This window comes from Peromyscus eremicus, chromosome 9 (assembly GCF_949786415.1).
Source record: "Peromyscus eremicus chromosome 9, PerEre_H2_v1, whole genome shotgun sequence".
NCBI lineage: Eukaryota > Metazoa > Chordata > Mammalia > Rodentia > Cricetidae > Peromyscus > Peromyscus eremicus.
In genome coordinates this window covers 106,483,052-106,555,140 of record NC_081425.1, presented here as the reverse complement: position 1 = coordinate 106,555,140, position 72,089 = coordinate 106,483,052, and the positions used below count along the sequence as shown (strand labels likewise).

General features: G+C 41.0%; 1 protein-coding gene across 1 annotated transcript; it reads left to right on the top strand.

Annotated features, from left to right (window-relative positions):
- The first annotated feature begins 16,063 nt into the window (after window positions 1-16,063).
- On the top strand, window positions 16,064-26,553 carry Sntn (sentan, cilia apical structure protein). Its single transcript, XM_059273148.1, is given in 5 exon segments — window positions 16,064-16,127; window positions 16,130-16,196; window positions 18,398-18,432; window positions 23,850-23,989; window positions 26,395-26,553. Coding segments are annotated over 5 exon segments (465 nt in total).
- Window positions 26,554-72,089: the final 45,536 nt, after the last annotated feature.

Sequence of the window (72,089 nt, the reverse complement as noted above, 5' to 3'; positions counted from 1 at the left end):
CTGAAGAACAACTGAGGAAGACACCCAGGCTTGCCCTTCACATACCCTTCCACACACGAACACACATGCAAACTATCCATCATTATTCAGAACCCCAACTCTCTTAAATTGAATGACAAAAATTGTCAGTAAATACCAATGCCAAGATGGCAAGGCTGTAGGCATTATCTAACAAAGATTTTAAAGTGACTGAGAGCCAGGAGTCAGAGAAAAAACAGTATCATCTGGACTTGACAAGAGCGCTTCCCTCATAGACTCTTAACAACTCTGGTTGACTGCACAGGAACTGCACAAGGTCAAACACCGCAGCACAGAGGGGAGAGGTGCTCATCAGCCCTCACCCCTAACTGAGGTGCTGCTGACAGTTGATGACTTCCAGGACAGGAAGTGTCAGTTTATTTTTAAGGTTGTGTCCAGGGAGGTCAACCAAGCTGCAGTGGGTGACCCCATACCCATGACTATATGGACAGCACAAATTGAACTCAGTGAGCTATATGGAAAAAAAAAAAAAGGACATGAAGTTGGGAGACAGTAGGAAGATGGGGAGTGGATATGGATTTGAGAGGAGTTGGAGGGAGAAGTGGAGGTAAATATGATCAAAATACATTATACTAAACTCTCAGAGATTAACAAAAATATTATATTAAAATGTTTTATAAGCAATTACACACACTTTCAAATTAGAATTTTTTCTTGAAGATTGTTTTTACTTTTTTAAAATATATTTTTATTGACTCTTTGGGAATTCCATACCACACATCCTGATCACACTTATTTCCCAGGCCTTCCATGCCCAACTCCTTGTGACCCACACATACACAACCAAACAACCAAAAAAAAAAAAAGTCCAATTTTCATGATTCATACTCTCTGAAATGTGGTCAAATTCTCAGTGGCCTTAGAACTGAGTCCTTCCCTCCCCACACCTCTACCAGAAGCCACCAGTTGAGGACTGCTACCCTTCAGCATCCTTATTACACCTTTTAAGATGGCTTCCTGTTTAGGCTGCTACTTTTGGGGGGTTGTGTAGATGTAACCAACCATCTTATTAAATAAGAAGCACAGAACCAATGCAAAGAAGAAAGCCAAGAGATCAGAGCTAAGAGCCTTACCCTCCTGCTGCAGCTAGCCTCTTCAGCCAAGAGACCTCTCCGAAAGAGACCTACTTCCTGTCTGTTTGACTTTATATAGACTTTCTGTTCTGCCTTCTCATTGGTTGTAAAACCAACCACATGACTGCCTTGTCACTGTCTGTTGGCTGTATCATTGAACACACTGAGATCTACCTAGCTCTGCCTACCAAGTGCTGGGATTAAAGGTGTGCACCACCACCGCCCAGCTTTTGCTATGGCTCTAATAGTTCTGACCCCCAGGCAACTTTATTTATTAACATATAATTAAAATCACATTTCAGTACAAATAAAATACCACCATAGGGTTGGAAAGGGGGTATAGGTTGTCACAGAAATCTTCCATCTCTCTTTCTCAACTGTGCATCTCAGTCACCAATATCCCTGCAAAAGTAGCTTCCTTGCTCTTTAGAGTCAGCAAGGTGGCACAGATCATGGGCTTCCACCTGGTTTCTGGCAACAACACAGACCACGAACACTGAGGCTGCAGTAGGACCACAGTCCCAGAAAAGGCCCCAGCAGCAGCATGGATCACTGACATCACCATGGCCTCAGGTGGCAGAACAAACCACAGACAACATATGGCCTTCAGGGGTAACACGGGCCACAGACATCAACACAGTCTCAGGATGCAGTAGCACCTTGGAAGCAGACATGGCTCTCATCAGCAGTACAGATATCAGACAATACCATGGCCTCAAGTGGCAGTGTAGACCACTCAGATAAGTATGACACCCAGCAGTGGCACAGCCCACAGACATCAACATGGCTTCAGGCTGCAGCATAGACCACAGATTCATATCACAATGTTTAAATACTGTCAGAAAAGTAACAGAAAGTGTACTGAAGAGCCAAGTAGAAATTTATAAAATACTGGAAACGTTCTCAGCATCAGAATTAGAAAAGAAAAAATTCAGGAAACTGAAGTAAAACAACAAAAAATATACAATATAAACATCTGTTAAAATACAGAGCCTTAATTTACAGCAAGCCAACAGCCAGCATCAAAGTAAGTGGAGAGAAACTAAAAACGATTCCACTAAAATCAGGAACAAGACAAGGTTGTCCACTCTCCCCATACTTATTCAATATAGTACTTGAAGTTCTAGCCAGAGCAGTAAGCCAACATAAGGAGATCAAGGGACTACAAATTGGAAAGGAAGAAGTCAACCTTTCACTATTTGCAGATAACATGATAGTATACATAAGTGACCCCAAAAATTTGACCAAGGAACTCATACAGCTTGTAAATACCTTCAGCAATGTAGCAGGATACAAGATTAACTCAAAAAAATCAGTAGCCCTCCTATATACAAATGACAAAGGGGCTGAGAAAGAAATCAGAGATACATCAGTCTTTACAATAGCCACAAATGATATAAAATACCTTGGGGTAACTCTAACTAAACAAGAGAAGGACCTGTATGACAAGAAATTTAAGTCCCTGATGAAAGAAATTGAAGAAGATATCAGAAAATGGAAAGATTTCCCATGCTCATGGATATGCTGTGAATATTGCTTTGTATAAATAAAATGCTGATTGGCCAGTAGCCAGGCAGGAAGTATAGGTGGGACAATCAGAGAAGAGAATTCTGGGAAGTGGAAGGCTGAGGCAGAGAGACGTTGCCAGCCACCATGAGGAGAAGCAACATGTTAAGATACCGGTAAGCCAAAAGTCACGTGGCAACTTATAGATTAATAGAAATGAGTTGATTTAAGATATAAGAACAATTAGCAAGAAGTCTGCCATAGCCATACAGTTTGTAAGCAATATAAATCTCTGTGTTTACTTGGTTGGGTCTGAGTGGCTGTGGGACTGGCAGGTGGAGAGAGATTTGTCCTGACTGTGGGCCAGGCAGGAAAACTCTAGCTACCTGGACAGGTAGGATTAACATAGTAAAAATGGCAATCTTACCAAAATCAATCTACAGATTCAATGCAATCTCCATCAAAATCCCAACACAATTCTTCACAGACCTGGAAAGAACAATACTCAATTTCATACAGAAAATCAAAAAACCCAGGATAGCCAAAAGAATCCTGTAAAATAAAACAACCTCTGAAGGCATCATGATCCCTGACTTCAAGTTCTATTATAGAGCTACAGTAATAAAAACAGCTTGGTATTGGCATAAAAACCAACATGTGGACCAGTAGAATCGAACTGAAGACCCTGACATTAATCCACAGACCTATGAACATATGATTTTCAACAAAGAAGCCAAAACTATTCAATGGAAAAAAGAAAGCATCTTCAACAAATGGTGCTGACATAACTGGATGTCAACATGTAGAAGACTGCAAATAGATCCATATCTGTCGCCATGCACAAAACTCAAGTCCAAGTGGATAAAAGATGTCAACATAAATCCAGTTACTTTGAACCTGATAGAAAAGAAAGTAGGAAGTAGTCTTGAATGCATTGGCACCGGAGATCACTTCCTAAATATAATAGCAGTAGCACAGATACTGAGAGAAACAATTAATAAATGAGACCTCTTGAAACTGAGAAGCTTTTGTAGGGCAAAGGACATGGTCAACAAGACAAAATGACAGTCTACAGAATGGGAAAAGGTCTTCACCAACCCCACATCTGACAAAGGGCTGATATCCAGAACATATAAAGAACTCAAGAAATTAGACGTCAAAATACCCAACAGTCCAATTTAAAAATGGGCTATAGAGCTAAACAGAAAATTCTCAACAGAAGAAGCTCAAATGGTGGAAAGACATTTAAGGAATTGCTCAACATCCTTAGTCATCAGGGAGATGCAAATCAAAACAACTCTGAGATACCATCTTACACCCATCAGAATGGCTAAGATCGAAAACATTGAAGACAGCTTATGTTGGAGAGAATGTGGAGGAAGGGGAATACTCCTCCACTGTTGGTGGGAATGCAAACTTGTACAGCTACTTTGGAAATCAATATAGCACTTTCTTAGAAAATTGGGAATCAACCTCCCTTAGGCCCAGCTATACCACTCTTGGGCATATACCCAAGGAATGCTCAATCATACCACAAGGACACATACTCAACTATGTTCATAGCAGCATTGTTTGTAATAGCCAGAACCTGGAAACAACCTAGATGTCCTTCAACTGAAGAATGGATAAATAAAATGTAGTACATATACACAATGTAGTACTACTCAGCAGAGAAAAACAATGACATCATGAGGTTTGCAGGCAAATGGATGGAACTAGAAATCATCCTGAGTGAGGTAACCCAGACTCAGAAAGACAAACATGGTATGTACTCACTCATAAGTGGATACTAGATGTAAAGCAAAGGATAACCAGACTGCAACTCACAATTCCAGGGAGGCTACCTAGTAAAGAGGACCCTAAGAAAGACACAGGAATCTCCCAACAACAGAGAAATGGATTAGATCTACATGAGCAAACTGGGGGTGGGGATGGGATAATGGAGGGCAAGGGTCAGGGGAAAGAGAGCTTAGGGGAGTGGGAGGTCCCAGCTGGATCAGGAACAGAGTGGGAGAACAAGGAAAGAGTTACCATGATAAATGAAGACCCCAGGAGAATAGGAAGAAGCAGAGTGCTAGAGAGGTCCCCAGAAATCCACAAAGATACCTCCACTACAGACTACTGGCAATGGTCTAGAGAGAGCCTGAGCTGACCTACTCTGGTGATCAGATGGCCGAACACCCTAACTGTCATGATAGAACTTTCATCCAGTGACTGATGGAAGCAGATGCAGAGATCCATGGCCGAGCCCTAGGTGGACCTCCGGGAGTCCAATCGGCAAGAGAGAGGAGGGATTGTATGAGTGAGAGATATTGAGACTATGATTGGAAAAAGCACAGGGACAAATAGGCAAACTAGTGGAAACCTATTAACTGTGAACCAATGGCTGAGGAGGCCCCATGGAACTAGACCAGGCCCTCTGGATAAGTGAGACAGTTGATTAGCTTGAACTGTTTGGGAGGCCCCCAGGCAGTGGAGCCAGGACCTGTCCTTGGTGCACAGGTTGGCTTTTTGGAGCCTGGGGCCTATGCTGGGACACTTTGCTCAGCCTTGATGTATGAAGGAGGAGACTGAACCTTCCTTGGTTGAGTCTACCAGGCTGGGCTGACTCTCCAGGGGAAACCTTGCCTTGGAGGAGGTGGGAATGGGGGGATGGATTGGGGGAAGGGCTGGAAGGTGGGAGGAGGGAGGACAGGAGAATCTGTGGCTGATATGTGAAATTAAGTTAATTATAAAATAAAAATATTTTTTAAAAAAAGAAAAAGAAAAATGAGCAAAGAAAAAAAAAATACAGAGCCTTAAGGGGAACCTGGGGGCTATAAAATTGTAACTACAATTTTAACTTTGACACATCACCAAAGTCCTGGGAGTAAAAGAGAAAAATGTTTTGCTGAACAGTACAAGAAAAAATAATGACTGATAAATTCCCAAAATTTAATGAGACATAACTTTATTAGTGCCACACACTGGAGATACTAGGACATACCAAGACATAATCAAAGGCTAAAACTTAAGTAGTAGTGTTGGCTAGTTTTATGGCAGCTTGACACAAGTGAGAGTCATTTGGGAAAAAGGAAACTTCAATTTTAAAAAATGCTCCCTCCAGATTGGTCTTTGGGAAAGCATTTTCATGACTGATGTGGGAGGGACCATCTCACTGTGGACAGTACCACCCCAAGGCCAGTCTGGATGCCAAGAGAGAGCAGGCTGAGCAAGCCAGTAAATAGCACTCCTCCACAGCCCTGCATCAGCTCCTGTGTCCCAGGACCTCCCCTCCTGTGTCTTTCCTCGGTGACGACTGTGATTTGGAACTATAATCTGAAATAAACCCCTTCTTCCCCAAGTTGCATTTGATCATGGTGTTTCTTCACAGCCATAGAAGCCCTAACTAAGACAGTAATGAAATAACTTTGAAAGTCAGGAGAAAGAAACAAAATATGGCCTGAACATAAAAAAGCAAACAGAGAAAATATCAGTAGATACCTCATGAGAAAACACGAGGCTCAGAAGGAAAGCGGGCATCTTTCAAGTAATAAAAAATATCAGCACTAAATCCTCTAACACGTGAAAAGATTCCCTAGCAATGAAGAGAAGGTCTCTAGTACAATGGTGTCATGACTATTATGAAGGTGACCACTGATTTTTTTTATTAAATCTGAATCTTGCTCCAGAGGAAGGAGCTCATGCACTGAACTATGAACCTAGTCAAAGTCCTATCACTGGGGAGGCCATAAAAACTAGGGGTGAACCTACTACTTTTGTGTTGCTAATTTGACATGGTGTCAAATTGACTCAAATATTTATGCTTGTACCTATAGACTAATGCTGTTCCTCAGCCATTAAAGAAGTTGAGATAGAGACTCATGGTTGGTCAAGGTGCTGAGAACAAGGGACTGTTGGGTACTCAGCACTAAATGAGACATACATATCCCTATGCCAAGGATCAGAGAATATTATGGAAGACGAAATGAAAAGAATGAAAGCATCAAACCATGGGGAAGAAGATCATGAAATGCTGTCTATGAGCATGATATGGCCATGACATTCATAAACTCACAATAGTTGTGATTGCCTACACAGGGTGCATACAAGACTAAACCAGAAAAAATTCAGTCATAGAGGAGGGGCTTATGGGAAACTCCAACCAGGGAAGCTAGACTGTCTAGGGCTGCTGAAGAAGAGGACGTCATTGTCGTCAGATATGTAGGCACTGGTGAATTACTCATACTTCTGTGGGTAGTATCACATCCATGCTGACATGACTGTACCTGGTTAAAATCAGCACATTACAAAGCAAAACCAGAAACAAAGCAAAAAGTCATGAAAATGAGATGTGAACTAAGGAAGTTGCTAGGAGTAGGAGGAGGCTAAGAGAGGGTGTTGGGATGAATGTGACCAGAATATATTATATACATGCAAAATTGTCAAAGAATAAATTACTAATAATAAAAAGAGAGAAGTCTCTTGCTTCAGAAGACCAGTCACAAAGCCAGGAAGTTAGCAGAGGAGTTAGACTGATGCTATGGAGCTGAGGAAGACAGTGATGTGAGAGATCCTGTAGACCATGGAGACCATGGAGCAGAAAAAGAAGAGTAAAATCCCCTAAGAGCCTACAGCTTCTCTCCACTGTCATCCCTGGGAAGAAGGACCATTGGCCCAGTGGCTATAAGCCACAGTGGCTCTGGTAACCCAGCACTTGCCCATGCCACCTGTCTGGGCTCTGAAAGAGTTACCAAATTCAACTGCAAAATTTTCTGTCCTGCAATGTGATATTATTGAAAATTACTTGTATTGTTCTTGGAAATAAAATACTTCATAGAAAAAGCACAGGGAAATCTAGACATTCTCAGATGAAAGAAAACTAAGATAATACAGCTTTAGAAATTTAATTTTTCTATTTGTGATGAAGCATACTGTAACCCCAGCACCTGAGAAACTGAGAAAGGAGAATACCTGCAAGTTAGAGGTCAATACTGTGTACATAACAAGTTGGAAACAAACCTTGGCCAAATAGGAAGACCCTGTCCCAAACACACACAAAGAGGAAACAAAGGGAGGGGAGGGGAAGAGAGGGGAGGGGAGGGGAGGAGGAAAAATAGAGAGGAGAGAAGAGGGAAGAAAGATGGAAAAAAGGAAGTTAATTTTGTCTTTAGTATAGCTTACCCTACCCTAAAAAAGACATTAAATGACATTCTCTAAAGTAAAAGAAAATGCAAGAAGATTTTTAATTGCATTTTAGTTAGCATACAAAGTGAGTTACATTATGAAATACTCCTACATGGTACTTTGAGCATTCTTGCCTTCTTTGCCCTTCATCCCCTCAAGAAAAGCCCACCTATTACTCCATGTACATTCCTATTTAAACCTAGATTCTTTATTTGGACATAAGCATGTGATCTAGGACTTTCCTCCCCAATTAATCTCTCTTCCTCCCTTCCTTCTTCTTTAGGCCTCTCCCTCTCCCTACATAATGCCCACTCTACTGTTGCATTTTATATTTTTTAAATCTAGATTTTTTTTCATATGAGAGAGTAGATAATTGGAACATCAGAACAGAAGAAAGATGGATAAACAAAACCGGAAGTAAATATGACAGATGTCTTCTCACCTTAAAATGCCATACAATTCTCGTCCAAACTGCACAGGGGTCTGCCATAGCTATATACCAGACTGTTCTAAGATTATCACAGAAAGGCAATAGAAATAAAAATAAGTTAGTAAGAAAAAACAATGAAGTGGAAGGAATCAGTTTGTCTCATTTGTGATGTATTACACAGCTTCAGTTGTTAAGGTTCTGTGGTGTTCACGGAAAGATAGACATAGGAATCAATGGACTGAAATAGAAAAGCCTTGAACATATCCAAACAAAACAGATGATCTAATGTTGTTTTAAGCACATATTTTATCCATTATCAATGTGTGTGTGTATGTGTGTGGGAGGGGCATGTCAAGGTTCATGCATGGAGGTCAGACGACCATGTTTGGGAGTTGATTTTCCTCTTCCACCCTGAGTTTCAGGGATTTAAAGAGGTCCCCAGGGTGGCAGGGTAATTGATTCATTTTATTATGTCCATCATATATAGTGCCATGCACGATATATCCAATAGATATGTTGTAGCAATATATTCACATTTAATTTTTTTCAACACTAAGTAATATTTTAAAATTTTTCCAACATTAAATAATACAACAGGAGCAACAGTTGAGTGTCAGTTTTAGAGAAGTTAAACATGAGTTATTATAAATACTATATATATATATATATATATATATATATATATGGAAAGAGACATATATTTGTATAAGAAAAATGTCTAACTTGTGTTTGAATTTCAAACCCACAAAAGAATAATTAAGCACTATGTTTACAACATTTTATCCTAAAGTACAGCCCAGAGAAAAACATTATGTAAAAGTGAAATGTACTTTAAATGAAGTGTAAAGTTAAGATGGACACAAGTACCACTCAAGAACTATCCCACTGTCAGAGTAACAGTGAGTCCTTCTAATTGGAGCCCTATCTTTGGAGCAACAAGTTAACTATTGTTTTGATAAAGTTTATTCTTGACAAAGTGGAATAAATGAAAGACACTTTTACAATAAATGGTCCTAAAGCAATTGTACATCCATCCATCCCTGACTGGGGTGGAAGGATAGTCCTTCCTAGACCTCACACTTTAAAAACAGAAAATCTTGAAGTGGATAGCAGATATTAATTGAAATACATAACTGTAAGACCTCTAAAACAAATCTAAAAAATCCTCAGTGTTTATAAATACATAAAAAAGTCTTTTAATTGATATCAAAGGACAGTGTATTATTCAAGGATCTATAAAGGAATGGAATAAATGAGATAGATTATAGATAGATAGATAGATAGATAGATAGATAGATAGATAGATAGATAGATAGATGATAATACAAGATAAGAATTTTGTAAGTCAGCTAAGAGCATGGTAGGTACACTATCCTTTAGGATGAGAGTCAAAGTAGGTAGAATAGCCCCGCAATGGCTGTCTCTCACTGAGGGAGGCCTACAACTAGTATTGTTCAGTCCCAAAGGCTGAGTGTGCCATCAGTCCCAATTTTACTTCTAGCTACATGCACATCCCCTGAACTGAAAACAGCTACTTAAAAGTATTTGCCCGCACATGCTCACAGTCATAATCACCACTGGCAAAAGAAGAAGCCTCCCAGACGTCCCAGAAGGATCAGTGACTAAACAAAACGTCAGCACCGTTTATGCGCACTGTGGGTTAGTATGCAGCCTTACAAAGGAAAGGCATGCATATGAAACCATGTAAATAAGTGGTGAGAATATTGCACTGTGTGAAAAGGGCCAGTTACAAACAGTCAAAGACTGTATGATCTCACTTGTAAGAGACGTCAATATCAGACATGTTCACAGAGATAGAAGGTGGAAGGTGGTCTCAGGGGCTGGGGGAGAGGAACAATGTTAAATGAACATAGATTCCAGTTTGCAAAATGAAAAGGGCACTGGAGATGGATGGTGGAAATAAATACAACAGTATGAAGGTTCTTGCCACCAAGTCCATACACTTAAAAACCGTTAAATTTTAGATAAATAAATTTGTGTATTTCTTACTGCAATTTTACATATGATGTGTGTACATAAGTGTGTGTTCATGTGTGTAGTGTGTAGTGCGGGTGCACATGTGTAGAACAGAGGATAATCTTACAAACTGGTCCTCGCCTTCCACCTTCTTTGGGACAGAGTCATGTATTTGCTGCTAAGTCACAAGTGTCTGGGAGTCGCCTGTCTTTTCCTCCCATGTGGCCACAGGAGTACTGGGATTAAGACACACACTCCCACATCAGGCACTATGGGGGCTTCGGGGATGCGGGTCCTCATGCTTGAGGGGCAAGTGCCTTTCTGAACTATCTCCTATGCTTTTCAAGTTAAAATAAAATAAAACACCAAAATGCAAAACCAACCAAACAAACAAACAAAATCACACACTACAGCTTCCACTGTATTGACATCATATATGTTTGGTAAAAGCTAGGCCGAAAGGTGGGTGTAAAGTTCATCTCAGAACAAGCTTGTGCTTCTTGAAAATAAATTATAGCTAGTTATATGAGCACCAGTTTCATCCCTTAGTAAGATCAAACAAATAGACAGGGAAGTGCCCATGTCAGTGGTTACATAACACACCACTGGAGCAAACTTGCCTGGCTTCAGAAGACAGTGCCCTGTAGGAAATAACGTTCACTTCTGGTTTCCTTCCACTGGAAAGAAAGAACTGAGCTGACTCCAGAATCATGGAATTAGATTACATTCTGGGAAAGAATCAATACAAACTATTCAAATGCCTCAAGTCCAACTTTGTAGTTTATTTAACGGGAGTTATGAGAACAAAATTGAAGAATTCAATAAATTAAATTGTCTTCTTAAATTCCCACTGGGAAGAAGAGCCATCTTCACTAACAGAGCTGAGAACTTGCTTACTAGAGAAGTGAGTACTCAGTTCTAAGGGGGGATTCCCACCTCCAGAGGGAAGGGCAGTGTTCAAAGACAGAACCAGATCATCCAAGGGAGGGAGTGGAGCATGGCTCAGACTTGGGAACAATACTGCTGTTTGGTGGGAGAGAAAAATCCAAAAACTTTAATTAAAAAATTGACTGGCAAAGGTTTAAATAAAATTTGTTTACATGTGGATTATACTCATAAGACCCCCTTCATCAAGATCTGAAACACCGTCTTTATCCTACAGAGTCCCCTTACACTATTAAGCCAAAGTCCAGTCCATTCTAAAGACTATTTTAATAACTATCACCACAGATTAGTTTTGCTTGTGAGCTGCTGGGAGATAAATGGAATCATATTGCAAGACTCCTCTTTTAATGTATCTGAATGTTTTATTCAACTTATTGGTTTTGCAGTTTGCTCATGCTGATGTGGAAAATTGTAATTTGTTCTTTTTTTACTGCTGAATACCGTTCCCTAGATAACCAAACAGCTAATAAACATATAAGAAGTCCTTGATATCAGTAGTCATCAAAGAAATGCAAATGAGAACAATGCTGATGCCTGAATGACTCAGCTCTAAGGCATGACAACCCAGTGTTGACAAGGAAGCAGATCCTGGGGGTGAGAAATCAAGAAGGAACCACCTCTCTGCAAACCAGTTGGACAGTTTCTGAGGTTAGTAAACCTGATAGCCACACAATCCCATTCCACTCAAATGCCACTGTAGAAAACGGTTCATAGCAGCTGTGCATATAATGGTACCAAATCACAAACAATCCAAATATCTGTAGACAGGAGAGTGGATACATAAAAGAAAGAACACTGGACACTGTAAGTGTCTAACTCAGTAGCTGTCACAATGTATTCCAAAGCATCCAGTTTCATGAGCGGGATGCTAGGCCCTGAATAGAAGACAAAGTGATTAATTTATGGTCCATTATGAAGAGACAGGGTTTAAGAGATTGTGTCACACAATCAAAAAGTTCCATACTTGAATCCTAGCTTGGATAAACCCAGGTCTTTCACTGTATAAGAGATCTGCATGAAGCAAACACTAAGTGCCAGTTAACAAGCACCAGGAGACCTGGACAGGGTTGGTGAGAAGGGTGCATCCCACATTTAAGATGCTTCAAATTGATGTCCACTATCATTAGAGTTATTGTTAATGTTCTAAGTGTAGTAAGAGCAGAAAGAAAGTCACAAGTAATTATAAAGAAGGTCATCCAAGGTGTTAAATAAAATAAGATGTACTTCGGGGTAAGGAGCAGGAAGCTAGCTTACACAAAATAATTCTGGACAGATTTCTGTAGATTTATAGAGCTTTTATCATGACCAAATAATCAGTAAGAGGCAACATAATGTACTAAAAAACATCAAGTTTGAAACTCCAGAGCCTCAGGTTTGAGTCTAGTCTCATCCACTGACGATGAGATGGAATTTTAGATAAGAAATGTAATCCTTCCAAGTCTGAAAGTCATTGTTTGTGTATGGTGAAAGATCTTTCAAAGGGTTGCTGTGGGTAACAAAGAGCTTAGCAAAAGGTTAGCACAGAACCAACTGTCCAAAGCATGGATCTTTGACAATCACACTGACTGAGTGAGCAGCCGTGTTTAATCATTTCTCTCTCAGGATCAAGCTGGTGTGTGTCTTTTCAGACAGAGAGCATAGCAACCTCCAGCAATGGCTCTTAAATAGCTATTGGTCACTTCAAGAATCTAGGAATCCTCGTAGCCAGGATATGAGCACATGTGAAAAACTTTGCAAAATTCTAGTTCTCAAACAATACATGAGGCTGCTGCTTCTGTTTGAAGAACTTGGCACCATCTGAACAAAGAGGGTCAGCCAACTCCCAACAGGCAGTCCTCATACTCTCCAATAATCTGCTATTTCATTTTTGCTGAATAGCATGAAGGAAAAGAACACAATTGTGAGGGCAAACCTAGTTTTAAAAAGAAAATCATTTTTCTCTGCAATGGCATTTTTGTCTCATTCAGTTTATGAAACCCCAGACCCCGGGAACATCTATGCCCATCTAGCCTGCAGCTGGAATGCAAAAATCCCACTGCCACCACCTCCATACAAATGGTCCTGTGTGTCTGTCAGCAAACCCACACAGAGTCATCTGTCAAGCTCCGAAAGGCTGCTACACAGTTCCTGTCCCCAATTTGACATCTACTCAGTATACTCAATACACTGTCTTCACATTGCCACAAGGTCCAGTTGACCAGGAGATTTTTTTTTTTTTTGGTTTTTCGAGACAGGGTTTCTCTATTTAGCTTTGCGCCTTTCCTGGAACTCACTTGGTAGTCCAGGCTGGCCTCGAACTCACAGAGATCCGCCTGGCTCTGCCTCCCAAGTGCTGGGATTAAAGGCGTGCGCCACCGCCGCCCGGCTGACCAGGAGATTTTTAAAAAATATTTTTTACCAAGATGACTTAAGATCATCTAGTTTAAACAGTCTAAATGTTCCAGAGTACTATAAAACTCTGAGGTGGGAGAAATGGCCCACTAACACTTACTTGTCCTTAGAAACCTGTGTATTTTTCACAGAATACCAGCTTCATTCCAAACCTAATAAGCGCATCCGTAGACCTCAGATTCCTGTTGTTTTACTGTCCTCACCAACCCCTCCTTCAGCCCACTCTTTATTCCCTTGTTTGTCTCTCCCTCCCATCCCATCCCCCATCCTTGCTATGCCCCAGGTAACCCACCCCTGCAGCTACTCCTGCAAGCTCTTTGTCTAAGCCCTTCTTCATCCTCTGAGCCCTTACAGGTGGGTTTAGACAATGGGAGGAACAGGTTCAGATCAGAGTGTGGGAAATCTCACTCCAGCCCTTCTCTGCTTCACTTCCATTACAGCAGTGGCTGCCTCCTTCCAACAGCAGACTGTCAAGTGGTGTCTGCTCCAGGAACGCAGCTCTCTCCAGGCTCCACAACACTAGCCCCCATTAGGACAGAGAGTGGCAGCAACTTCCCTGTGCCTCCTGTGTGTTCAGCATCCTTCCTCTTCCTACTGAGCAGCCTTTGATGAACATCTCTGGCACCATCTCAGTCAGAGCATGCATCTCGCCAGGACTCTAATGATAAAACCATCCCCAACATCTCCCTCTCGGGAAGTATTATTTATTGATTTCCCTTCCCATATCAGACAGTGTTAAGAGCTTCCCCTACATAAAGCCATCCAGCTTCAACAATAGCTCCATAAGAAGTGTGTTGTTTTACAGATGAGAAATCAGACTTACAGTTTTGAATGTCTTAGCTCAGAAAATACAAGTAGTAATTGGCAGAATCGGGATGAAAAGCCAACTCCTACATTAAAGCCTACTGTGAGCATTTCAAGCAGCTCTTGATGGTGCACATCAGAACCTGAGTTATTCACTAAAGATCCAGATCCCAAAATCCTACCCAAGGTGCCTTGCCAAGAAAAGAAACTCTAAGCGTGTTTAGCTTTTAGGTTTTTGAATCAGTATCCCACTCTGCTGCCCAAGCTAGCTGAAAAAAAAAAGAACTATGTCCTCCTCCTACCTCTGTAATTAAAGTGCCAGGTCTACAGGCACCACCGTGACAAGCCTAACTCTAAAGCTTTAATCTGAACAGTGAAATTGGCTCAGTGTCAATCCAGGCTCATAGGAGCAATGTGGAGTAACTGGTCACCCAGAGGATGGGCTGGCAGTGAAGCAGCCCAGTGTGGGCAATTGTAATTAGTGGAGCTAAACAAATTCTCCTTCTCCTTCCCAGATTGCATGAAAACTGTTAAGGGTATCAGTGAAAAGCTAGAGGGACAAGAGAAAGGGGAGCCCGTAAAAGAAGCAGGCATGGGGCTTCAGTCGTTTATGTACTTCCCACACACATGGAAGGACCTGAGTTTGGCTGTCCACCACCACTGTTATAAGCCAGGCACAGACATGTGTGCCTGTAATCCCAGAGCTTCGGTCAGGCAGCCCGTGGGTCCCAGACTCAGTGGGAGACTCTTTCAAAAAGTAAAGTGTAAAGTGGAGAGCAATCAAGAATGGCCCCCAAAGTCGACCCCTGGCTTCCACACACACACACACACACACTTTTAAACAAAGAAGCAGGCAATGTGAGTGTGGCATAGTCACACCGACTGTGCAGTAGTGACACAGGGACACAGCAGTGGAAAGCAGTGTCTCAAGGCGAAAGTGTGTCCTGAATGACTACTCTTACAGCTTCTCTTACTGTTTCCTCCTGCCACCTCATCAGGGACTTCCTCAGTGACTGGACGTGTAATTGCACTCAGTCAATTTCGATAGTGTATCCCTAGGCCCTCATAGGAAGTGCTCTGAAACTCCCAGGAACCAGAGACTCTTTCTTGCACTCACTTTTTCCCTCTAAGGTCGCTCTCACTGAAACGGGTGATTTTCCAAAATGGGAATCCAGCTTCACTAGCCTTGCAAATGACTTCTCACTACTTTGACTTCAGTGCAGAATTCTCCACTGAGGTCTGCAGGTCTCTGCAAAGCCTAGCCAGCATTCTTCTCTCCAACTTCCGGGTAAGCTGCGCTCTCCGTCAGACACACTGACCTTTGTGCTTCTCTGTTCTGATGACCACACAGGAGATGTCACACTCTGGCCTCACCTAATTAACATCTGCCCACCCTCAAGGTCACTTCCTGAAGGAGGAGGCTTCACCTGACAGCTGACTGGCCTCTTGACACCCACCTTACTAGGACAATTCCTCACAGCTACCATACTTCCAACACTTGCACAATCAATGTTAATCATTCAGTAAACAAACACACTGAGATCAGGATTGTGTCCCCAGAATCGTGCATAGAACCTGGCCCACCACAGACACTCAAATGTTGATTAAACATATGAATGTTGTTACCTACGTACGATAACACTGGGGGAAAGTTTGTCAAGTGTCTTTGTGCAGTTGCCATGGAGTGAATGACAATAACAGTGAGCAGGTGACTGTTGCTTAGGGAGGGCCGATGCACAACAAGAGAAGCAAGAACACAGGAGGTTGTGTGCACAGCACCCAGGACCACACAACCCACTCGGAGGAGCGCCCAGGCTTTCTGAAGCCCCAGCATCCGCTTTAACACCTAGCAAAATGCCTAAAAGGTCAGTGTCACTTGATTCTCCTTTATTGAGTTTCACTGAACTTATAGATGCGTTTCCAACCTATTCATATCCGTAGTTTGGTAGCCACAATATTGAAAAATTGCTGTCTATTGCCACCCAAGTCCAGATTGAAATTAAAATGGAGAAACAAAGAGAACAAGCTTGAAGCTTTGCCAGTGAACTGAAGAGATGGAATTAACACAAAGATTTTTGATTGCCTCTTGAGAAATACATGCAAATTAAACTTGGTACTGATTTCTACCATACAACATAGTCTTCTAAAATATCTACAATGGGGGAAATTCTCATTATTCAAATGTGTAAACTGGGTCTAACAAGTGAAAAAAATGTTCTTCGTCATGGAGTCCCATTAGGATACCAACTTTACTTCGAAAAGCAGTTTTGGAACACCTAACAAGGACAAGGTACTCTGCCAGGCAAGAGGTGGGAGGTGTGGGGATGAACTGCAGAGCTCTGGCTTGTCAGGGTCTTCACTTGCTAATGGAGGAGACAGAAAATCAATCAGGGTGATAAAAAACTAACACGTGCTATGTGGCAAGTACACACTTTGAAAAGTGAAAAGATGGCACCTCTTGTATCCTGAAGATGCATCATCATGGTGCAAAGGTTTCAGAAATCAGGAGGAACTCACAAAGAGCCTGGAGGTCCTAGTACATGGTAAAGGCAGGCAGCTAATTCCTAAATGAGGAAAGTGTACCCCCCAACACACACACACACACACACACACACACACACACACACACACACACAATAATGATAATGCTCCTACTAGTTAATGCTAGACCCAAAATTACTACTCTTCTGTTGACCACATTCTATAGTTCTTTTGTCTTTCCAGCCATTTGAGGATGAGAATATGAAATCATGCAAATTTTGATTTACCATTCATAACGTAGCTGCCCTCTTCTTGCCTTCTGGAGCTACTTTCCACCAACTGAAGATTAGCCCAAATGCTTATCTGATACATAGTCTCACCCTCTTCGCTTTATAAGGGTCTAAATCTCAGTGTTTTCTGGTCCTAATCCTTGACTTCAGCCTTACCTTCCCTCACTATCTCCTTTCTCTATTTTCCAACTATGTGCCATGTTTGAATTCCTCCATCAAGCTGTGTTTTCTCTTACTTCAGGGCCTCAGTACAGTGTTCCCTATGCTGGAAGCTTTCCTCTCTCTTTTTACTGATTCAGTCGGCTCATTCCATTACCCTGATCATTGACAAGATTAGCCCTTCTCTTCTCTTTGTATGTATTTCTGTTTCTCTGTACTGCATTACCCTTTGATATCTGTTTTTTGCATTTAAGAGAATATGTCTCTGCCACCCACCAATGCATCTCACTCCTGGGTTAGGTAGGTAGACCAAATAGCTAGAGCAAGTACACTTAAAGAGTTAGCATCTATAACTGTTCTATAAATGAGAAGTTATTTTTCCAGTTTTCATCTGATTTCCAGGTCTGTGACAGCTTCACTCCTCACAGCCATGTAGGAACATGGAATGATGGAAGGCCCATCACCTACAAGTGGCTTCCCAGTGCTAGTACTGTGGCCTTCCATCTTCCCAAGGCACAGAGAGGCTCACAGTAAGGTGTTCTCCTTTGTCCCTTTCCAAGTTGAAGGAAGTTAAGTCACAGGGCTTTATAAGAACCAGGACTATGTGGATACGTGGGCTACAGCCAACCATAGTCCACACGGTGTTTTATGGCAAGTATGGAAGTAGATGCAAGAATGCCTGTCTTAGTTAGGATTCCTATTATTATTATTAAAAGCAACTCTTACAAAGGAAAAACGTTTAATTGGGGGTGGCTTACAGTTCAGGGGGTTAGCCCATTATCGTCAGTGTAGACATGGTGCTGGAGAAGGAACTGAGAGTCCTACATATCAATCCCACAGGCAACAGGGAGTGAACTGAACTAGGTATAGCTTGACAATAGGAGACCTCAACACCTGTCCCCGCAGTGACACAGTTCCTCCAACAAGGCCACACTCACTTCAACAGGGCCACACCTCCTAATAATGCCACTTCCTATGAGCTCATGGGGGCTAATTACATTCAAACTACCACAATGCCTCAATAGAAGAGTCAGAGGACATCTACTAAAAACAATCATTTTAAATCATGTGTCACTTTATGCAGAGATCAGTGTCCAAACTCTGAAACATCAGTTTCTTTTCTTTTGTTTTTGCAGTGTTTCAATATCTAAACAACTGGCTTCAATAAAAGGTAAGGTATGAATGGTTGAAATACGTGTGTCCCTTTTGCTCCATAACAGCAGGCCGAGAGTTAAAATTAACAGGATCAAGAATGCCTGAGATGTGAGAAACTTCTGGATAACCATGAATGCTTATGAAACTCTTTCTCTCTCTATGTTAGTTGTATTTATACACTTGGAGTGTTTAGGGGGCAGCAATGTAGGGTAAGTACATATGTGTGTTTAACAGCAAGGTAGGAGAGTATTAGGGGATTGGTTGGCTTGGGAAATATGGAATAGGGTCTTAGTAACTGTCAGTACTGCCTACACTATCATTATGGGCTTGGGTCCATGATATCTGTTCTACAAGACTCCATGTTTTCACTCGCAAAAGTCACTTATATGAAGAAAAATTCTAAAATGAGGTGATTCTTACACCTCACGGTGTTGAGAATGGTATTTCTATGATACTAACTTTTTAGAAAATCACTATATCCAGGACTTAATGTTTAGTATTCCATGCTTTAGGGAAAAACAGGAGACACATGTGAAAAATGACTGAAGCTGTCAGTCCAGTTTAACACACATATTGCATGTATTCTGAGACCCACAGCACACCGGGGCCTGAGAAAGGTTGTGAAAGTAATTACAATGTTGTCACTGCTCTCGGAAAACGTTCAGCCTGAACCTGAGCTATCCCACATGGTATGCGCCAGCCACAGGGAGCTACTGAGGACTGGGGCAGTGATTAATTTGAATAGAGATTTTAAAACTGAAAGAAACTAATAAATAAGGAGTATAAAATCGCTTATGAACTTAGTATTAACTACCTGTTGAAATTTTTAATATATTGAGTTGAGTAATATATATTATTAAAATCACTTTGACTCTTTTCTTTTTAGTCTTTTTAATTTGTCTCTGCGAAAGTTTTAAATTAGGATTGTGGTTTGCAGTGTATTTCTTTGGGCAATGGTGATCTAAGAGACAACTGAGATAACACGGAGTTTCGAGTGTGAGAGTTATAGAGGTGCTATCTACGTTCAGGGAATAAGGGAAGGACATCAGAGGGACCTGTTGCCCCTTCTGAGGGTTTAGGAAAGAGTCCTGAAGAACACAGCTGCCTGAAAAGCAGCACTTAGAGGGAGTGAGCATTCGAGAAAAGAGCCAGTTCTGTTTTCTGACTTTGGTAAGTTTCTTAATCTCTCCATGTCTCAGCTTCCTCATCTATAATCTGAACCTCCCTCCAAAGGTTGACACAAACAAGCACTGAGTGAGTTGAGTCACATCCTCTCCCCGGGAGGAGTGTTCACTGCTGGGACCTCCAAGAAGTCAATGTTGTTCGGAAGTCATTCACTGTGCTGGCCCAGAACGAATGCTGGATTTTACATACCTGTGAGATGCATGAGTAAGAATGAACTGAGCATAGTTCAAAATTCATTTCAATGGGCTGCAGAAGAGAAGAGGGTAACACGAAGCAGTCTGGAAGAGCTGCCTTTCAGACATCCACATGCCCAAATCCCAAAGACAAGAAAGCCAATAAAAGACGCCAAAACAACAACCTTTGCTTTTCTAACCCCACAGGCCCCTTACAATATGCTTCCCCTATTAATTCACAAATCTATGTGAGACAGAGAGTGAAAAAGTTAGGCGGCAACCTGCTGGTTTATTAAGGGAAGAAACAAACTGTAAAGACAGGACACAAAAAAGCCTCAGGAAAACATCATCAGTGGTGGTAGGACAAACAAGTCTTTGCTATCTTTTCTTATTTTAAACATTACTAGTTCTGTTTTTACCATAAGCATATGCTATTTTACAGTTGGGAGAAAGATGCATGCTGTCTTTTAAGAGAAGTAGGATACGAACGAGAAGTTAGATAATCCAGATGGAGTCCCACTTCAGAGAACAGCCAGACTTGCCCTCCACCAGGGCTGGAAATGCCTAGCTTCACAACTAGCACAGATGACCTCACACAGACATATCCCAAAGTAGCTGATATTTCCGTCAGCTTTCAGACAAACCCTTAAGCCTTTCATTCCTCATCTCTTAGCAGTGTGACTTTACTATTCTTAATCTCTCCAAGCATAAGGGTTTTTTTTTGGTTTTTCGAGACAGGGTTTCTCTGTGTAGCTTTGCGCCTTTTCCTGGAACTCACTTGGTAGCCCAGGCTGGCCTCGAACTCACAGAGATCCACCTGGCTCTGCCTCCCGAGTGCTGGGATTAAAGGCGTGTGCCACCACCGCCTGGCAAGTTTTTAATGTATAAAACTAAGACACAAATATTACCCACCCCTGAGGGTTTGAGGAAGCATTAAATAGGATTATGTTTGAAAGGCACCTGAAATATGTGTAGTAACAATGGAAAGTGCCCATCATTATTAATAAACTCAGTCAGAGCCTGGGAATTACTTCTACCTCACCAGTCAGGCACATCCAGCAGAGTACCACCAACTCCTGTCCTCCAAGAACAGTCTCAGGCTCAGCAGAGGAGCTCTTCCTACACCATATCCAGTTATTCTTGATTATTGATGAATGGGTCTATCAGTCCAAATTATCCATGTATTTTTTCTAAAGAAATAATGTGTTTCATCCAGCCAGGCAACTGCTTCTTCCAAACAAGACTGTGTTTATATAGAATTCATTCTTGAGCATCTTAAATGTAAGGTTAAAATTATTAAAAAATGGAGCAAGCTAAGAGAAAGCACCACTGCACATGTGCACATGTGCACATGTGCATGCACACACATATGGACAGACAGATCAGGAATTATAAGAAATATGCCCATTCCCCAGTATTTAATGTTAGACATTTGAAGAGATAAACATATGGGTTCCTGGAAGTAGCATGGATCAGGGAAAGAGATGGCTAGGAATGGGGTAAGAAAGAATAGAGAGGCATTTTCCTGGGGAAGATGGCCTGTCAGATCTGGATAAGCAGAAAGCAGAAAGCATAAATCACAAATGCATAAAATTGAGAATCTGAAACTGAAAAGGAGGCCAAGGAGGAAGAGGTTAAAATGAGTTTTACAGCCATTCACTCAACAAATTTTTGCAAGATTCCTACTTGTGTTTGGAACCCTCCAAAGTGTTACAGATTCAACAGGAAGCAAAACGAGAAAACAGTTCCCTGGGTACATCAACTCATATGTCTGGCATTTCCAATGCCAGCTCCCCCATTTACCAGTAGCCTGCCACCAGCAAAGTCCTGTCTGTTCTTCACTAATGAAATGACACAGTCAGGGAGAGGCTTTGTGCTCGTGGATTTGAAGTCAACCCAGATTGGCAATGGTTGTCAAAATAGACATTAGTTTGCCTCCCATTGGTCTCTAGTGCAATCTGTATTAAATTTCAGCAAGGTTTCTGAAGACTGGCAAGATTATCCTAAACTTTATTTGGAAAGAAAAGTCCCAAGAATAACCAAATAATAGCCTAGAATAATCAAAACAATATTGGCAAAGGATGAAGCAACAAGAACCACTTTACTCTCCTCATTGGTGAGACTTTGTTTATAGTTATGGCAACCAAGATGGTAGGTATAAAGTCAGCAAAGACAAAGATCATAGGCTCAAGAAACAGACCAGAGATCTGAAAAATTCCCACATGCACACACATTCTCACTTACACACTCATTCACACACATACACACACACACACACACTCACACATTTACACATTCTTTCTCACACACACATGCACACATACACATATGCACACACTGATTATTTACTTACTTTTTTAGGATGCTGAACTTTGACCAATATTTCTTGGTCATTTGCATTTCTTCCTTTGAGCATTGCTATTCAATCTATTAGTCCACTTACTCACTGGCTGACTTTTTAAATTGAATTTTGAATCCAGGTTCTTACCTGTCAGACACAAACTTTCCTCAGTTCTGTAGGATAGCACATTTCTTTAGCGATTGTTTCTGTTACTGCACAGTCTTTTCATGTCACACAGTCCAGTGTGACAATTTTTAGGCTTATTTGCTGTGCTATTGTACTCAATTTCAGAAAATTTTCAGCTGGGAATAGTGGTCTGCACCCTTAATCCCAACACTAGAGAGGCAAAAGCAGCTTGATCTCTGAGTTCAAAGCCAGTCTGGTCTACAGAATGAGTTCCAAAACAGTCAGGGCTACACAGAGAGCCTGTCTTTAAAAAAAAACAAACAAACAAACAAAGTTCTCATCTATGCCTGGATCTTGGAGTGTTTTTCCTGTTTTTCTCTAAGTTTGGGTCTTAAATTAAGGTCTTTGATTTTTTTCTCTGCTTTATGTTTTTCCCCTTTTCTTTTGTTTTTTAATTTTATGTGAATGGGCTTTTTTCTGCATGTGTCTGTATACCATGTGTATGTCTGATGCCTGTGGAGGCCAGAAGAAGGTGTTAGATGCCCTGGAACTGGAGTTACAGACAGTTGAGCATCATAGAAACACAAATAAAAATCATACTGAGATATTACTAATACCTACCAAAAGTGGCTACATTAAAAATAGTGCCAAAGCCAAATATTTGAAAGATAGAAAAAAATAGACTTTTTCACATTATTAAATATATGAAAGCCAAATATATATGTATATTCATATGTATTCTCTTTATTAATATTTACTTCTCCAGTAAATCATAACATGTATATGAGCAGAGATCACATCTAATCTTGTCACCTCAGTGTTCTGAGTCTTGCTCTACCTGAGCATTCTTTGAATCCATGATGGTTGCACATTGCTTGGGCTGAAAGCTGTGAGATGTCTTCCTTTTTCTCTTAGCCATTTACTCAACAGCATTGACTAGTCCTACTATGCAGCAAACATTGGTTCTGGTATTGAAAATATAGGGAGAAAAACAAAGGTGTAGTTTTTTGGCTTTATGAAGAGTGTTGCCTAGTTGGAGAAAAAGGTAAACATGCCATGGCTGTAAGTTGTGATTGTCCTTCTAGATGTATTGGTGACTAAGGTTCAAATGGTTCCTTTTGAAACTCTCTGTGTGCATTGGGTGCTGCCCCCTGGGAAGGAAGGAACTAGCACTGCCTTCCCCACCAAGGATCCTAAATTAGAGAAACTAACCGGAACATTACAGTGTTTGAGAAAAAAGATGTGTTGTGGCTGTTATTACATCACAGATTACCCTGATGTCATTCCCCTTTATCATACTCAGAAGAATTGAATGAAATTACATCTCAGAAAACCAAGGCTTCATGAAGTGAGGGGCTTTCCCAGGGCCACATGGCAAGCAGGAGTCAAATCTCAACCCAACTCTAACTCAAATGCTATGAAAGGAACCTGTGTTCCTTAAAGGTATAGGATCAGATAATGCCGAATCACAACAGGGCCACACACTGGGTCACACTGACAGTCACATTCCATACTTATTTCCCCAGTTCCCTAGGAAGACACAGCCCCTTGTCTGCACAAAGCACCACTCTTCTTCTGATTCTTCACTCGATATTTCTTCTCTCACAGCTTTGAAGAAAGGCTCAGATCTTGAAAAAGCCATTGCTACTCTCGCTCTGATTTTCAGAAACTCTTCCGACCCTGATGGTAAACTTAGGAAAGCCACTGCCAAGAATCTGCTACAAACCCAATTTAGGAATTTCACAGAGGTAAGCGAATTCACTGGCATTCATAAACAAGGCTCACACCGAACAGCAAAGAATTCCAGTCCCAGGATGCCGTCCAATTATTTCAATCAACAAACATTTATTGAATATCTCCCGTATGTAAGTTGTCCGATTTATTTGATGAACAAGCTAACATGTGGGCACTGTGGCCCATAGCTGCAACTTCAGTTGAGTAGAGGATGTAGAAGAACAGTAGAACACTGGGACCATCTTGGGGTAAGAAACCAAAGAAGGGAGTCTGAACATTAAAATACAGATATCTGAGATGTGAGCAAGAGTCACTTATTATTTTATTAAATTTTTCTAATGCCTTCTACAGTTGGCTAACCTGATATCATATGCATATGCTCATACTTTGAGCAATACTGACCTATGGAAATCATATAAGAAATAAAGAAGGTTACTTCCAAGCCTAAATCACCAATATTTACTCACAGAACAAAAAAATATAAAAGTTGTCTGTAAGTTCCTAGTATTCTCTGAGATATAGATGACTATTGTATTTCTGTAAGTAATATATAGATAATATAATATAATTCTGTGAGTAATATATATAATATATATTAAAGAAATACATTATATATATATGTATTAGTTTAGTATACTAAATCATATAAGATATTATCAAAGTGTCTCTCATGCATGTGAGTATGTGTGTGTGCAAGTGTGCATGCATGGTATAATATACAAAAAGAAAAAAAAGATGGGAGGGATCTTGAGAGATGGCTCAGTAAGTAATACACTTGCTGTACAAGCATAAGGACCTGAGTTTGAATCCCCAGAACCCATATAAGTCCAGGAAAAACAGCACATATATGTAATCCCAGCACTCCTAGAGTGAGATGGGAGGTAGAGACAGGAGAATCCCAGGAAGCTCTCTGGCCAGCTAGCCTGGTGTACAAGAGACCTTATTCAGACAAGGTGGAAGATGAGGATGAACACCTGAGGTTGTCCTCTTACTTCTAAATGCACACTGTATTCTCAGCCTTCCTAGTGCTGTGACCCTTTAATATAGTTCCTCATGTTGTGGTGACCCCTTGCCATAAAATTATTTTCATTGCTACTTCATAACTGTAATTTTTCTACCATTATTAATTATAATATAAATAGCTGTGTTTTCTGATAATCTTAGTCGACCCCTGTGAAAGGTTCATTCGTCCCCTAAAGAGGTCATGACCCACAGGTTGAGAACCGCCACTCTAAACTCTCTGTGGAGCTCTCTGGTAAACTGTGTGGCACCTTTTTGCTAAGCCTAAGTCCTAAAGAGAGCATTACCTTTCTCATAAGCCTAAACACAATGCCCAGTCTTAACATTTAACCACCAGTAAGATATAACAAAACTAGCACCAAGAAACACTGTCAAGAAGATACTAAAAGGTGGTGATTGGTTAAGTCCTTGAGTAACTAGTGCTTAGCCAGTTCCCTGGCAGAACAGAGGGAGAAGACAGACCTACATGCTTCCATAACCTTTGGGAAAACTGGGAAGTACCAAAAGGAAAGCCTTTTTACTGAACTCTGACCCTTTCCAAGTAGTACTCTGTTTCTTTTTGCAAATGAGTCAAGAGCTCTTTTGGCTTTGGCTGAAGATATGACCTGTGGGGACAGCCAGCCTAGAGAAACAAGGATGGTTTAGATGGTAAAAGAAATATATTTTCATTCCAAAAATGTCTCAAGCATTCCTGGGATTTTTGCAGCCATTTCATGGATAAGCATTTGTGGTTAAACTGAATGCACACACCAGCTCTGTGTCAGAGGGACTCAAATGACTTTTGTTTGCTTAATGTCAAACCTTCCAGCTGTTGTTTGAAATGTTTGAAACTGAAAATGCTCTCCATTTATATGCTGTTCAGATGGTTTTCTGCAATCTGTGTATGACAGCTATGAGCTTGGATGTGATTGACAATCAGACTAAATGCTGAACTATCACACAAAACAATGTGCTTTCTTCTAGTACATGTTATTCTGTATTTCAGAATAATCTCACTGTCCAGAGAATGCATAAAAGGTACCTCCTATAGTTAAAAAGATTATATATTGAAAATATGAAAACATAGGAAGTTCTGTGTCTAAATAAAGGCAGATTAACTTACTTGTTAAAAGTGTGGTTCTGGAATCAGGCCGATAAGGCCTCAAATCTTGGCTTTACAGCAAAAGCTGCTGACTTTAAGGCAAGTACTTACTTCTCTGATGGTTCACCCACAGCTGGGGTGCTGTGTAGAAGTACATACACAGTAAGATCACTGTATGGATTCTCAGAGACAAGTCATGAAGGATTTTGTGTGATGGCACTGGGCATGCTATACTGTTAATAACATACTTAGTATTCATTACCACCTCTCAATACAAAGTTTATGCACATAATAGACTCGATTATTCTTTATTCTCAGGGAGAAGAAAGCAAGCCAAAGTGCCAAGACATCCTTTCTGAGCTGGATGAACACACAGAAAACAAGCTGGATTTCGAGGACTTCGTGATCCTGCTCCTGAGCCTTGCCATTGTGTCGGATCCGCTACAAAATATATTCAGTGCAAAAATTACAAAATGAACAACTTTAAATATGTGAATGGACAAAATAATCACAAATGCAGGTGCCACATGATGAAAGATCTTCCTTTCTGATATGTAATGAGTGTGGGATGGTTCACATTGGTGATATTCACTCATTGTAACTCCAAACATTTCAACACTCTTCAGAAATGTCCAAATAATATAACTTTCAACATGATAAATTAATTGGATGCCACTTTTGATGAGTGAGCAGTAACTTAGAGATTTTTTTTCTACTGTATGTAGAATCATATTCATTCATTGATCATACAGCGGTATTTGCGAACATTTATTTAGTAACATTGTTAAAAATACAGTAACAAATGACCAAATAACCTCTTCCCTTGCTCATGTTTACATAATTCCAGAAGAAGAACTATATATACAACAATAATTTGTGTGTGTGTGTGTGTGTGTGTGTGTGTGTGTGTATGTATTGGTGTGAAGGCAACTGTACATATACATATGGAAACCAGAGGCCACTCTCCAATGTTGTTCCCCAAGTGCTGTCTACCTTGATTTTTTAGCTTTCGCTGGCCTGGGGCTCACTGGGAGGATCAACTTGGCTGTTCAGTGATTCCCCAGTGCTGAGATTTCCCCCCGGCTCAGCTTTTATAGGTGGGTCCAGTGATCAAACTCAGACCTGGTGCTTGTCTGGCTAGTGCTTCACCAATGAACCATTTTCCCAGCTCTGAACAACTAGTTAATCGGTTTAAAACACACGATAATTATAAATAAGATAAGGGTTACACAATGCTAGCAGAGTTTATTATGAGATCTATCTTCAAAGATCAGACCCTTCCTGAGCTATAAAAGAAAAAAAAAATCAGACCTTCCTGACCTATAAGAGAAACAGAAATGCTGAGTGGTTCCCAGGATCTGAGTTAGAACCGAGACTGTTTTTTTTTTTTTTTTTTTTTTTTTTTTTTCTTAATTTTTATTTTGCAATACAATTCAGTTCTACATATCAGCCACAGATTCCCTTGTTCTCCCCCCTCCCGCCTCCCTCACCTTCCCCCCAGCCCGCCCCCCATTCCAATCTCCTCCAGGGCAAAGCCTTCCCCACAGACTGAGATCAACCTGGTGGACTCAGTCCAGGTAGGTCCAGTCCCCTCCTCCCATGCTGAGCCAAGGGACCCTGCATAGGCCCCAGGTTTCAAACAGCCAACTCATGCAATGAGCACAGGACCCGGTCCCACTGCCTGGATGCCTCCCAAACAGATCAGGCCAATCAACTGTCTCACCCACTCAGAGGGCCTGATCCAGTTGGTGACCCCTCAGCCATTGGTTCATATAACAAAGTGCTAGAGAGGCCCACAGAAATCCACAAAGATACCCCCACAACAGACTGCTGGCAATGGTCGAGCGACAATCCGAACTGACCTACTCTGGTGATGGGATGGCCAAACACCCTAATTGTCGTGCTAGAAACCTCATCCAACTACTGATGGACCTGGAGGCAGAGATCCATGACTAGGCCCCAGGTGGATCTCTGGGAGTCCAATTAGCGAGAATGAGGAGGGTTTATATGAGAGAGAATTGTTGAGACCAAGGTCGGATAAAGCACAGAGACAAATAGCCAAACAAACCGAGACTGTTTACAAACAGACACACGGGAGATTTTAAGTAGAAGGCAGCGGTCTCTAGCTTGCTAGTGGTGGTAGTTATATGAATGAGTAAATGCATTTGTCAGACTCTTAAAACTACACTAAAGTGGATAAAGTACATTGTATGTGATTGTGAATTATGGCTAAATAAACATGACTTGCAAAAACCTACCAGGCATTGTAATGCACACTTATAATCCCAGCACTTGAGCAAAGAAGGATCAAGAGTTCAAGGCAAGTCTTGACTGTGATACATAAGACTATACACACACACACACACACACACACACACACACACACACACACACACACGTACATGTACACACGCACACACTTCAGCAGCTGTGGAATTTGACTGTTTTTTAATCAACATGTTCTAATACACCTTAATATTGTGTTCTAAAGTGGTCATACTCCAAAGACCCACACATCTCTATGACTACCTCCTATATTCCTGCCTTGAAATTACACACATGCACATAAACATATGTATTCACACACACACACACATATATCATACTTGAATCTCTAAGATGGATTTTCATAAAAAGCTTTTATTCATGCCTGAGGAGTGAGGCCTCCAAGGGGTCAGCTTGGTAGGTGGTGACAGGTATCCAGGTTCCCTCAGAAAGGTCAAAACACAGCCTTCCTTGACCATGTGAACTCACACACACCTTTTTCTTCAATCTTTAGAGAGGACTAATCATGCACTTCCCAGTCACATGATGGCTTAGGATCATCCAAGGGACCCATCCAGGTCAGAATCACAGTGCAGGGAAGGAGAGGGGTGTCCTTGTGTTGCAATCACAGCTACACGCCACCGTGCTCAGTACCCGGCATTTACCACACATGTGCTACCACCTGATCCTTAGAGAAAGGCACAGGGGAAGAGCCGCAGTATTTGTCTCCCAGAAGTTAGTAGCTAGCATGTCCCTTAGGGAAGATGTTGCAGTTTTATGCTGGGCTTATTCTTGACCATTCTGTAAAATGCCTGGTAGGAGTGTGTCTCTCTGATGCCTGACAGGCAAGTATGCCTAGGCTTTAGCCAGTGTCTTAGTTAGGGTTCTCATTGTTGTGAATAGACACCAAGACCACGTAACTCTTTTTTTTTTTTTTAAATTTTTATTTTGCAATACAATTCAGTTCTACATATCAGCCACAGATTCCCTTGTTCTCCCCCCTCCCGCCCCCCTCACCTTCCCCCCAGCCAGCCCCCCATTCCAATCTCCTCCAGGGCAAAGCCTTCCCCACAGACTGAGATCAACCTGGTGGACTCAGTCCAGGTAGGTCCAGTCCCCTCCTCCCAGGCCGAGCCAAGGGACCCTGCATAGGCCCCAGGTTTCAAACAGCCGACTCATGCAATGAGCACAGGACCCGGTGCCACTGCCTGGATGCCTCCCAAACAGATCAGGCCAATCAACTGTCTCACCCACTCAGAGGGCCTGATCCAGTTGGTGACCCCTCAGCCATTGGTTCATATTTCATGTGTTTCCGTTTGTTTGGCTATTTGTCTCTGTGCTTTATCCGACCTTGGTCTCAACAATTCTCGCTCATATAAACCCTCCTCACTCTCGCTAATTGGACTCCCAGAGATCCACCTGGGGCCTACATGAACAGCCTGGACATGAGTGGGGGTAGTGAAGGGTAAGGGTCGAGGGAAAGAGAGCTTGGGGGAGTGGGAGATCCCAGCTGGATCAACAACAGAGAGGGAGAACAAGGAATAGGAGACCATGGTAAATGAAGACCACATGAGAATAGGAAGAAACAAAGTGCTAGAGAGGCCCACAGAAATCCACAAAGATACCCCCACAACAGACTGCTGGTAATGGTCGAGAGACAGTCCGAACTGACCTACTCTGGTGATGGGATGGCCAAACACCCTAATTGTCGTGCTAGAAAACCTCATCCAACTACTGAGGGATCTGGATGCAGAGATCCATGACTAGGCACGTAACTCTTATAAAGAAAACATTTAATTGGGGTGGCTCACTTACATTTTCAGAGGTTCAGTACATTATCATTATGATGGGAAGCATGGCAGCATGCAGGCAGATGTGGTGCTGAAGCTGAGAGTGCTACATTTTGCAGGCAACAGGAAGTCAACTGAGTCACTGGGCAGTATTCCAAGCATAGGAAACCTCAAAGGCCACCCTCACAGTGACACACTTCCTCAAATAAGGCCATACATACTCCAACAAAGCCACACCTCCTAATAGTGCCCCTCCCTATGAGATTATGGGGTCAGTTACATGCAAGCTATCACAGGCAGCAGCATCTAAAACAGACTGATATGCTCTCATTCCAGGTAGAAGGTTTGTCAGCTTGGGCTTCTATTTCTCTGGGCCCTGGGCTAACAACTAGGAAAAGTCCCAAGGAGGCTGCTCTACCAACCTGGGTTCTGAGAGGGGCTGGGTGAGAAAAGAATCCCAAACAAACAGATGTGTCATTTAAGTGTGAAATAAATCTTTTTTAGACAGATAAAATACATTTATTCATTTTAAAGTTATTATAACTTCTTGAATCTTTTTCTCATGTTCCATATTCTCCACAGACCATCACTGCCAGGATCAAACACATATAATATGAGATAGCACCTTTAACACCCTTTAGCCCAGTGAGGTGCAGCCCCTTCCAATGATGGACCAAACCCTTGAGCCCAGTGAGGCACGGTCTCTTCCAGTGATGGACCGAATCCATCAAATCCCAGTCCTTGGCTCTCTCCTTCCCAAACCTCACATTTCAGTCTAAAACCTTAGCCTACATAAAGAAAACCTCCAAACTTGTTCACTCTCTCAAGATTTTGACAGGAGGTACGTATGTTCAACCAGAACATTCAAATTCAATTATCTAACAAAAAAAGAAAATTCAGTTCTTTGTGTCCAGCTTTCAAATTCTTCCTGCTTTTAAGCTATTTGTTTAGAATTAAGGAGAAGAGAAAAACAGAAATGTTTTTCTTTAGTCAATTTATTCTCAAAAATGAAAGGGCTTTTTTTTCTCTCTAATTTGTTTTCTACAATTTGGAGTTTTGACTGTAATACAGCTTTGGTTAAAAATTCCATGTATTTTTTAAATTAAATTTCTTAATTTTTGAGAATCTGATACATGAATACTGTATTTACCTAATTTCCTAATTATCCCTCCTTCTCCCCCACAACTCCTTCTGCATCCCCCACTGCTTCTCAAATTATCTCTTCTCTTTTAATTATTATTGTTTTACACACACATGCAACATGTATGTGCGGAGTCCATTTAAAGTAGCTCATATATATATTTAGGACTGACCACTTGGGACTGGAAACCTATCAAGAGCTCATTCTTGGGGAAGAACGATTCCCCCATCTCAGCAGCCTTTGATTGCTGGTATGCATATAGCACTTTATCTAAAGGTGTGGACTTGTAAGGTTTCCTTCTATCCACGTTGGTGTGTCAACTGCTGTTATCATTGTCCAAGTGTTGTTTTGCAACCATATTCTTGAGATTTCATGGCTACAGCTTCCCTGTCACATGTAGAAGACCATCTCACAGCAGACATCCTCGTCCTCTGTCCCTACAATCTTTCTTGCCCTTCCTCTGTAATATTCCCTAAGGGTGTAAGGATTGTGTTATACATGTGTTGGTTGAGTTTGGGAATCCCATCATCTGTTGTTCTCTGTGTTTTTTTTTTTTTGTTTTTGTTTTTGTTTTTTTGTTTTTTTTTTTTTACCAGTGATAGCTTTTTGAAACAGTCTCTGTCTGTTTAAAAAAAAAAACATGCTTTTTTCCTGAGGTGTGAGAGCTACACTTATCTGTGGGTATAAATTAAGTTTTCAGAATATAGTTAAAAATTATATTGGTTTATAAAATGGCAGTAGTAGCTTCTCCTCTAAGGTTCACGACCTCACTATCCAGGTAGTTGGGTTACAGTCCAGGCATGAATTCCTTCCTATTAAACAGGCTTTAAGTCCAATTAGACAGCTATTGGTTACCTCCAAGATATAAGTGCCACTATTGCACCACTGATTTCTTACTGGCCTTGTCACTGTTATGGTTTGTCGGCTTTAGAAGTGGGTAAACCTATTGATTGCTAGTAAAAATTAGAGTTTATTAACTATATAAAATAATGGTTTTCATACATGTACATAATATATTTCTTCATATTCACCCCTCTATTTGTCTCTTTTGAATATGCACAGGGATGGCATGGTGTTATTCTAGGGCTTGAGAAACAGTAACTCCTTTAACCCTGAAAGAAGCTGGTGGCATGGACACTGTTACCACTGCCTCAAGGATAAGGAAACTGAAGCACAAAAGTTTTGATCTTTCCCAAAGCTACACACTAGCAAGTGTAAGAGTTCTCTGCTTTAATATTAGATTTCATTGTGAGCAATAATATTATAATTCAACAAAAATAGCTGTGCACATTTCAGGCACTGTGCAAGAGACTGCAAAACCAGCTGGGCCTTGGAGAACCATTTGGCATTCCTCAAATAGAATCCTGTGGGCTGTCCTTCTGCAAAGTCCTTTGTGTCTCAGTCACAAGTAGCTGAATATGGCAATCTTGATGACCAATCAAAAGGTCAAATTCACACCTTTCAGGAAAAGAAATAAGAGAGCCTGGCCAGTGGTGTGATGAAGAATCTTGGAGTCATTCCAGCACTCTGGGCTCCCAGTAAGACTTTTCAGATTTCTACCCCAGATGGAAAGTCACACTCCTCTGAGGGGGCTATCAATTAAAGAATCTATTTTTGTCTGATGCAAAGACTGAAAACAGAGCAATAGCATGTGTATGTTGAAGCATCGATGACAGATAAATCAAGGGATATGATGCTTGGATAATAGAGGTAGTTTCACTTCTTTAATCTAGTCCCAGGAGCATGAGTTCTGCTCTGTTTAAAAGGTGCCATATTGAAAATGTTGCTGACCATCATAGATGGGTCTATGACAGAGATCAGTCTTGGAGTCCTTCAGTTTCAAGCAATAATATCCACTATCATTATCCATATAAACAAAGGAGAAATGGGTGAATTTATTGAGGAACAAGGGCCTATAACAAAACGAAGGGGCAGAGAATGCAATGAATGCCCACAAATACTGGAAGCATAAATAGAAAGGAGAATTGAGGTTTCCCTTTCCACTCTTTTCTCCACATTCTGATTATCTGCATTTTCTTCCTCTGTCTCTGTGTGTATCTCTATCATACATCTATCTGTCATCTATCTATCATCTATTTATCTGTCATCTATCCATCTGTCTCTATTTCTCTATAATCTATTTATCTACCACCAATCTGACATCTATATATCTGTCTCTATCTAGCTAGCATATATCTATCTACCACTTATTTATCTATCATCAATCCATCATTTATCTATCTGTTATCTATTTATCATCAATCTATCATCTATCTATTATCTATTTATCTATCCATCTGTCATTTATCTATCATTCATCTATCTATCTATCTATCTATCTATCTATCTATCTATCTATCTATCTATCATCTATCTTTCTCAATCTCTTCACTAGTTTTTTTCTTGTTCTTCATACAAGAGCCAAGTAAAACGTGATTATTACTTACTAAATAGCATCTTTGAAGCCCCAACATCAGTCCTCAGAAAGAGAATTCAATTAGATAAGGATAAGTAGGAAATGTTCCTGGTCCCATTATTGTGTAGGGTCAGGGAGACAAGTCACATGCCCACTGAACAGACGCCTTAGGAGTCAATTCCTCAGACAGCATTTTAAAGCAGGATCTCAAAGAAGGAAGAGAAAAGGTAAGAAGAAGAGGATTAGCTGAGGAAATTATAAGACTTTCTAGAAGAAAATCCATAGTTTGCACTAGAAAGACCACTCTGTTCCTTTCCCAGCTATGACCTCAATCAAGTTTCTTGGTGGAACAATTTCATTCATTTTCACCAGTGAAACCTTTGTTCATTGTCATTGTATAAAGGAAACCAACCTGAGCCTCTCTGGGAAGTTTTCCCATGATTAATTATAGCCAAGACATTCCTACACAAGGGCTGTGACACCCTTGCAATTTTCTAAGCATGGCAGGAACATATGCAATCCTGGAACCCCTAATTTTCTTTATTTTAGTATCTGAAAGTGGGTCCAAGTAGAAGATTAAGACCTGTGCTTTAAATAGTCATGCATAAGGCTGGAAGACCAGTGGGAGCCCTGATAATCAGCTGAACTTTGGCACTAGTAGAGCTAATGAAAGGCCTTATGAAGACCAGTTTACTGAATACAACAAAGGACAGAGGGACCTAAAGAATTTGTGTCTGTGATATTCATTGTGTGTCTCCTCTTTTCTGCAGTTTCAATCCAATGACCATGAATTAATATTTCTCGTGAACTGTGACAGGATAAAGCTTGCATAATCATAATTGGCATGTATCAAGTAGAGTTGTGAATATGTTTTCTGGAATTCTCTGGGATTCTGAGTATTTTCCATCAGTGTTGCATTTTAAAACTCCTTTTCTTGAAAACTTCATGGATTCCTATGATAAGAGCTCAACCCTTTAACCACAATTCTAAATCTAAAGAGTAGAGACGCTTGAAACGTTTTCACACTTATTTAATGACAAAATGTGAAATACACCTAGTTAGAAGCAACTTTTGGTCTTTAGTTAGAATGTGTATCTGGAAGATCTATGCTTCTAGAAAAGCAGGCAGAGGAGGGGAGGTAGATTTTGCTCCCAGATCTGTTACCCAGAGCTATGTGGTTTGGACAAAGTTCTCCACTTCTCTGAGTGAGCCTCACATATTTTCAAGTGCAAATTTGGGATTGAAAACAAAATGCATTTTCTTTGAAAGTTGTTATGAGACTTCAAGAGACAAATTTACTTAATGCCTAAATTATTATTACTTTAATTAATAAATGCTCCTTACTGAACACCTAGTACACTCTGGTTTTTGCTGTGTGGTCTTTTGCTTGATTCCTGACACATCTTCAGAAGACTGATATTGCCATCTCTTCTTTACTAAGGAAGTGTAAATGGCTTCTTAAGGGCCACAGTGCACTAGATGGTGGACCAAACCCAACTTAGCCTTATTGCATGTCATTTCTTTCTATGGTACCATGAGTGAAAATGGGAAATTCTGACCATTATTCACAATTCAATCTGAACTACAAGAAAATTTTCTCTAAAACCAAAATGAGGAGAAGAAAAACAGTATTTCACAGGAACCAAAAGAACCATGAGGTCGTTTTGTGTGTGTGTGTGTGTGTGTGTGTGTGTGTGTGTGTGTATGTGTGTGTGTGAATGCAATAACAACATAACATTCACCTAGCCTCTTCGCTGTGGTGTTCCATTTAGCTTCCCGGAGACTCGTTCGTTTAGGGAGGCAATCTAGTTTTTAAAATATATGTCATCTGTTGCCCGTGGTTTCTTTTAAAGAAAATGCAAATGGTATGAAGAAGGCCACAGCTAAGAGAAAAAAGAGCTACAGAATGCTTGGAAAGGGAAAGTATTTGCAAGATGATGGTATTGCCAGGTGATGCCATGGAGAGGCTGATGTGGGAAGCAGGCTAGAATGTCATTCCCAGCTCAGAATCAGCAACTGGATTGAATATTCTTAAGACCAGACAGAGAAAAACGAACGGGGGGGGGGGGGGTGTATCCTATAACCCAGCATCGAAGAGACTAAAGCAACAGGATTGTGAGTTCCAGGCCAGGACAGGCTACAAAGTGAGAGATGGTCTTACAAAGAACTTGGGCCAATGAGATGGTTCAGAAGATAAAGGCACTTGCTGCCAGGCCTGATACCTAAATTTGGTTTCTAGGACCCACATAGTTAAAGGAGAGACCTGATCCCCATGTGTGGTCCTCTGACCTCCATGTGCATTGCCTGACATTTGAGTGCATATGACTTTACACCTCCCCCACCAAACATACAGACATGCTGTGGGATGTTCTGTATGGCAAATGTGTTACTCTGATTGGTTGGTAAATAAAACACTGATTGGCCAGTAGTCAGGCAGGAGGAAGTGTAGGCGGGACAAGGAGGAGAATAAAGCTAGGAAGTGGAAGGCTGAGTCAGAGAGACACTGCCAGCCGCCATGATGACAAGCAGCATGTGAAGATGCCGGTAAGCCATGAGCCACATGGCAAGGTATAGATTTATAGAAATGGATTAATTTAAGATATAAGAACAGTTAGCAAGAAGCCTGCCACAGCCATACAGTTTGTAAGCAATATAAGTCTCTGTGTTTACTTGGTTGGGTCTGAGCAGCTGTGGGACTGGCAGGTGAGAGAGATTTGTCCTGACTGTGGGCCAGGCAGGAAAACTCTAGCTACACACACACACACACACACACACACACACACACACACACACACACAAATAAATAAAAGACTATGATAAAATATCTTTATTTAAACAGACCCAGAGAATAAAGCCTCCTGGTAGCTAAAGAAGCAATGAAGTCCTCACAGAGTGGGAAATCTCCTAGGCTGAGAGTTGCCCAGAGCCCAAAGCCAGCTGCCAACAGGGAACCTCTGAGAGAAAAGCCATTTGAGTATTTGAATGGGGGTCTGTTTCCAATGATTTGAGGCATTTAGACAACCCAAACACGTTCTCAGTACATGTTTTTATTTATAAGATAATGCCATTTCAAAATGTGATGATCTATGCTTAGCCTAAGCCACCTCACGTGCTGCTCGATCCTGTTTCTTGGTCTTTTCTCTCAAAGGTACACATGATCTCAGACCTATCTGCAACTTACTGTCAGGACAGGTTGTTCCTAGGAAATCTCTGGACCTTCCACCATCAGGAACAAAATGGGTGCTTGCTTGGTTGTAAGGCTGCTGTATCTCTAATGGTCTGTAAATGCCTGAAACTAGCTACTGTATCCAAGTCTCTCTTTGAGAAAGAGAAAGCTATGGTACACAGGGGAACTCTGAAGACTTAGTGAAAATCAATAATGAAATTAAAAGTGAAAAAGGAAGAACCAGAGGATTTCTTAAGGATCTTTGATTTCTCCAATACTTTGTTCTTCAAAGTAAGTTTGATTCCTCCACAGAAACGTGAGTGGTGGTGGTAAAGACATTAAATTGCACAATAACAGAGCTCATCAGTGAAGAGTGGTCTTTTCTGTATTTTTCTCCACTCAGCTTTTCACTGAAATCCCAGTGGAAAGAGAGGTTAAAAACTGGAAGTTATTTCTAATCTTTGGAGTCATCATCCAGGAATGAACTGGGATTTCTTGGCTCTTGGAACTCTTTTGAAGTTAAGCTGAAGACAAGCAATGAGTCTTGGAGAAGTAGCTGACTTTGCCTTTGCCCCAAGGTCACACATAAAACCAATTTGTTGGTGGTGTTTTCTCAGATCTCTAACTGTTCAGAGATGATTTGGATATAATTCAAAAGCTATGACATAGTTTGTAAACTTAGAAATGACATTTTCTTGGAGAATCCCAGCATAAGGACTGAGATTCTGATTCTCCTGTGTGTCCTTAGTTTGTTATCTTATATTCCTTTGCATGTCTATACCATATGTTAACAGTTAACACCTATTCGGATTAATCTATATTCATGCCATCCAAGTTGTTAGATATTTTGAATGTCACTGGGTTATAAAATGGTGTTAATGCCCATACCATATCTTCTCAGCACACTTGAAGTGACATGAAACCACAGTAGGTTATTTTTAGCACATTAACAACTTACTTCAAATGCAGACATCTATTCTTCTCTGGAACCCAAGAAGTTCACTCTATAGCAGGGGTGAAAGAAGTGCGAATTCTCCAGGACTACTTTCCATGGATCAAGGAGTCAACTGGTAATTTTTCTTGCCTCCATACCTTATAATTATGAGGTAAGACTCTCATAGCTTCTCGGAAGATCTCCAGCGAGACTGATCTCCCAGGTGTCTGTGACAACAGCCTGCTCACTGAGATATCAGGATTGCTCTTTCTGCTTTCCTTGATTCAATTCCCCATCTTCTTCAGCTTGTGGTTCTAATATTGCCTTCTAATACACCTCCTACATCTAAATCCTTGACAACAGTCTGTTTTAGATAGAAGACCAAACTGAGAAAACTTTCCACTGACACTTAGCACTGCAAACAGTATTTTATATATCATATAAATTCAAAAAGTACCCCTGACATCTAGGAAAATCTGCTTAGTGGAAATTCCAGGTACTCCTTGGAGTCCTTTAGGAGATACGTAATCAGGGACCATGAAACAGAGACGATAACCATCTCTTCAAAGAAGAAAGAGCCAATGTGGGAAAGCAGGAACAGGAGTGGAGAGGGCAGGAGGGCTGGACTTCTGGATGACAGGTGGACAGGAGGGCCTAATGGGTTTCAAGGTGAGTGCTAAGGAATAAGTTATAAAACTTTTGCATTTATCAATTATCACTTCTTTAGACTTATTGCAGTGAGATTGACTACCAGGTGGGGGATGAGATGTGTAGCTTCCAGCCACTCAAGAATCTTCATCCTTCACAGGCTTGTTCAGGATTAGATTGAAGGAACAGGCCCCTGATGAAACAGGATTTGTACTAAACACCTGATAAAATAGGTAAGACAGATTTTGTTTTGTTTACTGTGGCAAAGAACAGTTTGCATTGTGGGGCTAAGCTCAATCCCAAATTCAATGGGCAAGAAAGGATTTGCTCACATCTATTGCAACACTCAGGAGATGTTAAGCCCAATTCTAAATAGAGTTGAGGCAAGTGAAGATTTCCAAATAATAGGCAACATGAGATACTGCATGGAAAATTGCTGAGAGGAACTGGTTATGTATTAAGAGTTAGAGAAGGAGGAAGAATGAATAATGGTAATACACTGGCCTTTACAGTCCAGAGTAAAGCTTGACAGAGGAAAAGACTGAAGGAAACTGACTTCAGTTTGGCCAAGGACCTTGTACAGAAACTGTGTGGTGCCTGTACCCCAAAACAAAGGCCTCATGAAGCACAGAACCTTGCAGCTGTGTGGCTAATAGGTATCTTTGATGATTAAAAGCAGACTAAACATACACTGGAAATTATGTCATTGAAGAAGTGCCATGAGGAGAGATACATTCCATGTTCATTGCTGCTCTATTCATAACAGCTAAACTGTGGAACCAACCTAGATGTCCATCAGCAGACAAATGTGTTAAAAAAGTGTGTTACATATACAAAATGGAATTTTATTCAGCCTTGAAGAAAGATGAAATCATGACATTTTTAGGAAACGAATAAATTTGGAGATTATGTTAAGTGTAATAAGACATACTCAGAACAACAGAAGTATCATATATTTTCTCTCATACTGAATCTAGATACAGAACCTAGATTTAGGATTTAGATCTCTCTCTCTCTCTCTCTCTCTCTCTCTCTCTCTCTCTCTCTCTCTCTCTCTGTCTCCCTCCCTCTCTCTCTGTGTGTGTGTGTGTGTGTGTGTGTGTGTGTGTATGTGTGTGTACACACACGCGAGTGCACTCGCACATATAGTTCATGAAAGAAGAAAGAGGACTCTTGTGGTCTAAATGATAAATGTCTCCCATAGGCTCAGTATTTGAGCATATGACCCTGAGCTGGTGCCACTATTTGGGAAGGTTATAGCACCTTTCAGCGGTAGACTCTTGCTGGAGGGAGTACATCACTTGGGTCAGGCTTTGAGGGTCTGCAGCCTCATTCCATTGCCTGTTTTCTCTGTTTCCTGTGTGTGGATGAAAATGTGATTACCCAGATTCTTGCTCCTGCCACTAGATTGTCCCAAACTGTTGCCACACCTTCCCCAAATGACAAACTCTATCCCCCAGAGATGTGAGTCAAAATAAAGCCTTTCTTCCCTAAGTTAGCATTTGTTCAGATATTTTATCACAGCAACAGAAAAGTAACTAATACAGGGACTGTTAGGGGAAGAAAGGAAGATATCTATCCATCAACTGAGAGGTGAATAATTAAAATGTTATACATATAGATGATAGAATTTTATTTTGCTATAAAAAAGTAAAAAAGCCATATGAAAACCTATTTTATAAGAATAAATGAATTGGAGTTAAACTACACAGAGGATAATGCTCCTCCAAAAAGCCAAGGGTTTCCAAATGAAAAGTAAACTGCCAAAAGTGAGATATTTCCCCTCAAATTGTTGGTTATGCATGTCCTGGAGATACCTAAAACAATATAAGCTATTCTAAGAAAATACCTTTGTTTGCCCTCCTGAAATATATGATAAGATCCTGTTGCTGAATACATCACATATTTTGGGTAAAGAACATGTAGAAATCAAATTTGTGTCGAGTCGGAAGCTCCCTTCTTGTTAGGTAGCGTTAAGAGAACCTGAAGGTGCTATGCAGGGTGCTGAGAGAGAAACGTCAGCAGTCGTCCTCAGCAGTGAACAATGTGAGTTATAATAATAATGAAACCTATCGCTACATAAAAAGCAAATGAAAAAAGAATTTCTGTGGTGGGAACAGCACATACCTTGCTCAGCCTGGCTTTCAGGTGTTTCTTTTTCTTTCCCATTTATCCAGATGATGTAGCATTTTGTTTATGATCCAAAAAAATCAGTAGGAATAAACAAGGCAACAAAACTAAATAATGGCATCATTGAAAGCCTGGCAGGTTCCATACATTGAGAAAAAGAGTTTAATATGACATCAACATAGTGTAATGAAAAGATACTGGGGAGATATGAGAGATGAAAAATTAATCTGAGAAACAAAACACAGACAAGATCTGAAAGAGCTTTAAGTGCCAAGTAAGAAAACATATATGTTTATTACAGGACTTCTCAGACCCTTAAATTAGTCAGTATTTAGCTCAAATTCCCCTAAAAACCAGTTTATTCCAGAGGCAGACTACAGTCATCCTCTTATGGGAAGTGGAGTCAGGCAACACAGGGGCCATAAATGAATAGGCTTACCACTTTGGGAACCTGGAGCTCAATCCCAAGTTAGCCCCCAGGAGACAGTATACAACACAATTTGGAGTTCCCCAGTCAACACAGGAAAAGCTTTGGACTTCCCTCACAATTACTCTACATCACTGGCTGGAACCTGTTTTGAAAGGCATTGGCTCTTGAGTATTTCTGACTTTCCTGCAGGCCACTGCAGGAACCTGCTGGGAGGGGAAGAAACAAAAACAAAGAATACCCTGAACACCTTGTACAAAAACCACAAGAACTTACAACACGCAGAACTTGCAGTGGTTACGGATGGACTGTGGATGGTGACTCTCACAGTAGTGTAACAAGTGTGTGAAGCTCCAGTGGACAGGTAAGACAGTATGCACTGACCAGAGAATCCTGTTCGCACAGAGCAGCCTGAAGGACTAAGGGTGTTTCATGACAAACTGCTGGAGTTTCTCATTACAGTCATTGATCAACAGACTATAAGGAACCAGATACTAAATATTTTTGGCTTATATAAGGCCATGTAGTCCTTGTGACAACTTTTCCACTCTTTCGGTATATTTCCAAAACATCTGTAGACAATTCTCAAAGGACCACTGTGTCCTAATAAGGATTTACTTGTAGAATCAGATGACATTTGTAACACAAATTGCTAAACAGTCTTATTAATGAAAAACCCGGAGCCAGATATTAGGGTAAATGCTGAAAGATCAGAGAGGCAGAGCAGCAAGCCACTCGTTCTTACTGCTACGAAATCCTCCACCAAAAGAGAGCGAGCTCCTCTCTTCACCCGACCTTATCACTTTTTTTCTCCACCTAGCTCTAACACTTCCTGTCTGTCTGTACAGACCTCCAGACCTTTATGGTTAACTAGTGGCTAGCTCTCCTTCTGATTTTCAGGCAAGCTTTATTTATTAGAGCACAAATAAAATATCACCATAAACATTCTATATTTTCATACAAGCTGTATTTTTGTGACCTCTGGTCTAGGACATACCTATAGCTCCACCAATCTCTAAGATTCTAAGACATGTCTACGGTTGCTCTACTAGAGAGGTCAACTTTATTGTCCTTAGTGAAGCCATCACTGTTTCCTCCCTAGATCCCAGACAAATGTCTTCTATATTGACATGCCTACCCCCATCATAGCCATATCAGAGCCAGCTCTGAGCACCAACCTGTTCATCTGATTTTCCCCATTGTCTATTTCTCAAAGAAAATCATTTGAAAGTAAATTTAATCATTTGGTGGGGAAAATAAAAATGGTGCTATCTGGTGCCAAGAAATTTGCATGTCATGTGAAAAGAAAAATAAACAAAGCATCAAAACAGACAGGTTCTACACATTCCTCATGAGAATCCCAGAGAGATAGTTAGGATGTAGGGGGTGGATAGTAAACTAGAGAGCAGTCTCTAATTCCAACTTCTTTCTTCTCAAGTGCAGAGACCCAAGAAGAGCAGTTCCTCCAGTATACAGTCATTTACCATATGTGTATGAATACCCTAGTAAATCTCAGATATTAATTTATTCATTCAATAAAAATAAACCAAATGCATGCTTTGTGCCAGGGCCTATGCTAGAGGAGACTAACTACATAATTTATTGGGTTTGATGCAAACCTAAAATGTAGGAGTTTTTGTACAACAATAAATTCACAATAGTGATAGCAGTTCTAAGCCATCAGGGTCTTCCAATTTATAAGCAATGACACACTCCACACTCCCACAAAGCCAACCCTGGTGTCAGAAGTCAATGCTATGAAGATATATGCATGTTTAAAAAAGGAATCGAGTCTTCATCCTGGAGAAGCTAGTAGTGAAGAAGGAAAGGTCTGTATAATAGACGATCTACAGGGGCTGTGACATCATCCTTTCAACCCCTTTACTACTTTTGTTAACATCAGACTGCAATTAGCATCTGCACTCAATAGTTAGTACTGACATTGCTTTGTTGGCCTCTGACTACATGCTGCCAAATCCTGTAGAACTGGATTTGAACAAATTCAAAAGCTGAAGTCCTTCACCACTGACTTGTTCGGGATTCCATTTTCATCTGCCCCTTTCCCCTGTGGGCCAACTCTGAGGCCAGAAGCACACTGACCTTAGAGCTGCTCTACAGCCTTGAGTCACACCTCAGTCTGCTCCTTTCTCTCATATGACCTTTCTTCTATACATCCTCATGCAGGAACTCTTCCTCATCAGATCATCTTCACAAACAAATTTTAATTTAGGGCCTGCCTTTAGGGAAATCAACCTAAATATAAATTATAGAAGAGGAGAAGTGAACTGAGTAATCACATCCTTTTAAATCCTAACCTTAACCCCTTGCATCAATAAGAAGATGGCACTAAGAGCTGGGTATCTTAGGTCATGAGGGTAGATTGCTGATCAAAGCTTTGGTGCCTTTTTAAAAAGGAACAAGAGAGGGATGAATTCTCCCTCAAAGCATGAAGATAAGACCTGACAGGAGGGTGTCTAAAAACCAAGAAGAGGGTCTTCACTAGCTACAACAGCTGCCATCACATGGGCCTTGGAGTATGTGGCCTCCTAATCTTTGAGAAGTGAATCAGGAATTGTCTAGCCCCCAGAACTCTGTTCTAGAACCCTAGAATGACTGTATCAGAGTAAGGTATAAAATGAGAAGTGAAAAAGAGTTGAAAAAACTCAGCACATTCAGGAATGGGAAAAAATAACTCTTGCTGAAAGTGGTGGGGGGCATGAGGATGGGGTAGCACAGAACCTGGAAGATGTACATTTACACTGGCTTTGGCTAATGACTGTCATTGCAGAGAGTTAAAATGAATACTGGGAATGGGAGAAGGCATTGTACTTGCTCTTGGTTTATCTCTAGATTTCCTCACTCTTTGTGTCCTGGAAGACTGACATCAATTCACAGCCTGAACTTCCAGCTTTTGGTTGGATTAATCCAATACCCTTATAGATAACAGGAGGGGGGCAATGAATATATAATTAATAAGGAAGAGGAAATATGGACAGATGTGGTCTGTGGCCTCTTTGTTGCTATCATAAAACTTAACTTTGACTTTCTAAATCACACATACACATATACTTTGCTTAACTATGCTGATACGTCCTAAAGGATGCATTGTTGTTTGTAGGTGGAAGTTTCTGTCCCATCAGCAGCTCCCAAACAAATACATTGAGGCTTACATTAATTGTAAACGCTCAGCCAATAGCTCAGACTTGTTACTAACTCTTACATTTAAGTTAACCCATATTTCTTATCTATATTTTGACGTGTGGCTTGATATCTTTTCTCAGAACATCGTGCCCATCTTGCTTCTCCTGTATCTATAACTCCTTGGATTCCACCCTTCCTCATCCCATCATTCTCAGTTTGATTTTCCAGGCTGAATTGATTCTGTTCAGCTATTGGCCAGTCAGCTTTTGTATTAAACCAGTCATAGTGATATATATTCACACAGTGAACAGAAGTATTATTCCACAGCAGTTAGGTGACTTTATCTTTGTACAATAGTCATAGATTATACCTGTCTAGATGGTATAACCTGCTACATATATCTACTGTTGTGCATGCTGTCACTTACCAAGCCATCATTGCACAGACCATGGCTATACTTGTGTAGAATCATTTATTCAGCCTCTAGTGATATTTCTCAAGATGATATTTAGTTCTATAGCTAAGTATTGAACATCTCATTTCTGAGGATAATTCATAGAGTCATATTCTTCCAATAAAGTTTGTATATTTGAACTGGTTGTACTCTTGGCACAAGTGAGGGTGCCAACAAGAGGATGCAGCTGCAAAGGAGAAGAAATTATGAGAAGTGTGTTGCAAGGTAAATACCATTAGGAGGATGGGATGGTGCAGGTAAAATAATGCTTTCTGTGGAAGCCTCCTTTGTATTTCAGGCCATGAAGGGGATAGATTGGATAATTTTCTGGTGACAAACTGCCTGAAATTCATTTCTTTCTCTAACTTACTCTTGGCCCACATGCTGAGAGATTCATGTAACTGTTATTTGACATTCCCTTTCAGCACGCTTGGGGAGGACAAGGTGGTTCTCTGCCCAAAACACATCTGGTTTTGAGGAACCCAAATCCACCACACTTTACCCCCAACTGTATGAGTTATACAAGTAAAGGGCTCCATATGGCACAGTCCACACCTGCAAACAGGCTCACTGTGGACACACAACAAAGAGATCATTCAAAGTGCTCACAGTGAAAGATAAGCAGCAACTAGTGATGAATACTATGCAGCTGGCAGTAGTGGAAAGCTCTTGGTTCCACTTCTAAAGTAGCCACTTTCCTCCAGTGAGGAAACTGGAGTCTACTCTCCTACCTAAATGGAGCAAGAGAGGCTGAAAGAAGCAATGTAAGTAGTGGCATTAAAAAAAAAAATTCTCTGAAAATATTACTGCATCATTGCATCTCCTTGTCTCTATACCTCTTCCAGCATGCATTACTTCTTTCCTTTTTGTTTGTTCTAAAATAATAATAATATAAAAACATTCATAGCCTAACTGGAATTCATAGCTTAACCCATTCATATTTTAACTGCAATCCTCATTTTAGAAGCTTCTTATTTGGCTCCCTTCCATTGTCCTAAGAATACACATCTGTTTGCCTTACCTAGTGTTTAGTTCCCTTTCCTGTAGTCATGCCTGTTTCCTTTTGAAATAGACTAGGTGGCTCATTTGCATTAGGGTGGTTATTTTGGTCAGTGTTCTATTGCTGTGAAAAGACATAGGCACGGCAACTCTTATAAAAAAGAAAATTAATTTGACTTGTTTATAGTTTCAGTTTATTATATAGCAGGGAACATGGACACATGCGGGTAGACATGGTACTGGAAACGTAGCTGAAAGTTTTACATCTGAATCCACAGACATCAAAAAGAAAGAGACACTAAGCGTGATTTGTGCTTTTGGAATTTAAAAGACCATCACAAGTAACACACTTCTTCCAACAAGGCCACATCTCCTAATCCCTTTAAAATAGAGCTGTTCTCTTATGACTAAGCATTCAAATGTATGAGCCTATGGAGGCCATTCTTATTCAAACCATACATTCCACTACTTGGCCCTCAGGCTTGTAGCCATATCATAATGCAAAAATGCATCCAGTCCAACTTCAAAAGTCCCCATAGTCTATCACAGTCCCACCACTGTTTAAAAGTTCAAAGTTCAAGTCTCTTCTGAGACTCATAGAATTGTGTTAACTGTAAACCCTGGTAAAATCAAAATAAAAAAGCAGATCACATACTTCTAACATACAGTGGCACAGAATATAATTACAATTCCAAAAGGGAGAAAAGATGTTGGAATTCATTGCTGACTAGTTAGAGGTCTGCCATGGCCTGGCAGCTTATTTCAATAGCTTGGCAACATGAAGCTCCCTCCCTCCAGCAAAGCTTCCTGCTCTCCGCCTGCCTTTATCTGGAGAATGTCCCTGGGCCTGGAGGTCCTTATCTGAAAGCTGTCTCTAAACCAGATGCCTGATTGATCTTTAGTTTGACCTTTGGCACAGATCCCTGCTAAGAAAACTTGTGCTAGGGGCTCTGCTATAGGACCCTATTGCCACATACTAAGCCTATGAAAGGAGTGTGCTACTTAAAGTAAATTAGGGTTTGTTCCCAGGCACCCCAATTCTATATATTTCTTATACTCTGGAATAAAATTGAGCTGATTCACCAAAGTCTGCCTCCCAGAAGCCCCACTCTGTCCATGCTCATGGGATGTGTACAAGCTTTCTGATGCACCATCTGCCTCTTTCTCTTCTCAACCTCATGACCAAAAGACTGAGAGGGAAAGAGGACCTCCACAGAAAGAGAGCATAGTGAGGAAATATTGAAACAAACAAAGCAAGACTGAAAACCTGCTGGGCAGACTCCAAACTCTTCATCTCATGTATGATCTCAAAATGCTCTTCAGATCTCCAACTCCTTTCAGCTTTGTTGATCCCAACACACTTCTTTCTCCTGGGCTGGTTCCACTCCCTGTCAGCAGCTTTTCTCTGCAAGTATCCCACAGCTTTGGCCTCTCCAACATCTTGAGGTCTCCAAGGCAATCCAGGCTTCAACTTCACAGCTTCCCACCATGTCCTCTCTAGGCCTCTATGCAGGGACACCCCTGACACACACTTGGCCTCAACTGCTTTCTTTAGTCACAGAGGGAGATTCCATAACTCCTTTCTTCTATCCTTGACTCCAAAGCCAGAACCATGTGACTAAAGCTGCCAAGTTCTGTTGCTTGCTGGGGCTGGAACTTGGCCCCTTCCGTCACTTATATATGTACCAGCGTTATGTGATTGATGGTTTCCTTCACTGCTTAAGTTTTTTTTAAAGTTTTCATTTCCTTGAACATGGATTCAGCTTGATTATACTTCATGGTGCTGCTTTCTCCTCAAAATGGACATTTTGTATTTTTCTTTGCTCAGCTTGCTCCTTGTCATTATAGGTTTTCGTAAGAGGGGCCAATAATAACAATGCAACAGTCAATACTAGGTTGTTTTGAAATCTCCTCTGCCAACACCATTGATCCAAAACTCTTCAGTTTAGTCATAAGCAGATCACTGGGACAAGGGCACAGAATCAGCCACATCTTCAATAAAATATCATAAGAACAGTCTCTAGACCACTTGCTAATATTCTTCTCCTCTAAAACATCCTGAGTTGAGCCTTCATAACCTACATTGTTCTCATCACCACTGTCTTCCACGCTCCTACCAATATGGCCCATTAAACCCTGCTTAAAGTGTTCAGTGGTTTTCCTAATCCAAACACCCAAAGTCACATTCTACTAACAAGAAGCATGGTCAGGCCTGTCACAGCAACACCCCATTTGCTATAGCAACTTCTGTCTTGGTCAGTGTTTTATTGCTATGAAGAGACACCATGACCATGACAATTCTTATGAAAGAAAGCATTTAATTGAGGCTTACTTACAGTTTCAGATATTTAGTTCATTATCATCACAGCAGGGAACATGGTGGCATGCAGGCAGACACAGTGCTGGAGAAGAAACTGAGAGTTTTATATCTGGATCCTCAAGCAGCAGGAAGAGAGAAGTACTGAGCCTGGCATGGACTTTTGAAACCTCAAAGCCCACCCTGGGTTGCACACCTCCTCAAACAAGACCATATCTCCTAATCCTTTTCAAATAGTGCCACTTCTTGATGATTAAACATTGAAATATATTCTTATTCAAAGCACCAGAGTGGTCTTACCATGCCATTTGAAAGAGTGCTTAACCAAAATCACAGGGATATGTTCAGGGGTAGACTTGCTTCAAATCCAGGTCAAAGAATCAGTGCTGAGTATGTAGCTTTACTGTTAAGTAAAGGCTTTCTCAGGCTTGGGAGATGTCTCAGATGCTATTTCCTTCACAAGCATAAGGATCGAAGAATGAATTCCAGAGTACATGTAAAGCTAGACATAGTAGCACAAATTTATAATCCCAGAGACAGGAGACTCCCTAGATCATCAACAGTTCTCAACCTGTGGGTCTTGATCTATTTGGAGGTTACATATCAGATATCCTGCATATCAAATATTTATACTACAATTCATAACAGTAGCAAAATTACAGTTAGATGAAGCAATGTGTGGGGGTCCACAGAGGTTTCCTAGTGAGATTTGAGCTTGCTTTACTCAGCAGCGCTGCATTAAGGGATGGCTTGACTATGTGCGTGGTTACCAGGTGTTTGGAAGGGTCTGCATTTGGCTGGGCTGGCGGTGGGGGGGGGGTGGTTAGGGGTTTAGTCAGAAGTTTTCCTGCGGTCCTGCCCAGCCCATGGTTGGGAGGCAGAGGTAGGCGGATCTTTGTGAGTTCGAGGCCAGCCTGGTCTACAGAGCGAGATCCAGGAAAGGCGCAAAGCTACACAGAGAAACCCTGTCTCGAAAAAAAAATTACTCAGAGGCTCATATTAATTACCAATCGCATGGCATATGGCAGGCTTATTGCTAGCTAGCTCTTATAACTTAAATTAACCCATTTATATTAATCTATGTTTTGCCACATGTTCCATGGCTTACCAGTCTACTGGCATGTTGTTCCTTGGGTAGCAGGCTAGTGTCTCTCTGCTTCTCCTTTCTCTCCCTGTCTATCTTCTTGGATTTCCACCTGCCTCTAAGCTGCCTTGACATAGGCCAATGCAGCTTTATTTATCAACCAATCAGAGCAATACATATTCACAGCATACAGAAAGACATCCCACAGCAGGGAGGTCTTTTGCCCCACCCCTTGGCATTCCTATAAGAAGCCCTTTTGAAGAGACAGAAGGGACTGGTGGATATTGATCTAGGCCCTCCTGAGGCTATCCTGTGTTTCTGTCTGTCTTTTCTCCACACTATCTTTCTACATAAATATTTCTTATCCCTCTCTCCTTAAGAGTATCCTAAGAAAAAGCGGGATCTGGCCTCCCACAACAATGAAATAATTTTATGGTTGGGGGTCACCACATGAAGAACTGTGTTAAAGAGTTCTAACATTAGGAAGGTTGAGAACCACTTCCTTAGATGCTCATTTGCCAGCTCTCCTGCCATATACAGGCAAGAAACAAGAGATACTGTCTCAAGCAAGGTGAAAGACAAGGAAAGACACCTGAGGTTATCCTCTGACTTCCACACACATGCCATGGTACTTACACATGAATACACACATCACACACACACACACACACACACACACACACACACACACAAACATGTGTGCACATGCATGTGCATGCCCACAAAGCCTTTTTTTAAGGCCTTCTCTCTCAGTGGAGTTCTCAAGTCAATACAAAGTTTCTTCAGAAGGAGTTGCCCAGATATGAAAGCAACCAAGGCTTAGAGACACAAAGAGGCACACTCCTGGTGAGATTGCATGAAAACCAAGCTCCAGTCTGATGGAGGAAATTCATGAAGCCAGATTGCTCCTATACCTCTAGATTACTCCTGTGGCTTGAACCAGTTGAAGCTTGAAGTACTATTCCTCTGCACTCCAATAGCCTGAGTCTCTCCCTAGACTTATGACCTAGTTTGTTGTTTTGGTTTGCCTCAATAGACTCTGAGTTTCTTCTTTTCCTTTTCACCAAGGGCCTGATACAAATTAATAGGTGTTTAATAAATAGGGAAAGTAAAAATAGAGACAGAGATGTGGGATAAGCTAGACCAATATTTTCAGTTTCTTAATAATAATAATAATAATAACAATAATAATAATAATAAGTGGTGGTGGTGGTGGTGGTGGTGGTGGTGGTGGTGGTAATGATGGTGTTGTTGGTATGTTGTTGATGGTGGTGGTAATAATGGTATTGTTATTGGTAGTGATAGTGGTAATGATAGTATTGTTAGTGTAGTGGTGGTGGTAATTATGGTGGTGGTGGTGATGGAAATGATGGTATTGCTTGGTGGTAGTGGTAATTAATGGTGGTACTATTGGCGGTAGTGGTATTAATGATGTATTGTTGGTGGTGGCATGATAGTAGCTATCAAATTTAGCATTGTGCTTCCAAGGGCTTTTCAAATAGGTTCCTTATAACATGTCAGGACCACAGCTCAAGTACTTCTGTCAAACAGTGCTTGGCAATCAGAAGGTGATGCTCAGAGATAAGTTGCCCAGTCTGACAACTGCAAATGGAGAGTGGCTATAAGATATGTCTTCCAACGTCTGTGCTTTTTCCAGTGTGGGAATAGCAGCTAGGACTTGCTACTTTTCCATTTTTCTGAATGAAACTCTCAATTCTGACTTGCTACCCTTGACTCTAGTTTGCTTGAGCTCTACCAGATCAAGGAAATAGGACTAAGCTTATTCTCCTGATTCCCTTCCCATAGCAGGACTGGCTCCTGATGAACAATGTGTCTTCATTCTAGGCTAAGCAAGTAGGAAATACAGTAGCTCCTGGATCACAGAGTTCAGATACAAGAGTTCAGGAGAATTAAAGCCTGACTCTAGCAAACAATCTTATATGTGTACTCCTGCAAACCTACAGCTGGTCCTCTGGGCTCAGAAACAACTAAAGCATCACAGCTCTTGAAGTGTGTGAAGTAGGTCTGAATTCTGCTTTTAGCACAACTGGATGAAAAAGAAAGACATATCAACTCACCCAGCTTTAGATTACTTGTACAGTGAAAATCCCAGCCTCATGGGACTGGTGAGAGGAATAGGAAAACTGAGTGACAGGGACACACTAATGACATCTGGCAAACATTCCAGCAATAATAGCTGTATTTGCTACATGAATCTCAGCTTTCTCAGGTGACTAGGAGATAAAAGGCTTCCATAGGCATTATGGGGGATGGGGCAAAAGGGCGAAGTACCCAGATCTCCACATCCTGACTGTCTATTATACCACACACACATTTGTGTATCTACATTTTTTATAGGTGCATCTCCTTCCCTAGAAGCATTAACACTAGTCCTTACTGCCAAGTAGAAATGTGGGTTACCCACTAAAACTAGAATTACTAATACACAGCAAATACTTATTTTTGTACAAATATGTCCCACAAAATATTTTGAAAATCACCATACCAAAAATTAATTCAAATTTCATCAACCAATCATTCTGGCAACCCTGGTACACACCATCTATAGTGCACTGCAACTGATGTGAGCAGAGTTTTCATGGCCAGGTGTAGGGAGCTGACACACATGAGTCAGCAGGTACCCCTGAAACCCTCTCACACTAAAGAACTCATGCAATTTTTATATGGGGTAACAATGTTATTTGGATGAGTTTTTATCTTTGGAGATATATACTGAAATATTAAGGAAAGAAATAATATGATGTCTAAGATTTGCTTCGAAATAATAAAAGGAGCAGAGATGTAGATGAGAATAAAATTCAGCAGGAGTTGGCAGTTACTGATGCTAGGTGATAAGGGCTCACAACTTTACGACAGTCTTTGATTATTTCACATGTGTGAAATTTTCCATCATAAATTTTTAACATCTGCTAAGAGAAACTGGTTTTGGAAACAGACACACACACACACACACACACACACACACACACACACACACACACAGACAGAGACAGAGAGAACAGCTATCTCACTGAGCAGTACCTGTGAATCAGACAATCCACATTTGATCCTAATTTAATTATTAAACAACTGAGTGCCTTAGTAACTGTTCTATTGCTGTGAAGAGATACCATGATCATAACAACTTGTATGAAGGAAAGCATTTATCCGGGGGCTTGCTTACAATTTTCGAGTCCATTGTCATTATGGTGGGGAACATGGCAGCAGGCAGGCAGACATAGTGCTGGAGAAGTAGCTGAGAGTTCTACATCAGATCCACAGGTAGAGAGGGAGACACTGGGCCTGGCATGTGCTTTTGAAACCTTAAAGCCCATCCCCAGTGACACTTTCAAATAGTGCCACTCTTTGGTGACTAAGCATTCAAAGAGTCTATGGGAGCATTCTTATTCAAACCGCCACACTGAGCAAATCACTTATCTTTTTTGTACCTAGTTTCCTTATCTTGTTAAAATGGAAAAGAGAAAAATAGATTAATGTTGTTTGTCTAATATTTGGCACATTTTTGTATTGCCCACATATTGCTTCTTGGCTTTCTTCTTCTTCTTAATGGCTTTCTGTTCTTGAAACACTCAGTGTCTCTGTTCATTTTCTGTTGCTATAACTGAACACCTGAGACTGGATCATTTATAAAGAATGAATATTTATTCTTCACCCAGTTCTGAACTGGCAAATCCAGGCATGGTATCAACATCTGCTTGGCACAGGCCTTGTCTCAGCATAACAGGCCATCACAGGAAGAGGCAAAGCAAGCATGCTACCTCAAATCGCTCCCTCTTTTCCCCACTTCCATGACTTCATTTAATCCTAATTGCCTCCTCATATCTCTACTTCAAAATATCATTGACTTCCCAACATCTTAACTCTCTGGGGACATGTGCAAGTTACAACACTCTTTTAGACTACCCACAGATTGTTGAAGAACCTGCTCTTCAAATTGTATTTCTCAAATGTGTATTTTTCAAAATTAATAAGTTGGATTCTCTCAAAATTTAACAATTTTGCTCTTTGAAAAACAGGAAAAGGAAGGTAGCACTGCAAGCTATGGAAAGTGCTCCCAGCACAGCCTGACCTAGAACTTGTATTTGGAATATATGAAGAACCCCCAAAGAGTGGGTAGTAAGACCACAAGTATCTAATTGGAAAATGGGGCATCTGGCCACACAAGACATACAAATGGATCATAAGCATATGAAAAGATTCTTGCTATCCTTAACCACCTCAAAGTGTGGGGTATCCCATCTTCAACCCTGGGAATCTATACTTCAATTTGCCAGGATGGTTGCTCTAGCATTTCTTGGAGCCAACTGTAGCGAGAGTTTTTCTGGTCCTGCCTGGCCCACAGTCAGAACAAATCTCTTTAACCCACCAGTCCCGCAGCGGCTCAGACCCAACTAAGTAAACACACAGAGACTTATATTGCTTACAAACTGTATGGCCATGGCAGGCTTCTTGCTATCTAGTTTTTCTATCTTAAATTAACCCATTTCTATTAATCTATACTTTGCCACATGGCTTGTGGCTTACCAGTACCTTACATCTTGTCATTACCTTACGCTTGTCATGGCGGCGGCTGGCAGTGTCTCCCTCTGCCTTCCTGTTCTCTCAATTCTCCTCTCTGTTAGTCCCACCTATACTTCCTGCCTAGCTACTGGTCAATCAGTGTTTTATTTATCAACCAATCATCCACAACAGCCAACTGTATTATTCATCTGTCAATGGTAAGGGGACAAAGACACAGATTCATGTTGTCACCCTCAACAAACTGAGGAGGTTCCCTAGAAGGTAAGGGACCTCAACTGAGTGCAAACTGGAGTTCGTGGCTTTGATGTAGAAATGTAGAGTTCAGCATTTTTATTAAAGATATCTTAATAAAGGCATAAGCAAGAAGGACTAAAGGAAAGAACAGTGGTCAGAAGAAAGTAAGATATACCAAAGTGTGGATTCCTCAAAGGAGAGTGAGAACACTGTCTTAGCACTAGCCATATGTGCCATTTTTATGGCTATCTGTGGGATGACTCATCCCTAACGGGTCTGAGGGCCAGCCTGGCCAAACCAGTAATAAGATACTTTCTGAGAGCCAACCTAGGTCTGCCTAAGGGCTTTAGCAACAGCAGCTGAGACATTATCTGAGATGACCTGGACCAATAAGAGGTAGCCATGTCACACCAGCAGATGTATATCCATCAGAACTTCCCCTGGGGTGGGGTGAAGGATATATAATGCTTGCCTCTTCCTGGATAAACTGAGCTTGTTGTTTCAACATTCTCTCAGAATCTGTGTCATTGACTATGCACCTGCTTGGCCCCCTCCCCCAAAGGGAACAACAGCATAGGACCCTGCCACAGCTCTCAACCTACATATCAAAAGGTTCCTAAAAGAACAGAAAACTGTCTTCCCAGTGGCTACTTTTCATAGTTCTAGAAGGTGCTATGCCAGTTTCTGAGTGAGAAAAAAATGAAACAGTTTTATCCAGCACTGGACCCTGTATGCCACAATACCGATGCAAATGGAGGTGGAGCTTTCTGTCCCATATGCCTGATTATACCTGGTAGTGTCTTCCCAAATTACTACTCAGAGGTTTATATTAATTATAAAATGCTCAGCTGATGGCTCAGGCTTATTACTAACTAGCTCTTACACTTAAATTAACCCACAATTCTTATCTGTGCTTAGTCATGTAGCTTGGCACCTTTTCTCAGTACAGCATTCTCATCTTTCTTCCTCTGCATCTGGCTGGTGGCTCCTGATTCTGCCCTTCTCCTTCCCAGCATTCTGAGTTTGGCTTTAAGGGGAAATATGGTGATATTTTATTTGTACTGAAATGTGATTTTATTTGTATGTTAATCCCAGCAAGTGGGAGGCAGAGCTAGGCAGTGGATCTCTGTGTGTTCAAGGATACAGCCAGCATGGAGACACACGCCTTTAATCTCAATACCAACCATAGAAGACCTGGAGATCTGTACAGACAGGCAGTGATGAGGAGGTCATGTGGTTGGGTTTACAACCAATGAGAAGGCAAAACAGAAAGTCAATAAAAGGACAGACACACAGGAAGTAGGTCTCTTGCTGAGGGGAAGGACAGCAGCAGCAGTGAAGGGTAAGAAAGGATTTTTAGCTCTTAGCTGTTGCTCTGACCTCTTGGGCTCTACTCTGCATTTGGCTCTGTGTTTCTATTTTAATAAGATGGTTACATCTACAGCTTTCCTGCCTAACTTCCTACCCCCTACCAGCCTGTCAGTTTTTTATTAATGAATGAGAGTAATACATATTCATAGTATAGAAAAGGATTGTTCCACAACATACTGACCTGCTGGTCAAGATGCAATCATGGCAAGAATGCTCCGTAAGAGGGAACTCATTCTAGAACTATAAAATGGTCAAAGTCCATAGCTAGGGAGAACATAGTCCCTAGGGGAGGATCAAGGTTTTTCTAAGTGGTCATATCATCAAACTGTCTTCCATATAGTTATGTTTATATTTACAGATCCAAGGTGCTCTCAACCTTGCTCAGAAAAGCTTTTCATTGTAGTAGGTATTGGTTAAGGCAGAAACTCATAACCATTCTAAGTGCTGAGAATAAGCAACCATGAGTGTTCAGTCATAGAAGGAACACCATATCAACCTGCCCCTTTTCCAATCCCAAGTCTCAAGTAGAAGATTGGAAGATGAGATGGAAAGAGGATGGGAAGGAGAGCTATGAAGTGCTATCATCTGGAGATGGCATGGCTGTTGCACAAATTAACTCACAGCAGCTGTGGTTACCTGCACCAGTTAAAAATCCATCATGGAGTCAGGAGAGACTACTGAGGCTCCACTCTTACTACTGGCAATTTATAGATATTGGAGAAAGTGAGAGTCATTTTTCTTTTCATGGATGGCCACTGGTAGGCTGCAATGTCCCAGTTGATGGCCCAACACCCATGCCAATATGAGCAGCACTAATTATACTCAGTGGGTTATAGATAGATAGATAGATAGATAGATAGATAGATAGATAGATAGATAGATAAGGACATGAAGTTGTGAGGGAAATTTGTTGGAGGAGATCTGGGAGGTACTTGGGCAGAGAAATGTGTATGTGATCAAGATCATTGTATAAGTGTACAAAATTTTCAGAGAATAAATAAAAATATTATTTATAAAAAAGATTGCTGGGGCTATAGAAATGGCTCTGCAGTTAAGAGCACTGAGTGTTCTTCCAGAGGACTTGGGTTAGATTCCCAGAACCCACAAGGCAGCTAATGACTGTAACTCTAGTTCCAAGAGATTCAATGCCCTCTACTGGCCTCCATGGGCACTGTAAACACACATGGTACAGAAACTTATACACAGGCAAAACACCCATATACATTTTTTTTTAAAAATAAAAAAAGAACAAATTCAAAAAAAAAATTAAGATTGCTAAGAAACCCCCTCTATTTTTTCCTCTTCTGTTTTTGACATGTGAGGTGGCCTTAGAGATGCCTTGAATACAATCATAGTCTTATAGATTGAAATCAGGAGCTACTAGGGTCACACATTAGGTACATGTCTTTTTCCTGTAAATGCAGTTTGTGGTGAAATTCCTAGGAAATTACAGGTTCATAACTGGGATGAGGGAAAGGCCTTGAGCAGCTAGTAGTTGTGCTGGGATTCTTTAATCAGAGCCCTGGGTGAGGGGACCCTTTCCCTTCTCATAACCTTCTGATAAAGGTTATGGTCTAGCGCTATCCTTCAGACCCCAACAACCTGAGCACACAGCAAGGTTTTCATACAGATTTGCAATTGAGAACATTTGGCAAATTTCCCTCTGGCTCTTTAACAACCTTGGCTTCATATGAGAGGCGGCTTAATCTGCATCTAACCAGGACTCTTGAGGAGGCTTTGTCCACCATTTCTGCTTAGCAATTACTCCAGTTCTTTTCCTTTGAGACAGAAATACAGGTATGGAAATCAGATTTCTGCCTCTTCAAATATGCAGACTCATACTCCAAACCTCTTGTTAGTGATTGAATAACAAAGAGAAAAAAGGCTGAGAGGAAGGAAGACATTTTCATTTCTGAACTCAATTTCAAGTTGGTTAAATTCACCTAAGCCATGTGTAAGAATAAAAGCAACTCTTCATTAGATACCAATAAGAATAAACTTCTCCTAGAAAAACAAGGCTGAGGGTAGAAATTCAAGTGTGCAAATAGATGAGTTGCTTAGAGTCGGGGTTTAGTGTTGCATGTTTTGAAATCTTTTTTCTATTTCCCTATATCTAACAATATCTAATATTTTCTTGGCATTTGCTCTATATGCCTATGGCAATCTTTCCATTTAATCCTTTAACAATCCTCAACTCAGAAACTATCTCTGCTAGCTAGGAATGTAGCTCAGTGACGGGGCTTGCCAACCATGTGCAAGATCCTGGGTAAGAACTCCAGCACCAGATCTATTTTATAAAGTCTCTAAGAGGTTAAGTCATTCTCCCAGGTGACAGAGTTGTAAATAGCTAGAAAAGGATTCAAACTCAGGGTGAGGGTGTTTTGTTAATCTATGTTCACCTCAGATAGGGTCCTAATGACAGACCAAAGAAAGGTTACCTTCTAAGCCCAACGTGGTGAACCAATGAGCTTATATGGCTTTCTTACAAGAGCACGTATGAATTTACAGGAGTGTGGGTGACTCGAGAAGAGTGGCATCACTGAAAAAAAACCCTCTCTGTCATGGGTAATAACTTCAGGGAAGTTGCATCAAGGCATCCTACCTTCAGTTTATCTTCTGTCTTCTATATACTCTAGCATCTTCCAACCCCTAGACCTCCTTTTCATTATCACAGACTTAAGCATCACTTAATTATGTGGTTTACATCATTGCCAAGTCAGGGCCAAAGTTATCTCTGCTTCATGGTGGCTGATCATCATGTTTGGCCATGTCGGACCAGGAGGATAACACTTTGCTTCAGTGGAGTTGCTACCATGTGTTTTCTTTTTTAAATTATTCATAATCTTATACATGTATATAATGAATTTGAGTCATTTTCATTCCACTACCCAGTCTTGCCCCACCCCTTCATTGGTAACCTTCTTTTTCCCAAGAAGCCTTCCTCCTACTTTGATGTCTTTGCATGTGAGTCAGTGGGGTTGACTGGGGTTGCCTGCATAAACCTGGCTGGGAACTTCTTCACTAGCACATGGGCTACTTTTCAGTTGTTATACCACTGAAGAAAATGAGATCTTTTCCCCAGAAACTATTAACTAACTGCCACATCCCTCAGTGGAGGGAGTCCCTTCCATTCCCAGTGAAATGTCAATGGCCCAACATTTTCCTGAACTGTTCTTTATAATTAAAGAAATCTTTTATTCCATCTTTTGAGTCTGATGTGAAATGAAACACAAATATTCTATTTTCTAAAGATGCAACCAACTTGTCAGCCACAAGTTAAAATGTTGTTTGAAATAATTTAGAAACAGAGAAATAAGTGTGAATAAGATTTGTTAAGTAGAAAAGAAAGAACACAGCATAACTAAGCTAAACATAAAATGCACAGTCATTAACATGACATCATGTTAGTGCATCCCTCCATGGAAACATAACCCCAAGGACATGAAGAAATCTGAGCTGAGAAATCTTCTGTCAGACTGCTTAGCTAAGTCTAGAATTCCACATCATCTAGAAAATGTGGATAAATTAATCTTTGTCTCCTGAGGTGGCTGAAAGACAAAAATAAATCAGTCTACAACCAGGATAATGCTTGTGCATGCATACGCCAAATATATTAGAGGTTGCAATAACTGCGTGGTGGAATTAAAAGAATTTTATTTTTGTATTTAAATGATCCAATTAATAATTTTCAAATTGCTGTTTACTTTTTATAGGCAGAGGAGAAAGTCGCTCATTTTTTAAGAGTCTGAGACTTTACTGTTGCACTAAAATGGACACCAAGCCATATGCAGCAGCTCTCACCTTGCTTCAGGTGCTGGAGAACTTTCTCTCTCCTTCATAGAAAGCCAGCCCCTCTTCCCAACTTGATGCTAATACGCTGAGCAGCAGAGTAAGAATTCAGTAAAGGAATCTTTAAACTGGGCGGTGGTGACACACGCCTTTAATCCCAGCACTCGGGAGGCAGAGCCAGGCAGATCTCTGTGAGTTCGAGGCCAGCCTCGTCTCCAAAGCGAGTTCCAGGAAAGGTGCAAAACTACACAGAGAAACCCTGTCTCGAAAAACCAAAAAAAAAAAAAAAAAAAGGAATCTTTAAATAACAATTACAAGTATTTGTTCACACGCAAACAAGAGGCAATAAATGTAAATACCTCCCAGGTAAATCTTTTCATCAAGTCCCTGCGTGCAGTGAGAACAGGGGATGTGTTAGACTGAATTATAATTTCTAATTGGATTTTGAAGTCTGTTCAATAATGGGCCTAGGAACAGGGCTAGAAATTAATCCTCAGCTCCCACCTCCTTGGATTGCTGGGAATGTTGCCAAATGGAGTCTTCATGACACAGACTTTCATGTGTACAAATTAGAGGGCCAGCCAGGGACCTGAGACCCAGGTACTTTCTTATACATGAGGAAATGTCTAGTTAGAAAGCTGATTATTCAAAATGATGCATTTCTCTTGCTAACTTTCCCCAGGCTCCGAAGAAATTAATGAAGCAGGATTTATCTGTGTTCCTTCGGCGATGAAGGGTGGGAACTCCAGCTGTGTATAACTGGGAAAGGATCGAGGCGAAAGGCTCACTACTTTTTCTGTAAGCAAGAGTCCACCACAGCCCTGTGATTGATGGTATTCAGCAAACACGGAGGAGGAAGGACAAAGGGAGTGATCCTGGGACCTGCTATTCTTCTGGGAAACAGTGTTTAGGAAGGCAGAGATTGAGTTAGCTTTAGTGTGAGGAGCATTGTAGCAGTCACAAGGTTGAGCACAGACAATCAAATTTAACCATGACCTTGTACCTCAGAATTGGTGCCTGTGTGCCGAGCCTCAGGCCAGACTCAAACACTGAGCAATCAGAACTGCCCTCATTTGCATGGTAGAATCCAAATAAAAAACCAGGACAGAATACCTACCACCTCAGGGCTGGCAGTTCTGTTACTGCCCCGCTGAGGCTTCCCTGCGGTGTCTCATAGCCACTCTGTTCTGCCCTGGGTAAATTCTTCCACTGCCCATGACTCTAACCCACCACATTTGGTGGCCCTTTTAGGAAGCAGGGAGCTTCAACTCTCCCCTTCCACTTCTCAAAACTCAGTACCTTCAGTGAGTCGTGTACAAGCTCAGAGCCAACGGCACTTGGTTAGGGTGACAACTTGCTCTCTGTCCTCTGGTGCATGTTCATCCCTAACCTTAAAGCTGAGAGACTTGGCCCTTTTCTCTGTCCTTTGGTACCCTCAGAGGGCTCTACTGAGAATCAGAGACATTTGACAGTTTCCAGGGATGGTTATTCTCCGGTGGAACCTGAATGTCTCCCTAGGCTCTCAAGGATAGAAGAGCTGGCTTTTCTGTAAAACTTTAGCCAAAGGACCACCTCTTCTGGAACCTAACCACCACTGGCCCCCATCACACACTACTCAGCAAATTCCTATAAAGAACAAATACTTCCTTCTCCCTTAGAAGGCCCTATGAGGTAGCCAGTGGAGAACTGGAGACTCCCAAAGTGCAGGTTTCCTCTCTAATCATGCTTAGACAGAAGCCAAACATTTTTTTTTAATCAAAACCATTCACCTTCATAAAGCACTTCAAGTCCTCACCATCACTTTTGACCTAATGGTAGGATAAATACAACATTTTAATTACTGGTTGTACCCATAAGGGAAAAAGCCTACATTAACTCACTTGTTCAGTGATTCTCTTGGGTAAGATGGTGCTCCCAAAACAATACATAGAGGGATGCAATAAAATCAAGATTTGTGTATAGTGTGCCATAATTACGTACTCTTAGTGTTTAATAGACAGTATAGAAACAGTAATAAAACCTGTTAATGACACCAAACGGAGAGAGAGAACCCTCAGTGCCACTGAACATCCTGACCTATTTTACTCCAGTTTGGCCACGGATATGCATACATGAACATAGCAACTGGACCCAGAGAGCTCCAAAGGCTTTCACTGTCCTGGAGGCCCACTTTTACCAGCTAGACCTCTTCAGACAAAAACTTCAAAGCTAGACAAGAACCCCAAACTCTTTCTGTGGAAGAAAGTGAACTTAGTAAAGTGAATTAAATACAGCCTTCAATGTTCAATAACCAAGCAGGACCAGATGACTAAGAAGCAAAGGGAGAAACAGGAATGTTGCTGTCCCCATGCTGGGATGCTCTTGGCTGTCTCCTTGATGATAACTCCAGGCTCTCCATGTATCACCATCCTCCATCTTGGATGGTCAAATGATGTCTCCTCCCATGCCCGTTGAGGATTTATGTTGAGCTATGACCAGCCAGGATAATTTAAACAAGATAGTGAAAATCCCAATATCTACCTCCAGAATAATATAAGATAGTGAGGCTGATGTTTTACCCCTTTCCCGCTTAAACAAGCTGTGATAGAAGAGACTGCCAGCCAACTTCCTTGGATTGGGTTTGCTGCTCTGTGGGAATGGATATGGAGAGAAGACCATGATCCGGAGACCCAAAGAGGAGCAGGTTCTATCAGTCCTATCAAGGGCTGTCTACAGTGAAAGACTGTCCAAGAACGTCCTTAACAACAGCATAAAAATGAAGGCTTCCATTTGAAGATTATTAGGAGCATCCAACCTTGTGGGGTTTCAAGTCTACAGGAAGTATGTGGGGCACTTTAGCAGCAGTTATAACTGAGCTTGACCAAACAAAATTTAGCACAACCTCATTCCACAGTGCTGATGCCCCAGCCCCAGCCCAGTGTCTGACCAGTTATAGCTGTTCTTGTTTGTATGGCAAGAAATGACCTTAGTCCATTACCATTGTCCACTGTCGTGGGGCAGTTTATTCTTCTCTTACTACCCTGCTCCTTCGCAGCCTATTCAAGCAACTTGTCTTACTCTACTGTCATCTGACCTTGGTGAACTCTTTCACCATCCACAATTCTAACTCATCATAATGAAAAAGAAAATGTTTTCCAGGCATTTGCATCCTGCTAGGGGCTCAGAAGACTGGAGAGGATAAAACAGTAGTTACATGACTTGAGTCAGTTTCTTGACATCTTGCATTTCACTTCATCCATCTGCCCAGTAATATCTTCTACAGCATGTCTGTGAGGACTCATAAATTAGACACTACTAGGCACACAGTTGCTCTAAGCATTTTTAACAGAGTACTGATTTTAGAAGCTTCATTAAAATTTGGACACAGACTAACGTGCTGTCTGAATCCTTTAACTGAAGAATATGTTTTCATTTGGCTGTTAAGGTTCAGGTTTAGTAACAAACATTTATACAAGCCTGTAAATTATCCAGGTCAGTCAGACAATAACAAGTTATAAAGTGCTAGAAGAGAGAAGGTTGTGCCTGCCCCACACGTTAAGAATTTATTTAGGCGGCAAGTTTGCTGTGGCTTGAGGGGGTGGAGGAGAGTTCAGCCTACAGACTGTGACTGTCCCTCCCTTGGTATGAAGTGAACCACCTGACTGGCAGTTCTCACAGTTGGGACAGCACTTCTTGCATTATATGTGTACTCACTGTGACCACAGAACCTTCAGTGACCAGATGCATATGGAATCACTATGTGTTTGTTTCCAGTAAGCTCAGTGTGTATACAAATCCAAGCCTTATTCCCACCAGGCTGAGAAGATCTTGACCACCATTGCTGTCCTACCTCTCAGAGTCCTTTTACAATCCAGGAGAATTTCGAGGTACCCAGAAGACAGAAAAGGTCCCCTGACTCCCCACCCCCAGCACCAGGGTTGCACAGCTAGCAGCAGCCTCTGGTCACTCTGAGAAGCTCTAGGCTCAGATGAGAACAAAAATCATTCTAAGGCAGAGAGGCAGTATCCCAAGTCTGCTTGGGATTCTGCTGTTGTGTGCAATGGTCTTGAAAACTCTTACGGTCCAACTGAGTCCACATGCTCCAAAAACAGCCACAGACAATGCACAAAATGAGTGTGGCTGTGTTTCAATGACACTATTTATGGGCTCTAAAAATCAACTTTTATAAAAAACTTTTCACATGTCGCTGAACATTGTTTACTTAACTTTTTAACGAACACCCTAGCACACAAGCCATAGACAGTGGTCTCTACTTGGCACACATACAAGGGCTAAGCAACCTGGACTCTGTATTTGGCCTCAAAGAGACCTCATATGAAGGACAAAAAGCCTTCCATTCACTCACTGGTTTAACAAATCCTCAGAGTGCTACCATTTCCCATCCCAGACTATTGAGGACCTAGAAGTTTCCCAGGATGTGGGGTTTTAGAACTAAAACCAAATAGTCATGAGTAAACTAAGATCACTGAGTACCAGGTAATGAAGGTTTGGGAATTTAAAAAAACAAACACTTCTGAGAAGTGAATACCATCCTCCTCTATGTCTCCTGTTCTTGACTTGAAGTCCATCTTCCTCACCCCAACTCAAGGCAGGGGACAAGAGGAAAATGCTCAAATTACCATCTCAGAAGACTGCCCTGCTACACAGTAAAATGTGGTATTGGCTCCTAAGTTCAAAACAGAAAACAGTAAGAGTTCCTGCAATGAAAGTAACTGAACCATGGCCCAACCACACTCACGTCCAGCCCAGGACTGAACCCAAGCTTCGACATCCAGGCCTTGGGGATGAAGAAGCTTCCAGCATGGTCCATGTCTTTCAGAGCCAAGTTCCTATTCTAATAGAATGTGAAAACATTCTCCAAACCATGTTATAAAAACCATAGCTATTTTATCTTTCCAATCTTCTTGGTTCAATTCTATGATTATATTTATTAACTTACTTGGACTTCATGAAATGTTTAAATTTAATAATTTTGGAAATATATTCAGGCAAATTTTTCTTCTGTCTCTTCTACATGGTGGATGTTAACTTCCAAGGCTCCCGGAAGCCTTTTTAGGGCCTTTTATTAGGGATGACCTCATGTGGACAGGACAAGACCCCACATCAGGATGGTGGGTGGTACACAGGTTTCACTGCCTTTGACCCTTCTGGCAGGGAGTCTGGGGCACTGTAATGAAACTTTCATCATTTCCATAGTTTGGATGCTAAATGTCCCCCCAAGTCCTATGTGTTGTCTTCAAGGTGGCTGTGCACCAGAATGCTGTGGATCTTTAGGACAAGGGGCCTTATAAGAGGTTCTCAGGTCAATAGAGTATGTCATTAAAGGGATTGTAGGAGACACACCCTCATTCTGGTAGATGAGCTTAGCAGTTTTCCTCAGTTACGTACTCTGTTCCCATCATGTTGTACCACTTGCCACAATATAGAGCAAAATGAGCCAATCACACACGGTGACCTCCAAACTTTGAGAAAAATAAACCTTTTCTCTCTGTAAGTTTATCTCAGGCCATTTGTTATAGCAACAGAGGGCAAACACTAAAGTCACCTTGAGACTGTACCTGATCTTAGCCAAAAGGCCAAAAACAAAATAAAATAAAAGCTATCGTCTCAGACAATTGTGTGCCCAGACCTCCAGCAAAGAAATCAGACCCTCTTACTAAAGTTGAAGCAATAAAAAGGGGAGAATGAATCTATTTCTTCAGAGAGCAAAGTCCCACCATGCCCTGTGTTGGTTATGACTTACATCCCAGAGACTTCTCTCCAGCGCCAGGGTAATGAGTTACTCCTTAAGAAGCCTTCTGTCTCCAATCACAGTGGGTCTGCCCACTGCTGTTCTCCTGTTGCATTTTCCTAGTGGCTGCTTGCAAGTACAAGCTTGGGATGCTTTTGAAAGTCAGTCAGATGGGAAGCTGCTGTGGGATGTTCTGTACGGCAAATGTGTTGCTAATTGGTCAATAAATAAAACACTGATTGGCCATTGGCTAGGCAGGAATTGTAGGCGGGACAAGGAGGAGAATAAAGCTGGGAAGTGCAAGGCTGAGTCAGAGAGACACTGCCAGCCGCCACCATGACAAGCTGCATGTGAAGATCCTGGTAAGCCACGAGCCATGTGGCAAGGGATAGGTTTATGGAAATGGATTAATTTAAGCTATAAGAACAGTTAGTAAGAAGCCTGCCACGGCCATACAGTTTGTAACCAATATAAGTCTCTGTGTTTACTTGGTCGGGTCTGAGAGGCTGTGGGACTGGCAGGTGAGAGAGATTTGTCCTGACTGTGGGCCAGGCAGGAAAACTCAAGCTACAGGAAGCTGAAGACAAAAGGTCTGCAAGCAGATGCCACTCACACCTTGAGATAAGCAGCTGTGGAGACAGGGAGTAAAACAACCCTAAGACCATCTTGAAAGAGGGGCTTGCCTATATTGGTTGGGGTGCTGGAGAAGCCCCTAGAATTTAGTCCTTTTACAAACCCATCGCTGTCTCTCTCCCTATTCAGCTGAGAATTGTGAATCAGGTACAGATGGTAAAATCTCAGTGTGCAGCCTGACAGCCCTGCAGCTGGTAGTCAGGTTGCCATGTCAACAAGAGCAGAGTCTACTGAGGTTTTGTTTACTCATTGCCTGGTTCGGTCTGAGTAGCACTTAGCTGTAGAAACAGCTGCAAAACTTGAGCAATAACAGCTGCCCTGGGCACAGGAATTCTTTCGACCCCAGTGAGGAAGCCGAGGAACCTGCAAGGCACCCAGAGCCAAGGAGGAGTGTGGAGAGTGGGGATGGCAGCACCTTTAGATGAAGCTCCCTGATTGTTTGACTCACGGCAGCATGAAGAGTTTAAAGTTCTACCCTGTGCTGCAAGTCCTGCTAGAATATGCAAAGCTCTTTTTATTTTATTCTTAAAATTATTCTGTAGAACTGGTGCTAGCATATCTATTTTATAGACGAGCAAAGAGAAGCTGAAGTGCTGACCAGCTAACAGGGCAACAGCTAACTAGGCGAGGGAGGGTATATAAGACAATGTTGGCAGCCATGTGAACTCTTCCTGACATGTTTGCCTTAGTGCATTGCTGAGGGAAAGGGAATGGGAGGTGAAACTACAGACTACAGAATTTCCAGATGATAGCATATGAAAAATGAATGGAGGCAAAGAGAGAGAGAGGCACGGAGAACAGTATGCGGGAGTAACTGAAGAGACAACACAGAGACTATTCGGAGTGTACTGAACAAGAGTCAGCAACCACTTCATACTTTTGACAGACTGAACGGTGGGAGCCCGACAGTGACTGAGGGGAAGGTCTCAGGTGTGCACGGACAAGAGACTGTTAGCACGAATTCCACAGGTGACTGACTAGAGGGGACATCTGTGGGATTGCTGAGGAGTGTGTATTTGATTCCCCTGAGCTGGGCCAAGTACTGCAAAGACAAGCATGGCTCCCTGGGCCTGTTACAGGCATTAAGTCAGAACTGTATTTTATATGGAGCTCCAGTGAGTTCTATTTAAATGTTCAGTGTCCCCCAAATATAAAACAATAACTGTAATTGTCACTAGGGCTAGAACTACAACTGATTTTATGTCTATTTTCTAATTTCATATTTTATATATGTTTTATAATAATAAATGTTATTTGTACCAATAGAGAAATCATTTTTTTTAAGCTTTTTTTTTTTTTTTTTTTTTTTTTTTTTGGTTTTTCGAGACAGGGTTTCTCTGTGTAGCTTTGCACCTTTCCTGGGACTCACTTGGTAGCCCAGGCTGGCCTCGAACTCACAGAGATCCACCTGGCTCTGCCTCCCGAGTGCTGGGATTAAAGGCGTGCGCCACCACCGCCCGGCGTGAGAAATCATTTTTAATATGGGAAAAAATTGAGATCAGAAAGACGAGGTAATTTTCCTGAAGTAACCCAGCTAAGAACCAGCATGGACTTGAACACAGATCTTTTAGATATTAATAGCTAATATTTTATCCTTTATCTTCTAGGGATTTTTAAAACTTAGTTACTAAAATAACTGAGAAATCAGATTTATGTTGAAGACCTTGTATAAATTACCTTCTTCTAAGTCATCACTTTAAACTATGTGGTTAAGTCTCAGTTCTGAGTAGATGGCAAGGTTTTAAAGTATGGCCACCTTCCATGAAAACTGAATTTAAATTAGAGTTAATGACATACACTAATTCTGGGGAGATGGATAACATCCCCAAATTTTCAGTGAATTGATAAGCACTTTGGCCTAGTTTCCCAGAAATAAATAAACAAATAGAGCCTTGTTACATGGGCTAATCAGACTAACCACTTATAGAGATAGGAACATATCTGAGATAATTGAAGACTGTGTACTTCACAAAAAATGGTTTATATATAAGGAGGTAGAACTTTAGTCACTGCAACCACTGACTTATCTGTAGTTAATTAAAAATATGGCACCTAGAAATCTATAGGCACTAGGGTGCCCTATAGAATTCAGACTCCAGTGTGAAGATGTCTCTTAATACTAGGAAAATTGTCCAACCTGCATGTGAAAAGTAAAATGATTTGAATGAAAATGAAAAGCAACACATTGCATACAAAGAACTGAAATACAAAGCTACGAAAACTTCTTACTCGGAACTATGGAAACCAGAAAAGAATGGAATACTTTAAAGGTGTTGCAAGCAAAGGCTGAAGACCGGGCGGTGGTGGCGCACGCCTTTAATCCCAGCACTCGGGAGGCAGAGCCAGGTGGATCTCTGTGAGTTCGAGGCCAGCCTGGGCTACCAAGTGAGTTCCAGGAAAAGGTGCAAAGCTACACAGAGAAACCCTGTCTCGAAAAACCAAAAAAAAAAAAAAAAAAAAAAAAAAAAAAAAAAAAAAAGGCTGAAGACCCAGATTCTGCATAAGCAAACGTATTCTCCTAAATGAAAGCAAAAACAATGTCTCCAGGTTTAAAAATAAAACCTTTAATAAGATTCATTGCTAACAGAGACTAAGAAAGTGTTGGGGCTGAAAAGGAAAACAGTCACAAAGATAGGACACTTCTGAAAAGAAGGAAGATCATCAAGAATAGTGAGTGCTGGGCTCTGGAAGGGAGTGAGCAACGCCTCAGCACTGGGGGTGCAGTAGTAGAGACAGGGGATTCCTGGAGCTCATTAGTCAGCCATCTAGCCTATCCAGTGACTATCATGATAAATGGGGGAAAAGTCAAAACATTTCCTCACAATCGGGAACAAGACAAGGATATCTACTCTCTGTTCCTATTTAACATAGTGCTTACATCTTAGCTAGAGCAATAAGACAGGAGAAGATAAAGGGGCTACAAATCAGAAAGGAAGGAGTCAAAGTATTGCCATCCTGGAGTTCCAGCCTCTAGACAGCACAGGGTTTGTAAAAAGTCCATGGTGTTGGTGGAAACTAAACTTTTCTATCTGAGGGGTATAGGAAGGAACATACATGATCTGATGGTCACTTCCTTTATTTTCTCATGATGAATCTTCCTCTCTCTTTGTTCTTACAGCATATAATACCCAACAGATTTTTTTTCATGCTGAATATAGGAGTTACATTTTAAGGTCACATTCCAGTAAATGATAAGAGACAGAGCCATCCCAATAACACACAAGTAATAAATCTCAACTTCTTAATTGGCAGAGCTGTAATTTCTCAGCTGCAGCTATAAATAAGGAGACAGTCAACTCATTATCTTATTAAGGAGATAGCCTATGAAAGAATTTCAAGGGAGTTATAAAGGGCTAAACTACTGGGGAGTCTAAGAAGAAATAATAAAATCAAGTACTATCCTATATTTCTTAAGTGTAACTAACATTTTATGCTAACATTTCATGAATATCAATCATAAAGGTGTCAGTTTCTCTTGGACTGAAATGTTTACAGAGAGAGAAGCACAGCTAAGCTTTATTAGCACTCTCCAAGGCACAAATCCTAAACTGTGTATAGCTCTAGACCATAAAAAAGGAAACTTGCAGCTCTTTTTAGGGTTATGAAGTCAGATTATACTCTGTAGCCCTGGGTGCTTGGAAAAACTTTTCCCGTGGTTTCTTTGAATGGAAACTGTTTCATCTCTAGACCTCAGTGAATCATATCCTGTCATTCACACAATTTCAGGATCCATCGTAAAGAAGTTAGTTGGTTGAACTTTGAGTCTCATATCATGAAACTGAGATTGAGAGTTTGTGCACAGAGTTAATCGCTGTCCTAGATAACAGCCAGGCTAGCAAGAGAGGGGCTGGGACCATGATAAAGCTGCTTTGTACCTATAACCTTGGTTCAACAAATCAGACAGCTGGCAATTCCGTCCGTGTGAACTGGACTGCATTTCTTGGGAAAGTTTATCTTAAAACCCACTAGTAAGGCATCTAGTCTAATCTGAAGATACTTTGAGGCTTTAAATCAGCCAATGTCGTAAAAGCTATCTTAGTAGCTGAAAATACTGTTACTTTCCTATGTTAGCCTGAGCTATGATCTAAAACAGATTTTAAGTATCTCAGAGTTCTTGTGGAACAACAGGCCTAGATATGAAAACATTTTTATTCATCAAAATTATACAGATTAAGGAAAAATCGTCTTCCTGAAAATTCACAGATACAAATGTACCTAATAGATGGAATACATATTCATGAGGAGAACAAACTACCATAAGGGTGTAGGAAAAAATTCCAATAGCTGTTTAGAGAAAAATTGTAGTAGCACATGAGAAAATTACAGACAGAAGCAAGTGGTATACAGAGGCTGTGGCCCTGTGGTCCATGCCTAATGTGGTTTCGCTATCAGAGAATTATTTATCTGGTGGGTTGACCTCTTGAATATTAGTTGCCATCTGCTGTGTTATGCCATGGCATTTGGTATCAAAGCATTGTCATTTGCATAAAAGACCCACCCCAAAAGACACATCAAATATCCTAAAGACTTCTCCAGAAATCTCATACAACTGATAAATGCCTTTAGGACAGTGGCAGAATACAAAATCAGCACATTAAATCAGTAGCATTTATATACCAACAACAAACATACCAAATGTGTATTGTAACTGTATATAAGTTCATAGAGTTGTATAGTCTTTGTGTCTGGTTAATTTTGGGGTGTGATGTTTTCATTTATGTTCAAGGTTTTATAATCAAGTTTATAAAAATTTTAAAAAAGAATGAAATCATAGAAACAATCCTACCCATAACAGCCTCAAGAAATATCTTGGAATAAATTTAACAAAGGAAGCAAAAGGCTTGGACAATGAAAACTTTAAGATACTAAAGAAAGAAAATGAAGAAGATAGTAGAAGAAAGACCTCCCACGCTCATGAACTGATAGGATTAACACTGTAAAAATGTCCATCCTACCAAAAAACAACCTACAGATTCAAAGCAATCCCCACCAAAATTCCAATACAGTTCTGTATAGGAATTGAAAACAAAGATCACAAAGTTTGTATGGAACACAAAAGACCCAGGATAGCCCAAACCATCCTGACTAATAAAAACACTGTTGGAGGGATCACCATCCCTCATTTCAAGTTATGCCACAGGCTTTCATGGCTGTCAAAGAACCAGTTGTTACTCTCATGGATCTGCTTTATAAGCTAGAGATGCTGGGAGGTGTGGAACTTTCCCGTGCCTGTGAGTAATAACTCAAAGTTAAATCCTGAATCCACAGCTTTCCAGAAGCTGCTGAAACATGTGGAACACCCCAAGCACTGACCTGTCCTTGTTTCAATCACATTGTTTGTGATTAATCTGTTTACATTTTGTCTCTTCTTGGTTTAACTTTGGTAAGTCACATGAATTAAGAAATTCATCCATTTCTTTTAGATTTTCTAATTCAGTGGAATAAGTTTTTGAAGTGTGGCCCTACAGTCACCCAGCCCCAAGATCTCACTGGCACACATCTCACCTTTCAGCTCTAATTTTATTAATATATCTTCTCTCTCTTTCATTGATTAATTGCCTAAAAGTTTATCAATCCTGAAATTTAAGTCTATGTTAGGTGGTTAGGCATCTAAAGTTCAATATTTCTCACCAGCTTGCAAGCAATGAGCCAGTAATTTTTAAAAATTCCCACCTCCAAAAGCCCAGGCCCAGGTGGATGTACCACAGAGTTCTACCAGACCTTGAAAGAATTAAAATTGATACTTCTCAAAGAGAAGGCGGGGCTCTTCCAAATGCTTCTTATGGCACTAGCACTACAGTGGACCCAAACCAGATAGACACAACAAGAAAGGAAGTTATAGATTCTTCACTTAAATATTAATCTCAATGTAGTGGGCCAACCCCTGTGTTCTCTTATGTTTTCCTTTTCATGTTGATAGGCTTCCCCAAGGAACACAGGCTGTCTGGCATTGGGGGTCTCTCTGCCTCAGGCCCCGAAGTGCAGTGATTGTTTCAGGTTGTCTGTTGGCATTTCTTTACCTTTTTTTCTTTTTATTCCACCTTCGATCAGAGCAACCTCCGCTCTTGTCTTTGTTGTCCTCTCTTCAATTCACTTTGCCTTTCTCTGTTCTTCCCTCCTTCATCTTCAGACCAGCTCTCCATTTGTCCCTCAGCAACAAATACCCTAGTGCACACGGTGCCATCTGTATTCCTATATCACCCCAACCACAAAGTATTGGCGGTAAAGAGGCCATTGTTTGGACTAATGCTGTGTTTTCATAGTGGGTATATTGATGTTGCTTCTATAGATAGTATTCTACTCTCAGAGTAGTACTATAGAGCAGACTTGAATTATACTTACTTGAATTACACCTTACTACTGGATTATACCCCAGTCAACTAGAGACAAGTGACATTTTTTTGTTCCTATTTTGTTTTGTTTTTTGTTGTTGCTTTTTTTGTAATTTAACTTTTTATTGATTCTTTGTGTATTTTATATTGTGCATCTTGATCCCACTCATCTCCCAATTCCTTCACATCCACCCTCTGCCCTTGCAACCCCCTCCCAAGATAAAACAAAATAAAATTTAAAAGAAATGAAAAAGAAAAATCTCATAGTAGAAGCTGTAGTGTAATACAGTGAGTCACACAGTTTACCCTTTAGTCCATACATCTTTACTTGCAAGTGTTCACTGCAATTGTCAGAGGCCGCTAGTTTCTGCTACACTATCAACACTGGGCCCTCACTGGGACTCCTCTTGGATATTCTGTTGTCCTGTGTCATGGAGATCCTGCAGCTTTGGATCTACAGGACCCTCCC